This window comes from Pholcus phalangioides, unplaced genomic scaffold, assembly GCF_987345545.1.
Source record: "Pholcus phalangioides strain wild (caught in Gottingen) unplaced genomic scaffold, Ppha-v1.0 ptg000009l_1, whole genome shotgun sequence".
In the NCBI taxonomy this organism is placed as follows: Eukaryota; Metazoa; Arthropoda; class Arachnida; order Araneae; family Pholcidae; genus Pholcus; species Pholcus phalangioides.
In genome coordinates, this window is record NW_028301602.1 from 59646408 (window position 1) to 59718496 (window position 72089).

Below are 72089 nucleotides of genomic sequence, written 5' to 3' on the forward strand. Positions count from 1 at the left end.
AAATTCAGCAACGGCAGAGTGCAGCAGGTCCACATTCACGGTTTACAACGGTGAACTGATTGTGGATTAGGAGCGCAAGTTCTTATAATCGTCTGATTTGCATATTTCCGCAGAAGTCGCTCGTACCAGTGCCATCTATTGTCTTTTCTGAGTTTTTATTCCTGTCTTAAAAAATTCCCGTGACCTAGTGATGCTAACCCTTCAAACAGTTTTTTATTTCGGCTTTTTTCCGGTTTTTATTCATTTTTAAAGTTTCTACGGACTTTTTGCCCACCCTGTATCTTATCTATAGCCCTCCCTGGGTTTGAACCTGGGACCGTGACGGAAACATTCACGGTGGTAGACGCGCGTCTTACCACCACGCCACTCTGGTGCTAAAGTACTGGCTGGTGTCTACAAGTTTACCCAGTGGTTTAAAGTCTTTACTTAGACGGGAGGTATTTGGGCTGGATGTGTGTGTGTGTGCAGAAAATGGCTGCGGTGGACAAAAATCATCCAATCACATGAGTTAAAAAGCTTTATTTCTTTAAACCGGGAATCGAACCCAGGACCTCTTGCATACCCAGCAAGCGCATTGACCATTATACCATAGAGAGGCAATCCTTTTTTCATTAAAACACGCACAGTAGCGCTACTTGCTGAGTAGAGACATTGCAGCCTCTTTTTAACTTCAGCTAATGGCCTCCAGGTGGAGGCCAAGGCCTATTTGGCCAATGGCCATTTTTGCTGGACCAAGATACATGAGATCAATGGGCTTTCTGGTTATTATACCGAGGTTTTGAACAGGAAAAAAAAGTTTTATTTCTCTCCACCGGGAATCGAAGACGCAAGAGGTCCTGGGTTCGATTCCCGGTGGAGAGAATTAACACTTCTTCTCTGTTCACCTAGGCATAATATCCAGAAAGCCTATTGATTTCATGTATCTTAGCAGGGAAAACATTCACCACCTATCTCAATCATCAGGTCATTAACACCCGGGTCCTGTTGATTATACCAGTAAAGAAAATTACACATAAAATATGATAATAATTCACTCTTTTGTCTGATCTTTGCAAGAATAATTAGATTTTTAATTCTAAAAAACTCGATTTATAACGCGAGTTATTAAACCCGCTGGCCAATTAAGTGACGTGTACCCAACAATGCTCTTTGAAAACAATTATACCTCCCCCCCCCCTCTCCTAATAACAACTCCTGAGATTGTTAAGAAAGAAAGAAAGAAGCGCTGTATATAATTAGAAACAATACGAAAACAAAAAAATACAAAGAAAACGTCTTGCACGAGATTTAAGTAATGAAAAATAGCCTCGTGACATCATTCAAAGTTGATTTCATTGTTACACGTTGTTCTTTGTCTCAGGCACTAAAACTCTTTCACCCCCACCCCCGATTTTCGTGGAAAAGAGCTTTCGCCTGCAAAATATTAACGCTTTATGTCTCTCCCGAAAAATATTCTTTTTTTTTCTCTCTTCCGGATAAGGAGGGAGAAAGAATATGGAGGAAAATCTAGCAACGCCCATTTACTTTTCGATCGTGGCGCCACCTTGGGACATCATCCATCATCACTTTTCTTTTTGAATTTGCTTTTTCCTGTTACGTTCTCTGCATTTGAGAGAAAGGCATTAAATAACGGGAAGGAACTAAGAATTATAAGTGCAAGCAAAAATAATAACTTAAAGAGTATAAAAAAAAATGTAGGAAAACTGTTCCAAGTTTTCTTTTTTGTGTGTGTATGTGTTTGACAAATGCTTTGAACGTTTCCAGATTTCGTGCGACATTCGCTATTCGAGAGACTTCTTTCTGGTAGTTATTGTGAAATAACACGAATGTTTCATGTCTCGGTGATTTGTATATAGTTTTTTTCCCCCCTTGCCTTGCCTCTTGGAGCTTTCGTTTTGTTGCTTGGCGGATGTCTCTGAATATTTACAGTCTTCTCTCAAGGCAAATCGCATGTTAATATGTTTCTTTTGGCATTAGTAATTATGGAAATAAATTTTAATCCATCACATTGAAAACGCTTGGATCGCTGATGATTTTTCCTCATCGAAGAAACCGCAATTATTTCGAGTGTGAAACATTAAAAAAATGTAATGAGTTGTGCCTTGCCGTAATCACCTTTGATTTAATATTAGCTATGTTAGGAAGTTCTGAGAGTTTTTTGTTTTTGTTTTGTAGGTGTATGTCTCAGCTGCTTTGTTGCGGCTTTCTAACATATTGAGATAAATATTCGAAAGAAAACAACATGGAAAATGCAAATACAGTAGAACCTCAGTATGATAGACTTCGCTTATAACAAACAGCAAAAAAATTGTGAAATTTTTATCCGACGAGAGTTTAAAACTCGTTTGAAGTATCTAAAAATGTATTAAAAAGTAATAGCTCGTTTGAAAGACATTTCCAAGCAAGCGATTAAACATGATCGTTGCTTTGTTATGCGTTAATATAGATGTACTGCATGAGTCCTACCGCTTACCAGCTAGAAAAATTAAGATTAATACAGTGTATATACGTACTCATTTTTTTCAATTCAACAAATGTTAACAGTTGTTTTTTTATTTGATGTATAATAAACAATTTTCATAGCTATAACTACTGTACTTTCATTGATATACACCAGGAACCTTCAACCCGTTGCTCGCGAGCACCACGGTGCTCCCTGAAGCAACTGTAATGTGGGATGCTCGTGTCCGATTTTGTGCTCGCGAGCACTCTTGATCAACGTCCCAAGTAAACACCTTGTAAAAATTGCATTGAAGGATTGGAATCATTGTGATTTCATTGGACATTTGCAATGAAGTTGATTCATAGTTGCAACCATCAACTGAAGGCATCATTATGCACGATGAAAAATCCTATGTATTTTATGCATATGACGAGTGTAGGATAATAAATGACGTAGGGCCCTCTAATTATTTCTAATAAAATAGTTATTCATTCTTTTAATGAAGAGCCCTGGGACAGTCTCCAACAACTTCCAACCCCATCTCATCTGCTATTACAACACAAATCTGTTAATCGTTAAGGTATCCGATGTCCAGGGAAATATATTTTTATACTTTTGTGTGTTTGTGTATATTTTTGTATACACTGAAGAGCCAAAACTAACTGGTAAACCTGCCTAATATCGCGTAGGGCCCCCGCGAGCCCGCAGAAGTGCCGCAACACGACGTGGCATGCACTCGACTAATGTCTGAAGTAGTGCTGCTGGAGGTAATTGACACCATGAATCCTGCAGGGCTGTCCATAAATCCGTAGGAGTAAGAGGGGGGTGGAGATCTCTTCTGAACAGTACGTTGCAAGGCATTCCAGATATGTTCAATAATGTTCATGTCTGGAGATTTAGGTGGCCAGCGGAAGTGTCTAAAATCAGAAGAGTGTTCCTGGAGCCACTTTGTAGCAATTCTGGACGTGTGGGGTGTCGCATTGTCCTGCTGAAATTGTCCAAGTCCGTCGGAATGCACAATGGACATGAATGGGTGCAGGTGATCAGACAGAATGCTTACGTACCTGTCATTTGTCAGAGTCGTATCTAGACGTATCAGGGGTCCCATATCACGCCAACGGCACACGCCCCATACCATCACAGAGCCTCCACCAGCTTGAACAGTCCCCTGTTGACATGTAGGGTGCGTGGATTCATGAGGTTGTCTCCATACCCCCGTACACGTCCATCAGCTCGAAGCAATTGGAACCGAGACTCGTCAGACCAGGCAACGTGTTTCCAGTCCTCAACAGTCCAATGTCGGTGTTGTCGGGCCCAGGCGAGGCGTAAAGCTTTGTGTCGTGCAGTCATCAAGTAGGGCACGACGTGGTACACGAGTGGGCCTTCGGCTCCAAAAGCCCATATCGATGATGTTTCGTTGAATGGTTCGCACGCTGACACTTGTTGATGGCCCAGCATTGAAATCTGCAGCAATTTGAGGAAGGGTTGCACGTCTGTCACGTTTAATAATTCTCGTCAGTCGTCGTTGGTCCCGTTCTTGCATGATCTTTTTCCGGCCGCAGCGATGACGTAGATTTAATTTTTTACCGGATTCCCGATATTCACGGTACACTCGTGAAATGGTCGTACGTGAAAATCCAAATTTCATCGCTACCTCGGAGATGCTATGTCCCATCTCTCGTGCGCCGACTATAACACCACGTTCAAACTCACTTAAATCTCGATAACCTGCCATTGTAGCAGCAGTAACCGATCTAACAACTATGCCAGACACTTGTAGTGTTATATAGGTGTTGCCGACCGCAGCGTCGTACTCTGATTATCTCTTTATTTGCATACGCATGCCTGCACCAGTTTTTTTGGCTCTTCAGTTTATATATATATAAATATATATTTGTATTTTTTTCTTCTTTTTTGACTTAATAATAAAGTGCTCTAGACTCTGCCAGAAAGATGGGCTGGTAGAGATCTCGGGAGGATAAGTCCGGTGGCAGAGTTCTGGCGTTCATTCATTCATGGCATCACTATGTTTACAAGTGCAACACCGTAAAGTTGGAAGTCTTCTGAGATGTCTTGCACGGCTTTCATTGAGATCAAAGGTTGGATCAAAAGTATATATCAAAGTATATATACATATTTTCTGAATATTATGCCGAGGTGAACTGGGAAAGAAAATTCAGCTGGTCTCCGCCGGGACTCGAACCCGAGCCCTCTTATAAACCGGGCAAGCATGCTACCATTCACACCGCCATCCACAAGACACGACTCTGTCTTCCTTGTTTCACGTCACTAGGGGGCCATTTGTTGGAGTTAAGATTGGCTACTAATGCTCCTCTACTTCAGTGCCTTACGCCACAGTGCGAGAATGCACTGCCCGGTTTGAAAGAGAACCTGGGTTTGAGTCCGTCAGCGGAGACCAGGTGACTTTTCTTTGCGAATTAGCCTCGGCGAAATATCTGCTTCCTTAATATCTTGGGCTGAGAAGAAAGTCGTCTATCTCTCAAGTGAATTAATTCTTCTTCAGTCGAACTCACTGACCCACCCTAAAATCTTTACAAAGATCACCAAAGGAGTATATTATCTTCACACCTGAGCCAAAAACTTACCCTAATAATTATTATTATTTATTGATTCGTGTTTATTGTACGTCAAAATGCTCTTTTAAAAATAAAAAAAAGTTAATTAATTGGTTTGGGTTGATATCTAGTGTACCTCAAGTCTTAACTTGAAAAAAAAACGAATCATTAAACACCGTTAAAAAATAAGGAGAGATATGGATCCCTGGTTGAGAAATCCTTTGTTCAGAAGATGAGGGTCACATGTTGGATAACATGATACGGGAATGATTATGCCTTGGCGGAAATCAGAGAAATCCCGGAATCGAAATCCAACTCGAAACTTACGCAGAGATATGTATACAGGCATACGTACAGTACACAAATATTTGTTCTTAAATTTAGTCGGAGAAAAGTAAAATGCATCAATGTTCGATGTGTGACATAATTCCGAACATGTAGAAAAGAATCCATTTTTAACGGCCCAATTTTTTCTTCTATTGGTCACCATAACCCTTTATTTGGCAATGTTGCTCTCAAAAAAAGCAACATGAATTTATTTTATTTTTAATATAAAGGCATTTTACGTTTGTGTGTGCAGCTCATTTTGTCATTGATCATAGGCGCTGAAACCTGGGGGGCTGAGGCTATTTCAGCCGCTCCAATAAATTTTGTGAAGGGCTGAGCCCCCCCAATAATTAATGAATATACAATGTAGCGCAATCCCCCCCCCCTTACATACCACCAACACCAAACATGGCCTCCGCTCTGTCCCTTGCGAGATATAAGCGCCCTCTTACATACGGGCTTCAGTCCCGTTTATACGGGACAACTACTTTATTCACACGCAAACTCTGAACATATTACTATACGCAATTCACTGCTCTTAACGAGTTCTGTTGGAGACGAAGGCGCCATCTATCAGTGGTCGCCTCTAGCTCCGTAAGAGAGCAACTTAATTGAGCCCCTTAATGTTTTGTTCATGGCGGCGTCTTTGGCATTGATGCTTCTAAGCAACTCCTAAACATTCGATTTTTTTACTTGTGAGATAGATGTTCATGAAGTTTCTACAATTTTCAGCAGAATTACTCAAAGGTACACGTCTCCCTATTTTTTAACAAGCCAATCAAGAACGATTTTTGACCCTTGCATTTTATAGGGAAATACCATGTGTGGAGGTGGCATATTGCTGTGCTTTCTTCAGCAATGATAGAAAAGTAAGTTGGCAAACAGTTGATGACATTTCCGTATCATTTTAAATCTACGTGAATCATACGAATACAGAGTGTTCCCTGAAGTTCAACATCCCATATTTTTTTAAATATGGACAATAATTTTTTTTTCTTGCCACGTATCGCATTCAGGGTTACCGTATTTGCTTCAAAACCTGTCAAGAATTTTCTCCTCTGGATATTTCAATGCTCGCCAATTAAAGGGTTAAACAAATTTCGTGAGACAAACAAGGATGTTCATCACATCCATCATACTGACAAGATATTGCACCATCTCACTTCCACTTCTATCACGCCTATCAAACTTCTTTGGAAGGAAAATCAGTCACTACGTTGTCAATTGGTGACTTTTTTTTTAAAATCCAAAATGATTGAATTCTACCAGAACAGAACGTAATCAAAAATCAGCTTAAAATTCAGAAAAAAAGCAGGAAATATTTCGAAGAACAGAAGTCTAAAAAACGTCTTTCCTTTTACTCCTAAACTTACGAGAGAACGCTGCTAAGAACTTTCGGGGTGACCTGATATATTGTTTTTCGTGGTTCTCTGAATAGTTATTATTTAAATGTCTTTGAGCATTCATTAGAATATACAAGGTGAAAACTCGAGTCCGTTTCACCTCAAATCATTCGTACACCTTCGGCTATAAAAACATTATTCAAATTAGAAAAGTATTTAAATAACGTGCCCGTCTTATATAAGTGTCATTTATTTTACGGAACACCGTATATGTACCGAGATACGAGATTTAATTTTTTTTACGGTCCCCTGTCTTATAATTTTCAATTAAAACGTTGTTTCCCAGTCTCTCGCGAGCCACACAAAAAAATACCACGTTTGTAAGTGCAATACTCTCTGAAATATTTGAATTCAAAAATCGCTAAAAATGAGGGAAAGAACAGCATAAACTAACGGACAAGCTCATTCTATGCTTCATATGCTGTTCTTTCTCTCATTTTCAGTGCTTTTGAATTCAAATGTCTTAACGAAGTTTTCTCGAAGGAACATGGAATTATTTCTGTCGGGCTTAGAGGAGAGACAGAGCAAAACTTTCTAACTGGAAGTTGGAGAACAGATGGACCGTACGAAAAAATTAAGTTTTGAATCTGGGTCATATACGGCCCTTAGCAAAATAAATGACACATATAAGATGGGCACGTCATTTAAAAAAACAATTTTTCTCTAATTGAAAGTATGTTTCTATGGCCAATAGACAACGGTTTATGAATTATATAAGGTGAAACACACGGACTTAAGGTTTCACACTTTATATTTGATTTTAAAAAAAACTTGACAACTTTCAAAAGAAGATAAATTTTATCAAAAAATTTTGACAATTTTTCCCCCTCATACACGAGACCAAAAGTACAGCGAAAGACAAAAAGTACACGGACGGTAATAAAAACAAGCGGAAAAATTTCTCACACAATCAATAAACTTTTTTTTTTCTTTCAAAGCCATCCAAAGTCTCTTCCTGTCATCTGGTAAAATTTCAAATTAAATGGTCTGTAAAAGTCTCTCAATCTGAATATCGTCGACGACGGAATATCGGGATGAGTCCTGCCTTTGGTTTTGCCAAGGCAATGGGGATTCCCGTTGCCTTCGGATTTCTTGAGGCAGGGGAAACCCTTGGTCTCGTTGAAATAGAAATGCTTGTCCGTGATGACCCTCTTCAACCCTAAAAAGTCTTGCACGAGAGCCATTTCACCGGCCGGGTCTTTGATCAAGTTCTCCCCACTCACGAAATGTATCTGGCTCAACTTGAAAAACTTTATCCACCATTCCAGGTACCTGGAATAGACACCGATCCTGATCGCCGCCCACGACGTGTCTACCAGACCCGTGGTCCTGTTCCTGAACGTCATCTGATCGAACGTCGGACTCGTGCTGTGACCCCTCTTGCTGGCAGTTTGCGTGTAGTCCGATATCGCCCTGGTCACTGGATCTCGGACGACGACTATGAGCTTCGCGGACGGCGACATCCTGTACAAACGCTCCGGTACTTCTCGGGTTATGAAATAGCTCGGTGTCTTCTCCATCGTTATCTGGGAATTCAAGCTCAATGGCATTTGTTGTCTGTAAGAATAGAGAGAAAACAAAATTAATACACGCCATATAGATATAATTACGTAAATATCATCAACTTGTCAATCAAATGAAACCTGTTCACGTCGATTCATTAATACTGCTGTAAATAAGATATTTTGTAAGAAATATTTATTAAGAGTTTCTAAGTTAAATATAGACCAATGGGTCGCAAAGTTGATCATGTTGATTCTGGGTCATGTCTGAAAAAGGATGAAAACGTAAGAGTAGATAATACCCCCTGGCGCCACAAATTCTCTTGACATGAGGGAGCTAAGCCCTGACATAAAGGATTGTGTAAGTTTTGAGTGACAATTATGGTGAATATGAACTTTGGGGAGCTTTCATCAGAGGGCAGCACTTAAAGGTGAACTTTCATGGGGTTTTTAAGATGGCTCTCCAAGGAGAAATTTCCTCCGGGAAAAATGTTTTTTTATTGCATAAAATTTAGCTACAAATTTCTGTAAAAAATTGTATGTGAAGATGAATATACCTTGCATTATATTGGAATAGGGGGCAACTTGCTGAATTGGATAGAATCGTGGTTAAGAGATAGGTCGCAACGAGTTATGGTGAACGGGGAATTCTCTGGTTGGGCAGACGTCACAAGTGGAGTTCCTCAGGGAAGTGTCCTTGGGCCCATACTTTTTTCACTTTTTATCGACAAACTCGATCAGGGTATCGATGGAATTACTAGCAAATTCGCAGATGATGTGAAGCTAATGGGGGTAATCGGAAATGAAAGCGATAGGGAGTTGCTCCAGACCAACTTAAACAAGATTGCAGCATGGGCAAATGAATGGAGCATGACGTTTAGCGTAGATAAGTGCATGGTCGCTCATTTTGGTTCGAACAACCCACGGTTCTCTTACGAGTTGAATGGTGTCACTATCCCGGATGCAACTAGAGTCACCGATTTGGGAATTCTCATTGACGAGCGACTTAAGTTTTCTGAACATTGTTCAGCGGTTGTCAAAAAATCGAATAGAATGCTTGGTCTCATTTTCAAAAAGGTCTCTTCGCGTTCTCCTAAAGTCATTCTTCCGCTTTTTCGAGGCTTAGTTCGTCCTGGACTGGAGTATGCTGTAAGGTTTTGGAGACCATACCTACAGAGGGACATAGACTTGGTTGAAGGGGTGCAGAGAAGAGCTACGCGTGTCCTTATTGGCACACAGGGCTTGAGTTATGAAGAAAGACTTCATTTTTTGAATATGTTTACATTGGATGAACGCAGGTGTCGAGGAGATATGATCGAAGTGTTCAAAATTTTCAATGGGATGGATAGGATGGACCATGAACTTTTAGTACACCGCCAATCGACTGCTTTTACAAGGGGACACCAGTATCGATTGGTGAGGGACAATGCAAGGTTATGGTGTCGCAGGGAATTTTTCTCCAATAGGGTTGTTAATAAATGGAATAGCTTACCCCCGGAGGTAGTAAATTGTAACACAATTGACACGTTTAAAAAGAAATACGATAAACATGTTGGGGTAAATCGAGAAGCTATCCATTCTTAGAATAAGACAACCATAAGTATTCTTTATGGGCGTTGTATAATATTTTATCATGTGTATATATTGTTTGTAATTTGTGTTAATTGCATTTTTAATTGGGTTGCTGTATTTTTGAAACATATGACAACCATATTTTTATGGGCATCTTTTTATCAGCCACCTCGTTGGGCAATTTGCCTGTTGTGGCGTTGTATTTGTATTTGTATTTATTTGTATTATACTAGGCTACTACTACTACTCAACCGAACATGCCCCTCGTACACATTCCTCTACGGAATTTCTAAGAATCGGCACATGCTGGAATGTGTGTTCTGAGTGTATGCTTGGCCCTAGCATATTTATGTTGTCGAGTTGCGCTTGTTTCGTGTTCACGCTGCCATCTGGCTTCCATTTTCTGAAGTAAAGATGGAAAATGCTTGAATGCTTTCATGTTTTGTCAGTATCGTGTTGCAGGCCTGCTTGCTCTCTGCGGAGAGGCTTTTTCAAATGGTAGGCCAAGTCACATTCGTAGGCGTACACAGAATTTTTTCGGGGGGGGGGGTGTTTCATTTTTTTTTTCTTCTCAGGGGGGGGGGGTTACGTTTTTTCTTGCAAAATAACACTATAATTTCGGCTTGAGAATCGGGTGAGACTCCCAACTTCTCCTTTACGTACGCCAATGTGACCACCAGTTGGTTTTCTGGTTTCATCCGACCACCTATTGGTTTCATACTTGACTGAAAAAAAAAAATTGAAATAAGTGAATTATTTCTTCACAAAAAAAAAAAAATTGGAAATTAAATATTTGTTGGCATTTGTGTTTTTAACGCAGTTTTTGAGTATCGAAAATGCAAAAAAATTTTGAAAATTCCAAAAAATGAATGCTCGGGGTCCGAAAGGGATTTACCCTTTCTCCCGTTTTGAGAAAGGGTTCCGTTCCATCTACCTTCACGTAACGCATTTTCCCACCGTAATCATTCGATTCCAACCATCAATATGGAACATTTTAAATCGAATAAAGTCACTTTTGGAACGTAACCCGAGAGGAAAATCGTGATCCCTCGAGTTTCTTCTCATTTCGTATTATTCCACGGCCGTGTATGAATTCACTCGAATGTATTATACATGCGAAAAAGGTATAAAGGAAGGCTCGTCGCCCGTGAAATTTTCATTCTAATTTTACAGGGTCACGGGTTCCCTTCAAAAGATTCCCCTATAGGTCCAAAGAAAGGAAATTCGTATAAAGGAGCGGGAAAAAAAAATCTTTTCGGATATATACGAAAAAAGGAAAAAAAAATCCAGATATATAAGAAAGGAAATCCTCAAAAGGTATAACAGAAAGGAATGATGGGACAAAATATATATATAAGGGGAGATTTCCCCCCGGTAGACGATATCCCTTCTTCTTTCTTGATATGTTGGGGGGGGGGGGCTTCTATTTTATTTTTCCCTTGTATTACGTCGCCATTTTTCTATTCCGGCCACGTCTTATATCTTTCTCCCCCTTATACTATGGTTTCTCCTCGATTCAGAGATAGGCAAAAATTTATGCTCGAAGGAAAGCGCCCCCCCTCTCTCTCCCATCCTCAAAAGAAAAATAAGAAAAAGGGTAATATACAATCTGATTTTTCATGCTGGAAGCAGGAGTTTTGTTCTGAAGGAAATCTTTTTCCCGGAGATGCGAGATGCTCATCCGTGCACAAATTGCGAGCTCGGATACATTTTTTTTTGTTCCTCTTGAAAATAGATCGGTCGGGACCAATCGACAAAACACCTATACGATTTTTTTCCCTCGTATTTTCTTCTATGGATCCTACAAGTCCTTACCTTGCGATTGAAATCCATTCATGTGTGTGTTTGTATGTGATAAAGTGATTTGTATGACGGAAAATTGATAAGAATCTATCTTTCCTGTAGCTCGAGTATTGTTATGTGACATATTTCATGGATGTCAGAATACGTTAATGCCTTTAGAGAGGGGTCGTTATCACTTTGAAAGACTGTGCAGAAAACTCCCATTAAAGCTTTCGATTTCGTCCGCTATAGGGACAGATCCGTCGTAATAAATGTGACCTGTATACGCTGCTATATAATATCACTTTTATTCGTGGTGAATGTTATTGTGCGATATTGTCACTCGCTGTGGAGAGAGGCTCCTTTTAACAATGTCCTCAAAGTCCCACTTTATATGGGAGCACTGGTGAGCAAACACACACACACACTGAGGTAAAGGAAAAGAGGAAAAAATGTCTATTTTTTTATTTCACAGGGTTACCAATGAAGAGTCCCGAAGGAAGAGATAAAGAACTCGAAGGTATTTCTTCTAATTACATACACACACAAGTAGTCATAAACTGTGAAACTTGTTCCTGTATGACTGCTGTACATCACGTATATATGAGTAATCACTAGTATGAGTATCACTAGATTGTTCGGGATAATCACCCAAAAGGGTTCTATGCCTAATAACCCATTTCTCACCCAAATAACCAGTGAATAGATTGATATAACTACTTACAACACCGAACTAGAACAGTTCCACACGATAGCAGTGTGTCGGTAAATTACCAGGATGCCTGAATCGGTAATATGCATAGAATAAAGATATTAATCTACGGGTAATATGTAATAACTTTGATTATGAGTGGAATTTAAATTAGTTTCTTGTTGTGATTTTTTTTGTCGGGAAAATACAATGTCTCCGGACATCTAGCTAAATGCAATGTCTAATTTAGTTATGTCTAATTTAGTTATGTCTAATTTAGTTATGTCTAATTTAGTTATGTCTAATTTAGTTATGTCTAATTTAGTTATGTCTAATTTAGTTATGTCTAATTTAGTTATGTCTAATATTAGTTTTCGATACGTAATGTAGTTTTCTTCAATTTCTAGACAAAATGTTAATTACATTTAGAGTTAAATTTTGCCGATATTAATTATAATCTGCATAATACAGGATGATTATATTTTTTAGCATGGAGTTTTATAATTGCTTTAATATTTTTACATGGAATTGAATAGTTTCACGTTAAAAAAAATTATTTAAACGCTCATTTATTTTAAATTTATGTTTTGACCTCGACTTTAGTTTGTGTAGTTTTACGTGCGCCGGTAAAAGGGATAAATGCAGTGAAATTTATCAAAATTACAAACACGATTGATGATTGTGCATGATTACCGATTTATCACATTTACGGTAACGTATACAGGGTGCAGGGCGTATGGCATTTTACTGACGAACCGTTGATCTTAAAGACATAGTTCCAGTTAAAAAAATTATCCAAATAATATATAGTACTCAGATATGTCATTCATGTTGTAAGGGGTTATATAGTTAATAAAAAAAATACTTTTTACACAGTCCCCGTGCTCTCAAAAACCCGATTAGAAAGTTGTTGCCCTGTCTCTCCTGATGTCACCTAAAAAAATAATAATTCCCGTTTCAAAGTGCAATATTCACTGAGCTATTCGAATTCGAAAAACGGAGAAAAATCGGCATCAAATGCGGGTAGTTGGAAGTATACCTCTAAGATAAACGATTCACCAGTAAAAGGCCATACGCTCTGTTTGTTATCTAATGCACCCTGTATACAAGACCCAATGACAGCATAAGATTACAAATTCGTAACTTTTTCAGAAATATAAATTTTTTCATTTAAATACCTTCTAGGATACACAGGGGTTCCTAATTTTTTCTGTTACAAGGACTCTTTGTAGCAATAAGACAAGGCCACGGACCCCCGCCCTCGCGCCAGTGAGATGAAGCGCACAGACCCATTTTTAGAAAAATACTCCACACATGATAATTTAAAAACAATAATTGTTTTCTCCTCCAAGCTCACTGAACCTTTCCCCCCCCCCCATCAGGAACCTCTCCGAGGACACCTCAAGAAATATGTGGAACCCTGGTTATAAGAGCAACTTTTCTAGGATGATGAATGACACCATTTCATACAATTTTTCTGAAGTGAAGTTATCCCTAGGACTAATAGTTTAGGAATTGGCCATTGGATAATGGTAAGAGCGGACACCCCGTATATCTACATCAGAATCAATATCAGCGGTAATAGCCATCGGAGTCCACAAAAATTTTGCATTTATTATGCATTAATTTTCAATTTATCAAACTTTTGCATTAATGTTTGCATCATAAAAAGATTAAAAAAAAAAATAACGAATCTCGCGGATCCATGTCGAAAAAGCAAAAATCAAATTTCAATCATCATCGTATAAAAATTATGAATTACGAAGAGGTAAAGAGTCATGCACATGAACAAGAGTGATATCTTTTCGTGAGCATACGGTACTCTCATGCGGTATTCTTGAGAAATTGATTTCTCGTACGCTCTTGCTTCGTGGGAAGGTTCCTCATCTGAGAAATGATAGATGCAAAACGTCCTCCTCTCTTTTTCTTACAATGAGTTTTCCCGGGTATTTCTTAGCACGCGATATTTCGCATTGTAAGGAAAACCACCTTCCACGATATTTCGCGTGACATTATCCTCCTTTTCATGAGCAAGGAGAAAAAGATATGAAAGAAATGAAAAAAAAAAAATCAAAACCTTCACTTTTCACGCTAAAGCGGGAGAGAAGAATGTGTTCACTCATATCTATTATGTAGTTACTGACTACACACACAACGGACACGACAACCACTTAAATCAACGTGTACAGTAATGAAAAGTTTTTTGGAAGAGCGAAAAACATTCCGTCGGTAATACAGTATACTGTATAACAATATGCACCGCCTAAAAATCAATGAGAACGTATTTTTGAATTTCATGTTTTCTTAACTTGCCTTATGGAGGGATTCACAACATTTTCAGTCCGTGGGCCAGATATGCGATATTTCTGGCACGGGGTTGGGGGTGGGACATATAAAGTATGGGCATATGACGTATTTTACGGGACATTACCGTAATTTTAGCCGTCCAAATTTTTTAAAATAAAATGTTCCGTTTTTTTTCGTTTATTTTCGAAGAGGCTTAGTTGAATTTTTTTAAATCAAGAATTAGGATTATTTTCATGACTTATTAATAGTATTATGATAATTATGACTCTATCAAAATTATTATTATTATTTTTTTAAATAAATAATAACGTGATCTTCCCGTATTCCCAAGGGATCAGCATGATCCGTCCAGGGAATTTGTTAGTGTTAGTTGACATCCATGCCCGAACCGGGATTCGAACTCAGACCTGCACAGTGAGAAGATAGTTCCCTAACCACTCGACTGCCAGGCGGCAAAGTCTTATATGTTCTACTTGGGGCTCCAATGGCCAGTTGTATTCAGATGTCACTAAATTACATGATTTGGACACCCCGCGGGCTTCGTGCGAAGTTTCAATGTGACCCGCCATATATGAAAGGTTGAAGACTCCTGTACTACACTCTATCATTTAAATTTGAAAAAAAAGAAATCTGAAAATATAAAAGGTTTTATTCTCGAGTCAATTTTTCCTGCTGTTCCCCCGATCGATCAACAGTCGATTATTCACCGAAAAACTACATGTCACGTCACAAAGCCTATTAATAGATGTAGCAGCGAATGATGGTCATAAAGGCCACGGGTCGTAGGTTCGAATAATTGATGGTTTGTTCGTGTAATGGATTTTATATAGACTAATAAGGAAATAATTTTGCCCATTTAGATAACAAGTAACGATAACAAGTGGGAAAATCGTTATATGTATGAAACAGCGGAGCCTTGACACGGTTTAAGCTTAACTTGATAAATATAGGGGAAAAATGACTTAAGGGATCGTAAAAAATAGCTGATGTATTTCATAATTTTAATGCCGTCGTTATTGGAAGCTGGTCCATGGGCCCCCGAGGGTCCATAAGAGAATGTGAAGAATGTGTTCACAAGAGCGAATAATGTGTTTTAGAGCACTGTTTCTTAAACCTTTTTTCCTCTCTCATGGTCCCTTTAAACAACTTTTATTTTCTTCTTGCTCCCTATTTTAATAAGTCCACTTCCCCCCCCCCCCCAAAACAACCAGGATCGAGACCCTTGCTACTTATTGAGTTGAATTTGAGTAAATTTATAGCGCAAATAATTTTTTTTTTACAAATCAGACGGATCTCCGTCCGAGCTAGATACTCCTTCCTCCTAGTTAGCCTCCCTATTTTTGGGTTTCTATGGGTATTTCTAGGTTTTGAAAGTGGTCACACCTTTTCCCCGGTATATTGCACTTGGAATGCTTCACAAAACATTTGTCTCTTTTTTTACAGTTCTCTCTGCCCCCCCCCCCCGCCCCATTTCCTTTCATTTAATTTTGACCTATTGGCCTTGGGTTAAGAACCATTGTTTTAAAACAACGAAGAAATTAGTATGAAAATTTAGATTGCTCCTTACTGGACAGTGGGGGGAAGGGCAGGGCCATATCGTGCCTTCTCGGGGCCCCGAAACAGACATTTTCTTGGAGGACCCCTCAAAAAGAAAAAAAATTATGCAAAATAAATGTACATTATTTATGAGGCCCCCCATTCAACTCGGGTCCCTGAGGCAGTGCCCCGGTTTCCCCGGCCTAGTTACGGCCCGGGGAGAGGCTCCTTGGTTCCTGCGCTGGAAAAAACGCCTCTTTCGTATGTAACAGATGTTTAATGCATTATGAGATGATACCATTTCCCTTAAAAGCGAGATTATGCAATACATGAGAGAGAGACCGCGACGGCACGCACGCCTCCCTAGAAAATTTTAAGTCCTTAATTAAATTCTTCACTGATTTTATACCAATTTGATGCCATATTCATTCATTTATGAAAATTAAAAGAGAAATGTTTTAGAAAGTGATGATTTGGAAGAAAGGTTTGTCCCGTTCGTAAAATACAAGTCATATGGTCTCATACCCATATGCATGATGTCGTGAGAGGGTGAAGCGCCGAACGAAAGAGTGCAGATGTAATTAGAATGTTGGAAGGGAAAAAGGAGGTTTTGGTTCCAGAAATCAATTGTACTCCTCCTAGTCACTCAAGAAAAAGTACCCGCGGATATTAATGCTGCTATCTATCTTTTAAATTAGAATATAATATTGAAAGATGAGTATAAATATTCGTAGTTCGCAATAAACAACTGCTTAACCTAAACGATGATTGTGAACGTCGAAAAATATCAGTTAGGCTCACTGCACAAATTATTTTCGTTAATGTTGCGTTGATGAAACTTTATTGTTTTCGTACAGCATAGATCTGCAAATAATGTAGAAAATATTATTGGAATAACAAATATAGTAATTAACGATTTATTTAAAAATTGAAAATGATTTTGGTGGCTTTCAGAATTTTCTGTGACGAGCCGCCACTTGACATATACTGTACACAATTCATTTAGGAATAAGGGGTTGTTTCAATAGGAGATGAGTACGGAGAACTTTTTGAAATATCGTATTTACTCGCGTATAGGACGATGTTTTTATTCAATTTTCAGTGCTTTAAAGACCTAGGTCATCCTATATTTCAGCAAATGAACATTAAATGAACAAAAAATGTCTCTCGTAAAAGTCGAAAGACAAAAGAAAAAAAAAACAATGAAAAATGGGAATTACCGAAATTTAAAAAATAGCTCCATGATAGTTTTGATTGATTGAAAATGATAATTCCGGACTCAATAACAATTCAATATTGATGACAAAATTAAAGTCACAATCAGGAAGTGAAATAATCGAAAAATTGACGAATGAAACAATCGGAAGCCAATGAGAGAAATAGTTCCAGAACTAATGAAAATTCAGAATTTATGAAAAACATAACTTTTCAGAATTTATGAAAGTTTTTAATATTTTTGGGGCTATGATTCAGGGTCCTGGGCCAGACACAGGGAATACGGCAGTGACGTCAGATCCGACGGTGCAAATGCGCTCTCAAGCACCCAGTGCTTCTTAACGCATGAGAAAATCCATAGAGTAATAATAGTATTATAGTATATCTTTAGTCTATGGGAAAACCTAGGCACGACCCGGGTGTCTCAAGGGCAGAGGGGCCTCATGATGATGAAATCTGGTGAAGATTTTCGAAAACGCGAATCGATAGGCAAGCATTTCTAGTCAGATGGGGTGGGGGAGGGAACCCATAATGCCCTCAAGACGGCCCTGCAAGCACCCACAGCATTTTGTAACACCATTCTGAGCATCCCTGAACCCCAGAATTTATTCAGGAATCTTCTATATATATAAAATTGATTTTCTGTATGTGTGTGTGTGTGTGTTCTCTATACAAATCTACAATTTTAGATCGATCGTCACCAAATTTTGCATATATACCAAATGGGACCCGACTTGAACGATAGGCTACTTTAAAATTTCGTCAGAGCAGGGAAAATGCCCCAAATGGGCAAAAAACTGTCGGGCAACAATGGTTTTTGGGCCTCAACAATCACTTTCCGAACGTTTACTTTGGTTACCGTGATTCCCTAGCAATGCGTTTAAGACGTGCATATGCCTTTACAATGGTTTGTCATTTCTTCAACGCTGTCAGTATATTTGCAATAGTTTATGCCTTTGTATGGTTTGCCACATTTTCAATACTCCCAGTAATGAGGTTTTTTGAATGACGTCATAATCATCACCAGCATCGCTTTGAGGGTCAGGAAAAGGATGATCCTCATAGAAATCAGTGTTAAAATTGCCGATTTCAATGTAGAATTGCGGAAATTTGGTGGGGTTTTCTGTCACATCAATAATTTTAAAAATTTTATTGAATTCTAGATTTTTGAAACATTGAGTTCGCTTAGGAGAAGCTCAGGAGATTAAATAGGAAATAATTAGCCCCGAACCTACTTTTGCGTTGGATATCCATGCAATAACATTGATTTCAACTTTTTATTTACATCTTCTCAAGCATGGAAATTAATGTCTCCGCGTATTATCTTTCAATATTCAACTGCATAAACTCATGTAGTTTAGGATGTTTTAAAATTAATTATGGGCCCATAAAGTACATCGAAGAAATTCCACAGCTTTAACTAAGCATTTTTGAAAGCTGGAATAGGCAGATGGACAATTTGAAGCTCAAAGGGGGGGGGGGGGGTCGAAATACTTAGCGCCCTTAAAAAAAGGAAAAAATATATATTAATTTCTAAGTTTCTTTAAATCTCTAGATTTGTTTATTTCATGAGTCGCGCTGGAAGTCACCATATTGGTTAACTTAGACACGGTTTGCATGTCCCTCAAAGAAAGAGGGAGATATCGCATGATCCAAAAAGCTTCACTGAAGAAAACCCGGGCAGCGCCGGGTATTATAGCTAGTCTCCTATATAATTCGTCACTTACGTCACCCTGCATTTACATCGTCTCGCCCTTAAAATGTTATGCTATTATCTGTGAATAAACGAAATAAAAATTGAATTAACGAATCTAATATATTTTATTTTGATCTCTAAAATCATACCTCGTCTTATATTGCGAGTGAATACGGTACATTCTAAATGCAGGTTCAACAGTGCACACCATACTTCTTAGCAGTGCAGACGCGGCACAGATGTTCATACTTACCCTGAATATACAGAATCACAATGAAAAATCTTGAGGGGAATTAGATATTTGTCAAACTTTAGTACGTCGTTTACAAAAGATTCTAGTGTATGCCGCGTACCGCAGTGACACATAGTTATTATATGTCTATGAAAAAAATTTCGGTTGAACAAAAAAAGCCAGTACTATATCAATAACTTTTTTCTTTTTTTTTTTTCGGAAGGGATACATTCTAAAGTTTCGATACAGAATCGATTTTTTTTCCTTCTAAGATGGGGAAGTACTTTTATTCCTTTATCCCATTTACTTGGAAGTAGTACAATAATAAGCTGCTCTTGACCTTTGGCAAACCCTTCCCAAACCACTCATACGTTCTGTCAATAGGACAGAAGAAGAGTTCTGTGACAGCAAATATCGGATACATGATAGAAGAATCACCCGGTTTCTCCTCGTGGGTCCACTTAAGGTCCATGGGATGAATAGAAAAATAAAAAAATTTCGAGTTTTTATGAAGGGGGGGGGGGGAGACCGACTGAGCCGTTCCATTTTTCTCTTTGAATACGGGGTTGTATAAAGTCGACCGACACAGTGCGACTGCCATACCAATATTACAACAAGCGACACCTTTCGAGTAGATCCCGACACATTTTTCATTTGCCCTTGACAAATGATAAAAAATATATATATACATCGCGAGACCTTAGGGACACATAAATCGCTCTAAAACTTCAGAAGTGGGAGAAAGAAAAATATCGAATAGTGCCTTTTCCGTATCGTATCGAAACTCTTTCTGTCAGCCATTTTTACGATTCCCAAAGCGGTTATCGACGATCACGGAAAAACGATCGCTATATCGGCATATAGGCTACACTATAGCATTGCTTTTTGAACATTTCTTTTTTTTCCGAACGAGGATACGGTTTTATTCTTCTTTTTCGTAACAGAATGGTTACGGGTTTTAGGTTTGACAGTTTTATGTGCCATTTCAGTGATGCGAAAACTGCTGTTGCAAAGAAGAAGGGGAAAAAAAAACGGTTGGAAACTGGAGCTTTTGTCGTGGTCGATATACAGATGCGTGTTTTTCGAATGTTCAATAAAGTCCTTTACCAATTTTACTGAATACCATGAAAACTAAAAGAACGAAAACTATATGGTAATTCACAGCTATTGACGCGAAAACTATCAACAATGTATTTTTCTACAGGGGTTGATATTCTGAAGGGCCAGGGCAAAAAAAAAGAAAAAAACAATTGTCTTCTCATCCAAGCTTAAGGACGTCCTGAAATCTTTCCCAGGACATGTAGAGGGTCTGCGGAAGTTCCCGATTATTCAACCTTGTTGTAGAGTAGCGTATCAGTAGTAGTTTTATTCAAGGAAACGTTTTCTGCTCCCGGAAAATTCACCGACGTTAATTCACCACCGTGCAATTCACCGCTAGGAAAATTTATTCCCCTCCAGAAAAATTCAGCGACATAAGTTCGACGTGAGTGAATGAACAAGGGAATAAATGAATGAGTGAACAAATGAATAAATGATCGAGTGAGCAAGTGAACGTGAGTGAATGAATGAGCGAAACCGACCTGTCACTAGAGCTAGCTCGCTTCAGCTCACTCATTCAACAGGTCACTAAGTCAATCACTAGGTAGCTCATTCTATCACTCACTCACTGGGTCTCTACCTCTTTCACTCACTCACTGGGTCTACCTCTGTCACTCATTCACTCACTCACTGGGTCTACCTCTGTCACTCATTCACTCACTCACTCACTTACTTCCTAAGTCATTCATTTACTCATTAGGTTGCTCACTTTGTCATTCACCCACTAGGCCACTCATGCTATCATCAGCTCACTAGGTTGCTCACTCTGTTATACACTCAATCACTTGGTCGTTCACTCTGTCACTCGCTCACTCATTAACTAGGCCGCTCACTCTCACTCGCTTACTCACTCACTAGGTCACTCATTCACTCCCTAGGTTGTTCATTCTCTTGTTACCTGACTAGGTCGGCCACTTTGTCAAACGCACTCAATCACTAAATAAATACTGTCTAATTTTTTTTGGTTTTTGCCGTCAGTCGGTTTGCAAAAAAATTAATTCCCCCTATTTCTTTATTTTTCGCCAACCCGCAAATTATTCACCCTACTTATTCACCGGTCCGCAAATTACTTTCCCCACTTATTTATCTTTTGCCGGTCCGCAAATTACTTCCTTACTTATTCATTTTTCGCCAGGCCGCAAAAATTATTCTTTTTATTTATTAATCTTTCACTGTTCTACAAATTATTTTTCCTATTTATTCATTTTTTGCCCCTGGTCTCAATATTTCCTCTTATTTATTAACCTTTTATACAAATTTATACAAAAATTGACACGTTTTTAATTTGGCTTAAAAAACGTGGCAATTTTTGTAGGCAAAGTTCTATTTTTGTGATAATATTAATCTTTTATCGGTCCACAAAGTATTTTTTCCTTCTTCTGATAATTATTTTTCCTCTGTTTATTTATCTTTTCACTGCTATTTTTTCCCTATTTATTTATTTTTTGCTGGTCCGAATTATTTATTATATTTTTTGCAAATTTGAGCATTATTTTTTCTATTCACTTAATTTTTATTTGTTCGCAAATTATTTTTCCTAGTTATTTATCTTTCGCTGGTCCACAAAGTATTTTCCCTAATTGTTCATTTTTTCCCGTCCGCAAATTATTTCTCTCATTTCTACCGGTCTACGAATTTTTTTTATACTGCTTTCACCGGTCAGCAGAAGTAAAAGAGGTTGAAGAACACTGTTGTGGGGGGGGGGGTCGAAAAATACTTAAGCTCTGGTTCAGGTTAGAATCCTGTCAGCCTCACTCATAAGGCTCATTCCACGTATCGATGAATGCTCATGGTTGAATGTGCAAATGCTTACTGTTATGTCAAGAAATTAATTTTGAACGAACTCTTTTAGTTGTAAAAAATAAATTGAAAAAAAAAAATTCCGGTTCACGGAAAAAAGAACCATTAAGCAATTCATTTCTGAGACAGATGTCAACGAGGGACAAATTCGCGCAAGTCCGTATGGAAGACGGGCAGCGACAAAAATGTGTAAGGTCGTGCGCGAATAATGAGCATTATTTATTCACTCTATGAATTCCAGATAATGATGAGGATGAAAGGCAGGGAGAAAGAGAAGCAATCATAATTCCCTGAGAGAGAGGTGGACAAAAAAATATTGAAAAGAAATGCTCAACTATTATCATGATTATCATAATAGGAAGATAGAGAGAAGGGACCCACTCACTCATGTAAACTCTCAATGCCAGAAGAAGAAAAAAAAAACCTCTGCGGGGATTAAAGGCCTTCCTCCCATTTTTACAAAAGGCCGCCCAGCCTATACTCTGAAAGCTGAGGCCTATTCTCTCCGGTTGTCGAGCTTTCGATAGGAATAGCCTTTCGGTCGTTATATCTCCCCATGAGGTTGTACATGCTCCACTTTTTGCATAGGCTTAAAAAAACCTGTATAGTACGTACCAGTAGGGGGTAGGAGCCTCAAGAGGTCCACGTTCGTGCCATTGTCCTTGTGATTTTTGCTATACGTGCAGTACAACCCCCCCCCCCCATAAATTTGCATTCCCTTTCTTTAAAACATTTCTAGGACATGTTTCTCCATGATTTTTCCGCGTTTCCATACGTTTACATCTTCAAAGAGTAGAATTCAAAATGCACAGCTTCGTTAAATATAACTACAGTACGCATATTTTTCTAGGTTACCGCCACCATATCCAATACAGGTGACTACGTAACCTAAAGGTAATGTTATCGGTCGTCCTAAGAAAACGGAATCATCCCGTATTTCAAAGAAATTTGCCATTGTTTGAAATATTCTTGGAGAGAAAAAAAATTTGTCTCGTATTTTAACTTTTAGACATAAGTACGCACCGAAATTCAGATTATTTGACACTACCATTAAGTTCGTTAAGACCTACTCTCAATCTTTTATCAGCCCATGGATCCCTTTGGACCATATTTTCTTATCGTGAATTCCTTCCGTCTCATCCAGCAACGCTCCCCCCCCCCCTAATCTAAGAGTAAGACCTTTTCTACTTATGGAATTGAACTTGAAAACAAATTTATGACGGACAACAGTTTAAAAAATAATATCGATTTCAGGGACCCTGGGCCGGATCCAGAAGATTGGTGATCATTCCTCCCGAGAGCCAAATTATATGGTCTGAAAAAAATATGGGACGATCCAATGAACCAACGCGATAAATCCACCCTCCTGACACATCACCCTGGATCATCGCCTGCCCTCGGCTAGAGTTCAGTGTTTCCATCTCATGGAGGGATTTAAGCCTGGCCGTCTCAACATCAAGGACTCCTGGGCAAAGGAGTGTTCTAGGCCCCGTACTTAGCTGGCAATAACATCTTGCATATCTGCACATACATTTGAAAATTATAGTACCCGATCTCATCGTGCAGGCTATCTATGTATATAAAGTCCCGGGTCATGCCCACATAGGCCCGTAGGGAAAGATGACCCTGGGTATATGGACAGCTCAGCTGGATTTTGAAAGTAGTCACAGTCCCCCCCTCCCATTTCACTTGAAAGCTTTATTTTAATACCCGGGTGCTCACTTAATGACTGGGCCGCTCACTCTGTCACACCACTGAATCACCAGATCACTTACTCATTCTGTCACTCACTCTCTCGATCTTTAGATCACTCAGTTTAAAACTACGGCGCTCACTACGACACTTACTCATTAGGTTACTTACACTATCTTTAGGTCGCTCACTCTGTCACTCGCTATTTTGCCCACCACTTTACTTTTACTAATACCAACCACTTTACTTTACTGTACACCAACTCCGGTCATATATCACCATACAGCAATTTCCAACCAGTGGAGTTGGGTGGAAAATGAAGACGCCATCTATCGGTGGTCGCCCCAGGCCCGATAGGTAAATAACTTGTTTTCAACCGGATTCAAACCCGTATACTTCGACGGTAACCCTCATAGTGGAAGATGAACGTCTTACGACTGCGCCGCTCGGGCTACGCTGACCACCCTGTCACTCACTCACTATCTACCGTATCATTTACTGACTCATGTCGAACTGTTGTCGGTGAATTTTCCGTCGATGAATTTTCGGTTGATGAGTTTTCTTAGCGGTGAATTTTCGGCAAACCTTAAAAACAGGGATGCTGAGACATTTGAGACTCCGAACTCATTAAGGCAGCCAACTTACCCCACACCACCTATAGGCTTCCGTACGAAGCTCCTGACGTCACTGAAGAAGGTCATTTCACCTATCGCCATTGGATATAGCAGGCAAACTCATGCGATATCTCTTATCTTTTTTTGCAGTATATCCAATGGCAATAGGTGAAATGGCCTTCTTCACTGACGTCAGGAGCTTCGTGCGGAGGCCTTGTTCTATAGGTGGTGTTGACTTACCCCGATTGTATTCCGAGTGCGATATTTTTAACTAGTTAAAATTATTATTCTCATTTATGCAAAATAAACCTGTTACACTAGACCATTTTTTTTGGAATTCAATTTTCCTTTGTATTCGGCACGTTTGGAGAAAAGTAAAAAGACCGTAATTTTCCCTCAAATGCCACGCAACACAATGGCCTCTATTTTCATTTTCCCACTCGCATTCGTTCTATTGATTTAAACTCTGTCTTCGGAGCAGGAAAAAAAAACAATAGAAAAGAATCTCCAGAGAGACTTTTACGTATTTCTCCGAATTGATCCGAATTCCGTATTCGAATCACGTCACGCGAAAATGATTCTATTTGTGTGGTTTTTCTTCTCTCCCATTGGAATGACTTTCCACGCACACATACACGCATATTTTCAACCGCAAACAATAGTTTATACTTATGTATCGTCTTCGAGAAGGTGGGAATAATCGTATGTGATCACATAATAATACTACATGGTAATAAGTCCGGTGCATCATTTCCTATGAAATGTGTACTGGTGAGTTGGGGGGCTTGCACAGGTAGGGCAAGCAGATTTTCAATTCGCAAAATATGAGCCAAAAGCGTAAGCAGGGATAAATGTAGATAGAACGTAGAATTTCTCCAGAGGCGATCAAAAATTTCGAATCATTTTTATGAAATCAATTATAGTATTGAGAGAAAATGTAGTGTCCTACAAAAGTTCGTAAAATTCTGCCATCACACCGCGTAAATTAGAAAAGAATGATCATGTCTCCTGTGTGCGATGTATACGGATAACGTGCTTGACCGGTTTGCGAGAGAACCTCGGTTCGATTCCCGGCTGAGACCAGTAGACTTTTCTTTTCGAGTCCACCTCGGCATAATATCTTTCCTTCGATTCGGAAATAGATTAAAAATTGATAAAAATTGAGGGAATCGGTATATTTGAATGCGTTTTGAAAAAAAGTTATACTAACGAAGGGAGATTTTTTTTCTTGTTGTAAGAGAAAAAATTAGTTCGAATTTTTGTCGATAGAAGGCGCTGCACGAAAGCAGATCACGAGTGATTGAACCCGAATCTTTCTTCAATCTTTTCTGACTCCGGAACGTTCTTAAGTTTCAGCCGCTGATTAGAGGCTATGGTAAAACAACTTTTCTTTATCCAACAGAATTTTATTCGCGAGTGACAACATCCCAATTAAAACCTTATGTAGGCGCCAGTAACAGCAAAATTCCGAAGTGAGCAGTTAATCGTACACCCTGCATTTTATAGGACTCTGATGATTTGCGTATTTCTAGTAATTTGCTTTCATGCAGTTTTTTCTCTGTGAAAAAAAAAAAAAAAAAAAAAAAACCCCTTCGTGAGAACAACATTTTTCGGAAACCGCATTCAAATTTCCCAATTCCTTCAAATTTTATGAATTTTAAAACTATTTAAGAATTTACAAGACTTACAGAATCTCCTGTAAGTCCTAATGCGGTCTTCATCTCATCAACCATTTGTCGTAGAGGTATGGTTATAATTTAAAAAATGCGTTCAGAAGTCACTCTACCAGTTTCTAGAGCGGAAATACAGTGTGTCACAAAATGAAAAATTCAAATTTGTATATGGTCTCCTCCAAGTTCCAATTAGAAAGTTTCAGCTCTTTCTCTCCTGAGGCCAACAAGGAAAATTCCATGTTTCTAAGTGCAATATTCACTGAGGTATTCGAATTCAAAAACCGGAGAAAACTTGGGAAAAACAGCATAAATATTAGGGCAAGGAGTTTATGTTCTTTCCCAACTTTTCTCCAATTTTTGAATCCAAATATCTCAACGACTATTGCACTTAGAAACGTGGATTTTTGTTGTTTTTGGTGTCACAGGAGAGGAAAGCGCAACAACTTCCTAATTGGAAGTTAGAGGAGAAGGGAGACCGTACAAAAATGTAGGTTTTTTGTATTTTGTAATACGCTATATATATTTTTGCTCCCGAAACTGACACAGAGTGATTCCTGAGCACATTTGGAACATTTTTTTTTTAAATACGACCATACCTCTACGCGAACGGTTGATGAGATAACGGACTTACAGGACACCCTGTATAATTCGAAATTTATTTATTTTCATTATACTGCATTTTATGTATGCGTACAGGATAACGTTTGATTCAGGAAAAAGAAGTATGTATGCATTGAGAATATATATACGTATATCCCCGGGAATTCCGATAACTTTCAATCATCAGCGGCACTGAGGGGAAATTTCCGAGAAAGGATCGTTTATTTCTTTTGACATTAAGAAGCTCCTGTTTTATGTACTTGCTCCCGATATCATCCCTCCCTCCCTCCGCCGAAGAATATTATTCTTCTCTTTAGAATATTAAAATAAGAAATTTCTTTCCAATTTTTCTCTTTTTTCTTCTTATTCTTAACGTCAGCTTTAGAGGAATCACGCGATATGATGAATGAATGATCACGACGCTGTGCTGCCATCTTTTCCCACCCCCATTCCCCTCCCAAGACTTTCATTAATTTCTCATGAAATCATTTCGGACGTGAGTTTTGAATAGAAATATTTTTCTATTCATTTTTATGAAGTATTATTAATAATGAAAATTATAATCATAATAGTTCTATGGATTTTTTTCCTGTCTTACTCGTGATTATATATATATATATATATTGTGTGTATTGTATTGATATGGAAATTATGAATTATTCAAACTTTTTAATTAATTAATTAAGCTCTGGGATTCCAAAGTCATGAAAATATCAAGATTCGTCGCCGGATATTTAACAATGGAAGGTACATTATGATATAAACTGATAATATAATCTCTATAACAGTGTTCAGGGCGCATTTCTCGTATGAGCAAGCGGGGCACTTGCCCAGGGTCCACAAATTTTCAGGGATACAAAATTAGATGTTTTTTGTATTTTGGCACAGTCAATATGCCCCTTCTCCCTGCGTATGGCTATACCTAAGTACTACAAGCCGCGAGAGTGAGATGTGGCCCATCACCTGGAGGTGGCCACAGTGACACGAAGGGCTCACCCGAGCCACCAAGCCGAGAAAAGTAGACGTGGCCAGGCCCAAACAAAAAAGGTCTAAGTAGAGCTATAAAACCATAGACTTGTGAATTTTTGCGTTTTCTAACTTTTTAATTTTGTAACATTTTAAATTCGATTTTTTTTATGTGTTTTATATTCCTGTATGTAATACATTCATATATACATAATAGAGAACCAAACACCACCTAGCCCCTCATCCGAGGCAAAGGCTAAAATTTACAGTTGTCGATACTTCTTGAGTGGTGTACGGTATCAAATGTCAAATGCCTAAGCACTATACAGGGTGTCCTGTAGGTCCTAATTCACGGTCTCGATCTCATCAATTATTCATCGTAGAGGTATGGTCCTAATTTGAAAAATGCTGATAAAAATGTGTTCAGGAATCCCTTTGTACTAGCTTCGAGAGTGAAAATACAATGTGTCATGAAATGAAAAAATTAACTTTTCATACGGACACCCTGTCCTAAAGGATCGAATTAAAAAGTTGCTCCTGAAGCCAATGGAAAAACTTCCACGTTTCTACGTGCAATATTCGCTAAGATATTTGTATTCACAAAACGGAAAATTTTGGGAAAGAACGACGTAAACTAACGAACTGTCCGTTAACGCTTCTATCCCTCATTTATGTTTTTCTTTCCCAACTTTTTTCGGATTTTTGAATTCAAATAGCTCAGCGAATAATGCACTTAGTAACAGGGAACTTTTTTTGTTATATCAGGAGTGACAGGGCAACAACTTTCTACTTGGAAGTTAGCGAACGGGGGAACGTATAAAAATTAAGATTTTTCATTTTGTGACACACTGTATTTCTACTCTGGAAGCTGGTACAGAGTGATCCCTGAACATTTTTTTGGAACCGTACATCCATGACTAACGGTTGATGAGACGAAGGCCGAATTAGGACTTAGAGTTGTTAGTTATACTTTTTTCTGTATAAGCTGCACCAAGAAATTCCGAAGTTTTCTAAATCTCTTGCTAGTCTCTTGCTTAGAGCAATAAGAGACGTTGTCTTGCAACGTTCCACGTATCACTTCCCAGTGACACCCAGTATGCATAGTCTTTAGCTGTGCTAGTCCCTTTTTCCTATTGAAGATAGCATATCCTTGATAATGAAATGTATCTGACTCACCTTGCACTACCTGGCACATGAAATTCTCGTAATCGTCGAGCCAGACCAGGGGTCCTAGTGTAGTTCCCGAGTGGCATGGTGGTAAGATGCTCGTCTACCATCGTGAAGGTTATTAACAGGGTCCCGGGTTCGAACCCAAGGGAGGATATAGATAAGATATTTTCCCTAACTAACTCGAGGCGACCACCGATAGACAGCGCCTTCACTTCCAACCCATCTCACAAATGGCAGTAAATTGCAGTACAGCGATATGGCCAGAGTTGGTGTCTGGTGAAGTAGTAGGGGTCCTAGTGTGTGCGTAGGGGTTGTTTAGAGTGAAGCACCAACGCTTTGCTTGAGTGCCCATTTCCAGGCGTAGGCGAATTGCGATGTGTAGTTTTACCCGAGCAATGTTCTAGTAGGTGCCGTAGGTCCCCAGGTGGTCCTAGAGTTTAGCTGAGGGGTGGGTTGGACCGTGACCTACGTGAGTGACACTTTCGAAGGTCACGGTTGGACCCCTTGGATGTATCACCGGAAAGCCAACTTCCAGGAAGCGAAGCTTTACACTTGAGCCAACTTTAAGGGGCAATCCGCGAATATGCAGAAAAAGTGCGGTGGTATGAAAATATTAAACATGGGTAGAGAGGATGATAACATAACATATAAGGCTCAGCGACATCTTCATAAATTATCATAAAATACACTGATTGTTTTATACAGAGTTCAATTTCTATACTGAATCTTTTGCAAAAAAAAATGTGTTAATAATTGGACGAAAAATGCTGGTAAAACTGATTGATCAGCCAGTGCTCGTCTAAGCGTTAGATCTCATCAAATGCTCTATTGATGTTCTTTTACGGATATTTATCGATGAACGGGTCATTAAAATACGCAGAAACAATTCGAACTTTCCCTCCAAGTTTCGGCTGAGAAGTGGATCAATTAATCGATTCCAGTCCCAAGTATGCATAATAAAATTCACTCACGATTCCGCTATCGTTCCCGTATTTGACGGTAGGTGGCGCTTATATCATAATGCAGTTTATCATAACTTGATAAACTGCAATTTCACACCGAAACGATTATCTAATTTTATTTTGCATGGGAAATGAATTCAAATGAGCATTTATTGGATTATGGAGAACACTTTTTCTTTTTTCTGTGTTTTGGGTGTTATACGTATTTTACTGGGATCGAATTCTCCCCCCTCTTTGATGAATTTGAAGGATGCGCTCGCTCGCTCGCTCGCTGTCTGCCCAAAAGTAACAAGACCGGTATCGAACCCCATGGCTGACGAATCCGATGCAGTCAATTGTGCATCCGATAAATTGAAGCATCTCTTTCTTCCCTCTCAGCGATTGACTGGAATGAAATTTTCCCGTAGAAAGAGAGAGAGAGAGAGAGAGAGAGTTCTTTCCCCTCTTCTCGGATGGTCAGGATCGGCTGAACAATGAACGAATAGTTCAGCCGGACGTTAATGCTCTTTGACTGAACCCCAGATGCAGTCAAGTATTTCGTTTCCCATCAGATACGTGTGGTGTTGTGTATGTGTGTGTGTGTGTGTGTGTGTGTGTGTGTGTGTGTGTGTGTGTGTGTGTGTGTGTGTGTGTGTGTGTTGCCCGTCTTCCTATACCGAAACCTGCGAATTCGCGTATTTTACTTACAGTAATATTGATGTTATCGTGATATAGTCTTGCTATCGATTCTAACAACCAGAAACTTAGAAAATCCTCTATTACCTCCAACGCAATTCGTGAAAAGTAAATGCCCCAGCAACAACAATGCATTAGAAATGGCTTTGGAACTTCTTGACCTCTTGATAGAAGGGTGGCGAGAATTTTCTAAGCTCCATCAAAAATCTGGAAATCTCAGCGAAGCTTCTCTGTCGTGGAATCAGCGTTTCTCTTAAAGAAGTTTCACCGGCAAAGCATGATTTTGTAAAATCAATATCATTATACACCAGTGACAAAAACGGGAATGACAACGGTTCAGCTTAAGATACAAAACTACAAGAATGAAACACGGGGTTGCAAAAATTAAATTGTAGGGTGTTTGCAAGCATTTGCAGGATAAAATGTCCTCTAGTAATGATTTTAAATTTCTTCGTGAAGGCATTACCAGTGTCATAATTTTCATTAAAGTGTCATAACTTTCCGAAGATACTACTACTTAATCGTACATGCACCTTCACACATTCCTTTGTGGAATTACTAACGAATCGGTACATGCCGGAACGTGTTGTGTGCGTTACACTAACGTATTTATGTTATCCGAGTTGTGTTTTTTTCGTGTTCTTGCTGCCATCTGTCTTCAATATTTTGAAGTGAAAATGGTGAATACTTGAATGTTCATGTTATGTAAATAATACGTTGAAGGTACGCCTGCTGGTATCAATTCTGCAGAGAGACTTTTTCAAATGGGAGACGGGCTCACATTTCTACCTCTAATTTGGAAAACTGCAGAACACCAATTTCAGCCCATCACCCCTGTGCCGCCAACGAGGTTCGAACCTGGATCCGCATGATAAGTGTCCAGTGCGATGCCCGCACCACTGCATAGCGGCAAATGATGTTGATCAATAAGATACTGATGAGGGGGGGAGGGTTACTCACAACAGGGGAAGTTTAATTATACAAATACAAATACAAATACAACGCCACAACAGGCAAAATGCCCAACGAGGTGGCTGATAAAAAGATGCCCATAAAAATATGGTTGCCATATGTTTCAAAAATACAGCAACCTAATTAAAAATGCAATTAACACAAATTACAAACAATATATACACATGATAAAATATTATACAATGCCCATAAAGAATACTTATGGTTGTCTTATTCTAAGAATGGATAGCTTCTCGATTTACCCCAACATGTTTATCGTATTTCTTTTTAAACGTTTATGTTAACCATAATTATGAAGATGATTAAAAAAACTTTCATTTGATGTGATGACGTGATGTGATGTATTGATACTTCCCGTCTCCCAATGGGGGAAACTGACAGACTGTATCACAGAGGCTCTGGTATCAATTCTGTTATTTGTTTATTTTCACTGGTAAGTTACTAGTGAATATTTCTTGTCCGAGAAATGTTCTGCCTAGAATCTGGGGACCTTGGATGAGTTCCATTATGTGCAATTCAATTCAATCCATTATGTGCAATCAATATTCCATCTTAACATTTTTATTGATTTTACCTGAAATCGTGAAAGTCATGGTGGCATTTTAGTGAAATAAGAATTACCTGTACTTCATACAAATTTCTTTTTATTCAAGGTTATGGGGGGATTAGACCAGTTGTTATTAATAAGGAGCCCTAGGAGAGTTTTTAGATGTTCCGTGAGCTTAGATGAGAAAACAATTAACTCACTGTTTTTGTATTATTATATGATGAGAATATTACTCTGAAAAATTATCCGCTACATTCATCTGATTGGCAGAGAGGGGGGGGGGGTCCCTGGCATTAGTGTTATTAGCACAAATGGTACGTGGAAAAAATAGACGAATACTTCCCATGATATGCCATAGCCCAGTGTTTCTCAAATTTTTGTCATCCGCGGCTCCCTTGCTTAAGTCAAGACTGTATCTGTGACTCCACATTATTCCAACAAAGGATCGCTACAAAGCACCTAGCAGGCACGTATCAATATCGACAGCTCACCACGACTCACAGTTCAAGAACCACTGCCATAGCCACTTGCCATGTCTTCATTTTAATTTCTGCTTTGGGCTGAAACACATCTCGCGCTAACGCTTCAGCAACCACATGGACACTCATGACGGTCCTCGGACCACCTTTTGGAAATCACTATCATATAGATGGTAAAGATTACCAATCTTCAACGTGAATGTTTTATATCTAGCGCGAAGAAAGATTTGTAAAACGCTGTTGGAAAAAATGTGTCAAATCGTACTATGCGTCGATCGAATGATATTTTCAAGCTTCCGTAGATAGGCTGTATAAATCAGTTATTCACAAGCGATCGTCATCTAAAGTTTGTTGATCACAAGGGTTGCCGATAGTGTTTAGCAAGGCATTACGTGCGTGAAAATGGAAATTCCACGCACTCCTTCGATTGTTATAACGTATAACGTGAGTGATTGCATTCTAGATTCGAGAACGTGCCTCCTCGACTCGTATCCGTGTCGAGCTCTTCTCCTGTTATACGACGGATGGATGCACCATCTGCGAATTCCTCGAAAACTTGTCCGTTTTCTGTCAATTTGTCAGAATGCTTGACATGGCAGAGCTCGCGAACGTGAGGCGGCGGTGGCTATTGTCTCGTCGCGCCTGACGTACGTACACAAGCCAATTTGCGTGTATGCCACTGTCTTCATCTGTCACTTCGTCTGCTGTTGAACACGAGTTCTGAAAGGTGACAAGGTTGACATCTGAAACGGGCGGCTGCGTCGTATTATCTCTCGACTCGGTATAAATCTAAAACATTCTCGTGGTTTAGCAAATACATATGTATTAGAGACAACGTCTTTTGGACGTTTGTTCTGCAGAAATTCACTCGTCGTCGGAATAGATTACTCGTAACTCAGACAACAGTTGGTGTCTCAAAACACGGAAAATTCCTATTGGTCTTTATACCTCGTATACCAGCGACTCTACTAAGAGGGTGATATCGCCACTTTGAAAGGGACACTAGAACAAACCAAGGGTGTCGGTAGAAGCAACACATAGGCTATTGAACAATGCCGGAGACAGTTTTCTAATGAAAAAAGGTGCTGAGAACATTTTTCTTCTGCGTTCACTTTCACTGATTGTGCCTTAATTATTGTACTGATACTGATTGAATCTGTACCGACTTTAGATTTAGGGGGGGGGGCTAACAGGGAAGACTAGAGGCGAAAATCTCACGCTTGCGACACACATCTTTTCGATGCCCTTGCGGAGTATAAAGTAAAAAAAATTAAGTAAGTATAAAAGTGAAACAATTCACAAAATTAGCACATTTCTATGTGCCATGCCTATGCATCAAATATTGCAGTTTTTTTCTGCGAATTATTCTATAAAATACATTAATAGTTAGAATTTCACAGACAAAACTCTTTTCTGCACAAATTGTACAATTATTTTTTTTCCTTACTCCCTGTAAACTTGTTTCCTACCCTGATTTGGAGCCCCCCCCCCCTTTATATATTCCGCTATCCCTGCTCCCCGAGCGGCCGCATGGACAGAACAGTCTCCCTTTACAGAATAATAATCGGTAAAAATAAATAGTATAAAAATAATTCGTATAAATAATGTTTTTTTTTTTTTTTTGCTCGTCTGAGCTTACGGACCCCCCCCCCCCCCAGAAATATTTTATATTTTGTAGCAAATATCAATAATTGTTGTAATCAGTATTTTGAATGATGGGAAAAAAAATTCCCTGGCGATTTCTTTTTTCGTTTTTGAAAAGTTTATTTATCATGCGAATATATTACTTAATACTGTATAATGAGAAAAAAAAATTCAAGAGATCACTGTGTGTGGATCCATACTACTAACACTTAACTATCCATGCACATCGTCCACATTCATCTACGGAATTTCAAACAAGATGGTACATGCCGGAATCTGCGTGTACGTGTTGTGAACCTAATGTGAAGTTTGTTCCTGTTTAATGCTTTGTTGTGAGTAGTGCTGCCACCTGCCATCAATTTTTCATGAAGTGTAATGATTGAATAATTGTAGGCTACTGATGACCACGAAGTATTAATGAATAATTACAATACGATTTCAAGGACATATTATAAAATAGATATTTCCCTATATTAATTTTACAGAAAATGTATAACGCAAGGAAATTAAAATAATCTCTCCGGGGCCTCATTCTAGAGCATAGTCTCCCAAACTTTTTGTTCCATCGCCCCCTTCATCAGAAATTTTTTCCTCTCATCGCCCCCCAACTCAAGTAAACCCATAGGATCCTATGTTAAATCAGTAGGTTCTATCGCCCCCCTTGGACCATTCCACCGCCCACCAGGGGGCGATATTGCCCACTTTGGGAAACACTGTTCTAGAGCATATACATGCTTAACGCCATGGCCCTCGGAATATCATCAATTCATACCTACTTCTGTAAAAATGAACTAAGCAGCACATTTACAGATCACAGTGATCGGCGGTGCAGTTCCAAATCACTAGCAGATAGACCTACAACACGATACTGACATAACATAAAAATTCAAGCATTTCCATTTTTACTTCAGAAAACGGAAAACAGATGGCAGCATGAATACGAAACAAGCACAATTCGACAATATAAATTTGTTAGGGCAAGGGTTATTATGCGCCTCCAACCTTTGTCAGAGGCGCCGTGAAGCGGTCACCCTGACAAAGGTTTTTCGAAAATATCCTTTGTTAAACAGCTCTTGGGGAGCCAGTGAAGCTCGCGGATACGCAATGAATAGTAAACAGGGGCACCGCGGGTGGAAAAAGTTTGAGAACCCGTGTTTTAGGGCTCACACATACAGAGTACACACATTCCGGCATGTGCCGATTCGTTAGAAACTCCGTAGAGCAATGTGTACGAGGTGTATGTACGGTTAAGTAGTAATAGTTCCACATCACTTAGGTGACCAGCGATACATTAACAGATCTCTCAAGCTCTCAAGCGACCAGCGGCGCATTTTCAGATCACTGAAGTGGTCCGCGGCCCATTTGTAGATTACTTTGTTGTCACGCGGTACTTTCTCATAATACTTAAGTGAGCCGCAGTACAGTTCCAGATCAGTCAAGCTACTCGTTTCACACTCACAGATCACCCAGGTGACTTGCGACGCTGTTCCAGATGACTCAATTAAGTGACCCGCGACACGTTATCAAATTACTGAAGAGGCCCGTACTCTCAATAAGTTTAAGTTATGAAGATGGTGCCAAATGTTGGAAGATGGGAGACAGAGTCGCCTTTAGGATTGTGCGACAGGTGCGGTCGCACCGGGCCCCTGAGCTTTGTGGGGCCCTCGCACTCACGGTAAGCTATTGGAAGCTTTCACCAGTTCTGAAATTACTTCTTGCATTAACTGTGTATTTTCCTCAACTCTGTAATTATTATTTCTTCCTTTAATTCTGAACTTCCGTCAATTCTGGAATTATTTGTTTCATTCATTCTGAATTCGCATAAGTGCTGAAATAGTTGAATTCATATTTCAATTGTTTTTAATTCATCAAGTCTAAAATTTTCATTAATTTCGAGATTAGTTTCTCTCATTAGTTTAAAATTACCTTCAGTGCAGAATTTTCATCAATTTTTATGTTAATTTATGTTCAATTGTGTGCTTAAAATTTTTCCTATGCGTATTCAGAATACACAGCACCCCTGTATATTCTGAAATGATAAATACCGATTTCCCTCCCCGATAATAGTATATATAAAATCGAGCGGGGTCCTAGGACATTTTTGGTGCCCCGAAATTATTAGTATCCACCTGACCCTCCCCCTATTACTTTCGTACCGGGCCCCACGTCTGGTAAAGGCGGCCCTATATTTGGTGGGTAATCCCCATGGGCAAAATATCAGTTTATGCCGATGTCCATGAGAAGATATGTCTCACTCACTCTCTATGAAAAAAAAAAATTTTCTTCTGGGTTTCTAAGACATCCAGGAAGTTTTTCCTCCTGACCTCAAACTACGATAAGTGAATAAAAGTGGGCAAAAAAAACCTTGGGAGGGGGTTTTTTTTCCCGGCATCTTCCGAAGCCCTCTTTATCACACATAAGCTACTGTATAAACGGAATATATATGAGAAAAAGGTCTTACCTGTACCATTCCAGCCCACGGCTATAAAATCGATCGAAGAAATGTGTTTCCGGTCCGGCGGCTCTGACATCCGGATGGATTCTTAGAAATTCCAATAAAGCTCTAGTTCCGCATTTCTTGACTCCTATGATGAGGGCCTGTGGCAACCTACGCTCCGTCGTCGACGAAGATTCCGCTGCACCGGAAGCAATATTCCATCGGGAACCGGAACCATTACCGGAAAGACCGGAACTGAATAACTTTGAGTTCGTTCTGACCGGGTTCGTCCTCTGATGCTGGTCAGTTGCTGATGCTACCACTACTACTCCTCCTGCCCCCAGGAGGTTTACCGGTTCGGTACCTTCTTGAATCCTGCGTGGAAACCAAACCCTGACCGCGTAGTCATTGGCCTGCCATGGTGAAGCCAGACCTTTCGGTGGAGACTGCGGCCTGTCCGTCGCGCTCTTCGGGTAGGAGGTCATGTTTATGTATTCGGCTAGTTCCGAGTCCGTCAAGAGAGGATATGTGGAGGTTATGTACACGGTGTAACACATCACAGTACAACACAAAGCTGTCAGGAATGCGATTCGGCGGTAAAATTTACATTTTTTGTACAGTTCCATGTTGGCTGTATTCAGTCTCGAATACCTGCGATCATTTTTACCGATTCCTTATCATTTTTTTTGGCCCATTTTTTCTTTTTTCTCATAATGCTACGATTTATGAATCGCAATAGACCGAAAAAAATCACAGGATTTTCTTACGCGATCTGTAAGAAAATTTCATAAACTGAATTTTAGATCTTGATCTCACCCGGAAGCTCGAACGATCACGTGTAGGTACCATAACTCCAAAACGAAAAAATTGCCAAGTCTGTTCGACATCAGGTCTGGAAATGTCATCGACCGATTATAAAAAGTATGGTATCCTCACGTCAGTCTCTATGCCTGTAAAATTATAAAATTTACCGAGAATTATAATTATCCGTCCGGTCGGATAAGAGAGCTTCATGATTACCGACTCTTGACTGTCCGACTTCACGGAGACCGAAAACAGTTTTGTTCCGTCTGGATCATAGCGTTTGTTGTCATCATCACATCCTTCACGTGCGCGGAACCAGTAGCGACATCGCATTCACTGCCATCTATCGAACTGTTGTGGAAACTCACACTTTCCTTCCTCGGCGGGATAAAATGTTTTACTTACCCCACAGAGAGAGATTTCTCATCTTCCCTAATTCTTTCCCACAGCCAATGCTTGACGTTATTTAGAGACAGAAAACATCGTTTATTTCTCCTCCTTTTCTATTTATTTGTCAATTAATTAATGAAATCTATACAGTAACTTGGTGATGATATTTTGATAAATTAGGAAAAAACTTTTTAACCATTTTCTGTTTTTTACTGGTATAAATAAATACCTAGACATGCATGGCTTAATCTTTGAGGCATGTTGCATGACTACTGGCAGGACCGACCAGGTATCTTTTTTCGGATATCAAGGTCGAAACCTTCCCCGAGCGTCACGCAATGGCCACGTCGTGTTTATAAATAAATACTATCTACATCAAAGATCTTCAACCTTTTTCTAGTCGCGAGCACTGCCAGTGACAATCATCAAAAGCACCCCTTACGGCGAATTTGACATACGAGTGCATAAAATCAGGGTGATTTCAGTTTTTAAATGCAATTAGGTGTTCAATTGTAACGTTGATCGGGTGCTCGCGACCACGAAATCGGACACGAGCATCGAGTACTCTGGGTGTTTCAGAAGAGCACCGTGGTGCTCGCGAGCAACGGGTTGAAGATGCCTGATCTACATCTATGGTGATATATTTAATAAATGTCTATGGCTCTTCTTCCATGCAGATTTTTTCCCCGAATTCATGGATACATGAAAACGGGATTTAAAGAAAAAAAAAACAGAAAAAGATTACCGGGAGTTTTTAAAAAGGCATTATTGACAATTTGGCGATAAAAATGATTGACGTTCTAGCGAAATCTTACTGTACATTCCCTACGACTTCATTCAAAATACATGTATGAGTCTCATGTCTTATTAACTAAACACACGACTTATGCAGTATACGTTACGGTAAGTATGATAAATCGGTATATTATAATAACCGGGTTATTACGCATACATACCAATCGTTTTGGTATAAGCTTGATAAATTTATCACTTCCACCAAAGATTATGAATAATACCGAAGCGTCGTTGGTCAATTTGATAAATACTTGAAATTTATCGCCTTTATCTGTGATTATGAATAATACTCAAGCATAATTGGTGAATTTGATGAACATGAACAAAAAAATTTAAATGAATGTGATTAATACAGTCAGACGCCAATATAATGATAACAAATTTTACGATCGCACCCCGATATAAGGATCCAATAAATGTATGAATTAGCATGTATAGTATATCATAGTACAATGTACTATGTTTACCAACGACGCGACGCTTGGGTATTATGCGTAATCGCCGTTAAAAGTGATTAATTTAGGGAAATACATCAAATTTACCAACGATGCTTGAGTACTATGCATAATCGCCGGTAAAAGTTATAATTTATGGAAATTTATCAAAATTACCAAAATGCTCAGTAAGTAATAACCGCCTTTATCACATTTACCGTAATATATGCATTCTGCGAAATCCTGAAATACTCCGAATTGCAGAAATGATTTCGGCTTTGGCCGGCCATTTCGCGAAGTGACCGGAGATTCCTGGCCAAAGCTGATGTGCTGATGTAAGACGGCTCGGTAGAAGCCAAATCCATACTTTTTAATCATCAGTGTGTAATATATGTCTATATATAGCAGCTATATTGGATTAGCTCCATGAGACGAGAGAGAAAAAGCGAAATTTGGGAGAAAAATCTATGTGAAAATAATTACACAAACGTATAGTTTTTTCTGCCAAATATTGAAGAAAAAAACGATTATCGCATCGTTGCTGCGGTTAGATGGAGTGCATAACTAATGTGGAATTAATTATGACGGAAAAATACGCCAACTTGACATGATCCCGAATCAAGACTTTTGTTATCGGGCCTTGGCCTGAAATCACCCGCCACTCCTCGAAATAGCTGGCCTAGCCGGGTCAGTATTTAACGAAATTGGCCAATTCACGTCGTGAGTTCGCTAATTTCGGGCTTTGGCAGTAACATGTGAGTTTCTATCCCGCGAACAGCAGAAATGCCGCACATCCGCTTTGCTGGTTGAAAAGGTTGTACATCCGTGAAATAGATCACCAAAAAAAAAAAAAAAATTCGGCAAGATTCTAGCAAGAAGCCGTTTCACTACGCAATTAACTAACATCGCAAAAACAGAAAACCGAGCATAAAATGATTTTTCGAAGAAAGTATGACAAGCAAAACAAAACCACTGGAAGGAAATTCATAGTCATTCCGAAGACAATAAAGCAAGTTCACTTTCCCAAACTACAGACATCCACGGGTAAAAATGACAGATTACGGGTGGAAAGTTGATCATTCATAACTGGCATGAGATGCTTTTGGGAACTTTCTAAGCATTATATAATGTACTGAAATGTCACACGGGTCACGATGAACGAATTGATCTCATTCCCGTAGACAGAGACAACGAAGAACGACTAAGAGTGATGACATCAACGTAAGCCTAGCGCATGATAACATGCTGCATCAGACAAGAACCATATCAAATGGTTGAGCAATTTCTACTCTTTCTTTCTCACTCCTACTCATTCTGTGACTATGATGACGGTGGCATGGTATCGTATGCGATAGAGCAGAAAAGCAGCAAAAGCCCCTCAAGAAATCCTCTTTTTGATGCATTTATTCGTTGTGTGCCAAAGTTCTAAAACCTCCTCATTCATTCTGGAAAAATACCTCAGTCATTTAATCAGCTTGCACTCGATCCAGACAAGATCTCCTTTCGCCCAAGGGAAGGAGGACAAGAAGACCCTGCTACAACCTGCTAGTAGCGAAGATGGGTGGATGGATTCGATCCGAACGTCCTTCTACTTCTCCTCCAAGGCATCTTTTTAAGCCGTTCGTGTCGAGAAGGGACAGTGATGGATGGTGATCCAATGAAGGTGGGAGAAAGAGTAAGGGTAAAAGAGATCAACGTAGAGGAAGGAGACCATCTCAAGGGTTTGCTGCAAGACATACATACACAGAGGTTGGCTCTTTCTCCTTCCACTTGTAAAAGACACTGCTTATTTCGTAGCGAGAGAGAAAAGCAGCATCTCATTCTCTTTTCTCGACTCTTCTTTTATTTTTCTTTCCTCCTCCTCCTCCTTCTAAATTTCTGTTTTTCTCCTTCAGTTAGCCCCGAGATCTCAGAATCTCGATTATCATTTGGGGTCGCACGATGTGCTGGAAGGGACCGGCTACAAATCGAAAAAATATTTGTTCCGAAATTTCAGATTTTACGGTTTTGTCATCGTGAAACATTATTGTTATGATTAAAATTTGTTTATCAATATGCATGGTAGCGCGAACTCCAAGTGTGTAAGCTATATGTGTCCGTAGTCTCAATATACATCCATTTTAAAATTTTCGTTATTGCGATAACTGGTTGGGGCGTTTTTATTTTGTATTGTGTAATTTGGATACGCGGCATTGTCTCTAGAAATTTAATAATTTTGTAATAGGTAGTTTGCTTGCATGATGCTATAACATCAAAATAGAATCAGAATGTTGTATCTTGTAACTACGCTGAATGTACGCTCCTGTCTCAATTTATCAATTCCTGGTGATATTTCTTTATTTATTTTATATTTTCACCTTTTGATGATGTTACAGCTGTTTTGCAATTTCCAAGTTTTAGAGAATTGTTGAAATGATTTATGTTCCAAAATAAAGGAACCCAGATTCACTCATCCTTAGGGGAACGCTTCGATAGATTGCAAAAGATGTGAGGCGGGTCATGTCATGCCATGCATCTTGTAACTGTTGAGAAGTTGTACTCGTGCTTTGTGTAATAAGTTAGAAGCTCATCCCGGTTAACTTTGAACCTCAACTTGCTCTAGAGCAAGAGATTTGATATCTCTGAATATCAAATCAGTTATCCTATCAGAAATAACATGTATTACTTCAGTCCTAATTTTTAAAAGTAAAATATATCTCGGAAAATAATTTGTCCTTTTAAGTCTAATATTATAGCCCGCAAAAGTAGGCTAAAGTTGGCCCGAAAACACAAAACTTTGTGCACCCATGCTCAAAGAATTAGATGTGTAAGATAAGTCGGTTGGAAATCATTTCTAGTATTTCAGTCTTAAATTTTACGATTAAAAATACAGAGGTACCTTGAGTTACGGGTGTCTCGACTTGTGAGTAATAAAAGTTACGAACAATAAATACTCGTTAAAAATTCGACTTGCGAACTTGAAACGTACCAAAAAACGTACGTTAACTCTCTGGTCCCATGTATGTCTAAATATACATGGCCAAAAAACACATCTTACCAATTTCTTTCCCCATATTTTTTCTTTTATTTTAAAAAGTACATTTTTTTGTGTAATTTCAGTACAAAATGCAGCTATATCGAAGTACAATACTTTTCCATCTTGTAAGAGTTGATTGCATTTGTCGGTGTCATTTTTGAGAGCTGCTAACATTTGACGTGTTCAGTTTTATAATGTAGCACCAAATTGAGAGTGTTGGAAATAAAATTCTATTTAAGAACCAGTCAATTTTGCTAAGCAACATTTCCATCTTATAAGAATAACATTAAAATCAAGGCAAACTGTATATTAATGTGATCAGCACATATTCCCAAGAGATTTTTACGATCTGTCCAGGGAATTTGTCAGTGTTAGTAGACATCCATGCCCGATCCTGGATTCGAACCCAGACTTGCACAGTCAGAAGCTAGCTCCCTAACCACTGGACTGGCAGGAGGCAAACCTTTTACCCTTAATTAAGATTTTAGCCACTTAAAAATACATTCTAATTAATTAAATTGCTGTGTTGATGTAATATTTCAATTAAAAATATCCTAATAGCACCAATTTACGTCCATTTTTGTAGAAGAAAAATATTTTTCAACGTTTTATGGAGGTTTGCACTAGTATAATAATGAATATGATTCAATTCCGAAACCAAATTATCCGTCATTTACCAAAAAGAAAAAAAAATTCCACTCTCTTAGATTTGGTCCATAGAAATGACGGGTAATACGCCACTGTCCATATGACAGACCGTGCCCATAATCATCAATATCTTTCAAAAACGCAGAAATAAAAAAATCCAAAACTGTACTTGAAGGGAATCCCCATAACGGAACACAATAGTAGAAAAAATGTCTGGCTATAACGATACTTTCTTTAAAGAAAGCATCATCACATGGAGAGACATCGATACAGATAAAGACGAGAAACGAAATGATGTAGAAAAGAAGAAACGGAAGCCAAAGACCTAGAAACGGCTGAAAGCTCAAGCGGAGGAAAAGAACTCTGATATTCAAGTCACTTCATATACGAGTATATATACATACGTACATACATAGAATTCTGGATTTCACTTTTCCAGATAAGAATGAAGTAGAGCACTATATAGAGGAAAAAAGAGAGCTTACTCGAGGGGCCATTCCCTAAATTTGCATTTTTCAATAAATAATATCGATATTTCACTTATGAAAGAAAAACAAATTTTGTCACTCTTAGAAGTTAAAAAACACTTGATATTATTTTACAATATAGAGACTTTAGGTATTGTACAGAAAAAAAGAGGTTCAAATAATAATATACTGTAAACACGTGCTTTTTTCTACTTTGGCCCACTTTTATAAAACTTTTTGTTTAATGTTATGCTAAAAATAACAAATAAAAAATACTGAAATTTAAAGTAATTTTTACATAGTTCGGACCTCTCTCTAAAAGACAGTGATACCGTATAAGAGATCCACTCTATAATATTTGTATGGAATTCATACTTATTTTGGGCCTAAGTAGCCCATTAGTTGAGATAACTTCGCCCCACATCAAATATTCGTATTTTAAAACACTGTAAAACATGCTTGAAGCAATGGAACCCACTGGTTTTGAATAAAAAGTACTCTCACATATCGATACGAAAACACACTTTATTTATTCTTAGTTTTTGACTGGCACTTTGTCACCAAGAAGAAGAAATGTTTAGGAATCAGTAAAGGAAAAAGACTAATCAACATCAATCTAATTAGAAGTTATAACATGGGTACGGTACTCAAGTATCATTTTTGTGTCAGTCCTTTATAAGTTCAAAAGCAATTTTTGATTCTAGGCTACGCTCTATTTACAGAAAAAATTCTTCCTCTTTTCAATAATTATGGAGGCTTGATCACTTGTGTGATATTAGACCATCTGTGGAAAAGGCGTCTTTTTTTTTTCTGTCGCCCACTTCCAAACGTTTTTTGTAGGCTCTCCGTGCAATCGACAGTATAGTCCCAGTTTCTGCTACACTCATAACCAGTCCTGAAAAATACTTTTTCTTCCAAAAGTGACTACTACAAAACTTCCTTCTTCCAAAGTGTTCTTCAGAGATTCGGTTTCCGCACTTTTTGGCGGAGTTGATTCCAATGGCTCATTTTCCTCAACAGACGTGTTGTTGTTTTTATCATTACCGGTTCCCGGTGTTGGCTCAAGCATTTTCCATTAATTTGTCCCGCATTTTTTTGAATTAAGCAACCCGTTTTTTTTTTTTTTTTTGGAGTTATCAGTACTATTTTGTTATCCATGTATTTTGTCGAAAAAACCTTGATAGTTCAACAAAAGCATTTTGCATAGTCTCAATCAGGAAGATATTGCCTTTAAAATTTGGTACTTACTTGAACCAAAACATGTACTGGATTCCTTGCATAAACAATGGGTTGACAATAACAAAACAGGTGAATAATTATAGGGTTATGAAAACAGCACTGCTGTAATCCAGCGGTGAATGTTAAAACTCTGTTGAAGGTGGGCTTGTTTAACAAGTGTAACCCCCCCCCCCCGGAATTGTCGCCTACTATGCAAACCTAAAACAATCTAGCATGCATGTTTTAACCTTTTTTTTTCGTTTTGACACAAAATAGCACCCTAGGGGTCCAAAGTAGAACGTGTTTACGGTACTTTAAAATATTTAAAATTTCCTCATGCGTCATAATTAATAAATGTTTCATTAACCAATGTGGAAAAGATAGACCATTTAAAAATTTCATTCAATAAATAATGAATAACATCATTAATACTCAATTTTTTTGGAGTTAATATAGCAGTTTAATACATTTTTGACAGAAAATTAATTCGAACCATCTGTTATGATACTATAAATTGTTAAAACATTAAAAAGAAAAAATATGCATTGTGTGCTAAATGAAATTAGAGAGACAATGGAGTGCATTCTATCCAGTACTAGCAAATGCGATGCGATAGCAATGTCATCTACTGGATTGCTAAAGAACTAAAACAACGCTTCATACTACCATGAGAGAAATGTCATTACAAGTACAATTTTTGTCAAAAATCATAACAATATTCCTATTGCAGTCTACTAACGTTGCTTTTGTGCGTAAATCTAACTGAAACGTTTCTTTTTAAATAATTTACTTATGTATTCTTTATCTTTTTTCAACTTAACATTAATTTGCTTTATAATTATGACACTGGCCGTGGACCCCCCTGTAAAAAAGTCCTGGAACCCTGGTGGTCCAGGCCACCCACGATTGAGAATCGCTTATATATCCAATGTCTGGGATTTAAGAAGAATCTTATCATTTTAAGACCGTGCAGCGTATCTCGGTATATGAGCAGTATTTTTTTTTCCTTCTAAATTCCGATCCCAAAAGCATACTGTGCCTCTAATTCTCTAATAGGTTTTTATTCGCAGCCCACCGACTTCTAATCCTTCGGAGATGAAGGTTATGCAGATGAATGACATTGGTTTATCTGCGTCGAAACAGGTACAGCGTTCGAATAATCCTGCTGATATGAGAACAAAGAGATCAACTTTAATCCACCGTTCGCTCTAATCCTCCAGATTAGAGAGAGAGAGAGAGAGATTCTCGATCCTTCAGTATTGTTATTGATTACTTTTCCTTTCAATTGCTTTTCTTTCACTAAAAAGAATAAAATTTCTTTCCTCTCTCTCTCTCTCTCTTCTCTTTTTTCATACGTATCTACGTTGATGTTATATTTTTGTATTTACATTGGATAAACATTGAGAGATATATTTTTGAAAACGAGGTAAAAAGAAATTCTTGAGACAATATTTGACTTTTCTTTATTACCTTTTTTTTTTTGGTGTTTGCATTCAATTTTTTTCCCTGGGATTTTTCAACCTACGACAGATTTTTCACCGCAAATCTTGTTTTATTGGATTTCGGTGTCTTTTGAAAATATACTTTGCGTTACAGGATTTATTCGGAAATGCATCGTATAGTTATGCATTTTTTTTGTGAAGAGGTTTTGAAACAATAATCTATGTTCGCGGTTCTCAACCTGGAGCCATATGGTCTCCTTCCAGTCAAGGCCGTCTTAAGAGTTTCATGGACCAAGTGGTTTTTCGGAGGCCCTACCTGGTAAATCCTAGAAAATTTCAACCGCATCTCATTTTTGTGAATTCCCCCCTTTTCTTGAGGCCCCCGAGCCGAGCCTGGGTGGTCCCACGTATTAAGACGGCACTGCTTCCGGTCCTGGAATATTCTAATAGTACACTTAAGGGACAACAAGCGAAAATCAAGTGGAAAGAAAGACATGATAAATGGTCATTTGTATGAGAGCCACAAAGAGCTATTTAAAAAAATTGTGAAGAAGTGATGCTTTTAAGCTGAATATGGTGAAAAAAGTATGACTATTTTTAGAATTCAGTATATTTCCATACGCCGTGGTCAAGTGGTGGTCCGTGGTGGTCGAGTGGCCATAGTGTCGGACTCGCATCGCGAGGACCCGAAACCGACCATGACCCCGCTACGTACGTGTGGGCGGGGTGCATGTGTGGTGTAGCAGTAGTAGGTAGGGCCTCCAAAAAATGGCTCGTAGATCCATGATGTTCTTAAGTCAGCCACCTCGTTGGGCAATTTGCCTGTTGTGGCGTTGTATTTGTATTTGTATAAAATAACAGTGCTTCTCAGAAATCACATAACTCAATTAGTAATAATGCACAACACTGGAATTATATTCAGAGCACTTAAAGCATAGTATGAAACATGAATCAAAATAATACATAGTGAAATGAAACTAAGGTATACGACACAAGCGACAGGATTATGAACAGCAACGGGAATGCTCAGGATAAGTCCACCACGATGCCCACACGACCGCACAATGGCGGAAGGGAGAGACAAGCAGTCGTTGGAATTTTAAATTGTACTTGAGAGCAACCAAAGCATTCGGATGGTTGCTCTTGACCTCGTGCCATCCGTGAGGCTGCACGGGGTGTCGTTCTCGGAGACCAAATCTGAGTTTATTAAAGGGCTAAAAAAAAAGTTTTTCTACAAAAAAAAAAAAAAAAAAACGTAGGCAGGGTGTGCCAAAAATATGTCCTGCAGGGATAGAGGATTTTCTCGAACCGTATACACTGATTGGAAATCACAGCTCTATCAACGCGTTCAATAAAAATTGTGAAACCTCGATACAACGGTACTCGATTTTACGATAACACCATCCACTTCAATATTTTTCAAGTCTTTTTTGGAATCGCATAAAGTCTCTTAAATTGCCTGAACCTCCTTTCTATATACAGCAATACTACTATATCCTTTTATTACGATAAACCCCTCTATAATGATACTTTTTTAAACGGTAGTTTTTATTATTTCGTTCAAAATCATTGAAATTGCCGTGAAGCTACTTCCTGTGCGATAATACCACTTTACAACAACTAAACAACTAACTGAATTTTAATAATCAGCTAATCAATTACAAATTTTTGTTACCAATCAATTACATATAAATGCATTTTGTGGTGGTACTAACAGCGCGAATTCAGAGAGCAACAACCTACAATGGTACAAATCTTCAATCATTACGCTTCACTAATTCGAGAAATAAATGGCACCACTATAACAAGAGCATTACATAGAAACAAACTTCACGTTAGGTTCACAACTCGTACATGTACATTCCAACATGTACCAATTGGTTATAAGTTCCACAGAGGAATATGAACGAGTTGCGTGTATGAGTTAGTAGTAGTAGTAGTAGCAGCAGCGCCAATTTAGAAGAGATGCCAACAACAACAGCATTAATTTGGGGGTGATTGATGATAATGCGACCTTTTTGGATATAACGATAACCTCCCTACAACGGTATTGTTTCTTGGCACGAAGAGCATCGTTAGATCGAGGTTTCACTGTATTTTATTATGTAGTTTCACTCTCGAAAGAGATGGAATCATAAATGCGATTAAAATATCATATTTATTGATGACGGTTCATGTCCATTCAATATGAAATGAATAAATAATGTAGAAGTAATAAATCATATTTTATATCAATTTATAAATAATATCAGAATAAAAGTGGAAAAGGGTCAAATATGACTTGAAAAATGGTTATCCGAGACTATCCCGAGAACATAAGGTAAGAGCAACGATCTCATAGGTATGGCAGTTTGATCAATGGATGGTGATAAAACTGTCGCTTTCAATCGATTATAGTCATTATTAATGGTAAGTGAATATATATATTAAAGAGACTATCAATCTGATATGATCTTTATCTCCATCCAGAAATAATTCTAGATGCGAAATTGATATTTCATATCTACATATTGGATTCCTAAAAAAACAATAATTATGAAAAGCAAAAGAAGATTATGAGACCCTGATTCGATAAGCAGATGTTACTAGAAACCAATTCTTGAAATATTCCGATAGCAAGCTGACTCAAAGTTTGTATGGGATTTATGTGGTGGTGGGAAAAACTTGTAAATTCCAGATGTTTTAATCCTATATGAAAAAATAGCAAGAAAAAAAAAGCATAATAAAATACTACTTATTCCTCCTACATGAAGCTGTCACCCTCGTAGAATATCATTATCGCTTATAAGCGTTAAACAGCTTGTAAAATACGGATTTTTATAGCTTTTACAGCACTTAACAACACCTGCCGCTATTTTGAAATGTTTTATGCATATGGCATCGATACCTCTACGTATAGATCATAAAAAATGAAAACATTCAGATTCAATTTTAAAACTGCGAGGACACTTTCTACGATAATTACCAAATTTTAATTATGAGGAAATCTTTTATATTTCAATTAAATGATGTTTCGAACAGTGTAATTTTTTGAAGAGTAATTTCCCTCCTCTCCAAAATTTTAAGGCGTATTTTTTTCCATAGTTATACTCCATAGAAATTTGAAAAAATTACCTAAAAATTTGAAGGAATATTTTCACTTCTTAACGAAACTTGGAAGAATAAAATTTAATTTTAATGCGTAATTCACGCATATAAATGAGTGTTGGTTAACATTGGTTTCGACTTTAAAAGCTTCAAAAACAAATCGATTTTTGAAAATAAGCAAATCTATTCTACAAAAAAATAGTTTACTTCATTAAGAAAGAAACGTAAAGGTCCATATTGAAGGGGAAAAATTAATGGTTGTGTAAAAATATCAAAAAGAAAAACTTAAGACGTGCTTTTCTTCATGTTTCAGTATTTAGATATTGTTCGTAAGATCTAAAAGACTCGCATTGTTCAAAAATTGCAAACAAGTTTGCAGGAATGTTTATGCGACACGTTTTGGTGGAATAAAATTCCATTTTAAATGCTCAAATACTGCGTTTTTTAAAATTCTATGAATTGAAAATGTTAAAAAAAAATACTAATATCAGCATTTTAATATTCAGCATTCTTACAAAAAATTTCGTATCAGTCATTTGTTAAAGCAGAGGTTCATTCCGTTGAACTACACATCTAAAATTATTTCATGCCATAAAACTAATTTTACGTGCTTTTTTTTAGTAATCTTTCGGATGATGGGAACCATATACATTTTATTATTTTTTCAATCCCTGCTTACAGAGTTCACCGCTGTGGTGGTCGAGTGGTCATAGTGACGGACTCGCATCGCGGGACCCGGATCATGCTCCACCGTCTCCACAGTGTGGTCGGTGGAAGTTGGTTTTCTGTGGTAAAATACGAGCCGATCTCCCCGTTAAAAAGTCTTGCCACAGAGAGCAACAGGCCTACAAACAGTACAAGTATTTAGTCATTACACTTCACTTCTGAAATACAGATGGCAGCATTGAAAAATCATAGCTACGCACTCAGATTGTTAGGTACACAGACTTACACTTAAGGCAAGAACTCAGTCGGGGTAGTAAATTGCCCATGGCGATAGACCTGAGCTTACAGAGTTCAAAAATAAAATTAATCCAAATAGCCGAAATTATTCCCCATAACGCGTGAAATATGCGAATAAATTTGAGTTGATTTAAGTGAAAAAAATATATATTTAACGTAAAATTATTTTTTACACAGTTTTAATGATAAGGACCTACGATCTCTTTTGATATTTTATGAAAACTCTCTCATAAATTAATTTTGAAAGTGTAATGCTATATCCGATGGTAATTAATTCATCATCATTATCAGCGGCTGATTAATAAGCCTCTCAGCATTTAAATATTATCATCGATGCATTATCGATTTCATTTAATTAGTAAGTTTAGAAACATAATTTCGAATACGGGCTATTCATTATTTCAAAGATTATGTAATTTACTTAAATGAAGTACATTTACTTCGTAAACAAAAGAAGTTCATCTATGACCTAAGAAAATCGATATAGATTCTTCTAGAACAGCCCCTTGTCTTCTTTTCATTTTCTACGTTTTTTTTCCCCCATCTTTTCTTCACAAATGCCTTTAATGGGAAAATAATGCATTTTCCGTGAAAATAGCCAATATTTCCAATTTCCCTTTCGCTTCCACGTCATTTATAATTTTTGAATTTCAATTTTTTTCAAGGGAAAAAAAAGGCAATATGTGTATATAGCGGACACATATTTCATTTCATGTAGATCAGTGATGTTTTTTTTCACTTTAATCTTCTGAAGAAAAATGTCAAGTATTTTAAATATTCTATGTACATAGTTATAAAGAAATTTTCAGATTAAATTTCCAGTGTTCGGATGAAAGCACAATAAATTTCGCTGCTTGTGTTGTCTTCCTTGATAGATGAGCCGTTATATAAATTTGCTGTAAGCTGTTACTTTGCGGTGTAAGCTGAAATTTCAGGTTTGTTCGACACATTGATATCTAATGTAAAGCCATTAAAAATCAGTTTAGGGCTGTTGGGGTTTTTTTTTTTTTTTTTATTCGAGGTACTATATTTACGCAACATGTATGGGACATTAATTATTGAATTCTTTTGTGGTTGGAATTGAATATTGGTGTTTAAAGATCTTTTATATATATAGTCTTACTTGTCCTAAATTATTCTAAGTCATCCCTGACCGAATTACGCAATTTTTGTAAATATCATAAATTAAAAATCATGTGTGAGAAGTTCAAAAAAAAAATTGGCATCAATTTAGTTTGATTTTCTTTTAAATTAATGAACTAATTTAACCACAAAATCATTAACTTTATTCACTAAAAACAATTACTAATTATGATTACGGAAACCTCATATGACATGTGATGTCAAAAACCTCAGGATAAAATTTCTAAAAATTTTGTTTTTGAAAAACCATAAAAAATTAAATTAAAAAAATATATGACACTCATTAGAACTTTTAATTCAGAAAAAATGATCGTTTCTTACAGAAGTATGTATTAAAATTACTTGAAAAAATGCTTAAACGAAGCGTTCTGCAAATGCAACGTGTCAAAAATGTATCATAAATATCTTTACGATGTTTTTCTTACATTATACATAATATTGCAAAGAAGCTCATGACAGGGTGTTTCTTGTGTCTAACATTGTGTTTCTGTTTTCATTGCATAATGTTAATTGCTGAGAGAAGAGAGAAATCACATTCTTCTCTCAGGCACCCTTTTCAAAACTAATTTATTACAAATACAAAGTCTATAACAGTCAAATTTCCCAACGAAATGGTTAAAAAAAGATTACCACAAAAAATATTGATATTAAATATAATTAAAATGCATAACGCAATATACAAATACAAATACAAATACAACGCCACAACAGACAAAATGCCCAGTATAGCATATATCACGAAAGAAAAAACTAATAATTAATATATAATATACTATTCATAAAAAATATTATATTTTAGTCTTATCTAAAACCGTGAAAATAGTTCAGTGCTATGTTTTAAGGGTATATCTAACAGAATTCAATAGTAAGTTCATGATGAAGAGGATAACTGATTAATAGAGCTTAGCACTCTGAAAAACTATTCATTACAGTAGAAAAAGTATTACAATAAAGTGTGAAAAAACGAGGACAGCCAAACCACTAACTGAATATTGCGAATATCGAAACCACAATACCCACTCAAACGGTTTATTTTCGTATGTGACCATAAAAACTACAGTGAAATTGCTTCGTTGTTCATTTTTACCGTGCTTTGTATAGAAAAACTTATGCTAATATAGTTTTTCCATACATAAATTTCAATTACAAAATAATTCCCCATGTGTTGTACAAAAACAGGCTAATCTCTCCCGAAAACAACCTCTCACTTATACTTTCCTCTCAGTTATAAGACGGTTTTCTGCACTCCCGATCAAAGAAATAGGTAAATTATGCTACTTATTTATACGCATCTCTCACTTATACGTCTCTCCTCTTGTTTCACTGCACTGCCGAATTAGAGTGTATATGTAAGTCCTTGGTGCTGAAAGACACACAAAGTTCCAAGACATTTGAATGAATAGTATTCGAAAAAATGTTCCCTATCTGACAAAAAACTCAGTTTCGAAAAAAGAGCATTTTAATTTAAAACAATAGCGCATATAAATATAATGCCTGCCAGCATTTTATATCAGTGGTAGTGTTTGGTTATAACTCACATAGCGTTATGGTTATAAACCGAGAAGGAAGAAAGCACAGCACCACTCCAGAAACGCATCAAACACTACTACTTATTACAAAATATATTAAAAATACTTCTAGTGCAGGTAGAACGAAAATTCGAACACAGACGCAGAAAATTTTATAGTATTTGAAAATTGAAATATTCGAAAATATGTTTTTAATAAAATTTGCTCGAACCAACCCCCTTAAAACATATTTTTCCTTTTTCAACAGTCGCAAAATTCATATTCTATCTAAACCACGGAGATTTTTGATTACTTTAGGTCAAAATTTCTTATAGAGCTGAGATATATCAACATACTAGGCACATTTTAACATAAAAACTCATCGTTTATAAAGGATTTATATGAAAAGATGTATATATGAAAGAATAGATCCACTTTTAACACTTTTAATACTTTCAGAGTTAATTCGCTGAAAATAATTCGGATTTAAATCGCGAATTTTAGACTTTTTAATAGAAACAAACCCTTGATACCAAAAGTGAAAGTTGGAAGAAATTTTTTTGTGTAACTTTAATCGCATCCTTATAAAGATAGGAGGAATTTAATATAATGTGTAGGAGATATGCAATATTACTGTTCGTAAGGAACACTGATGCTTAAGATGAAAAGATATCGTTTTAATATTATTATCAAGGGATAAGACTTTCTCAAAAGGAAAATAGTGATTATGGAGGAGAAAAAAAAATTCGGAACTTCCGCTCTCATGGCCTCACTTGGTTTTAATTAATCTTTTATTAAAAATCAGTGACTGAATGAATTCTGATGCGATAGAGAACGAAAACCTTTCTACCATGGAAAATCTTTTGAAGGTGAATATCGCGGAATCCCTATTCATGGTATGATAATTATTATTAAAAAAAATTTATATTAATATTGCAAGGGGAAAAACAAAATATATCAGCATAAAATGACAATAATAATGTACGGTACGTAAACCGTCCTGTTAGAAAATTCTATCCGGACTCTTTGGAAAGTTTGAGGAAGTGCGTGAAAGAAGATTCTTTTGGGGGGTGGACATATAATTAAATTTCTTTCTTTGTCATAAGAGCTATTGGGAATTAATGAATAAATTAAAAGCATGCCACACAACAACGTTAACTTATAATCGTGTTATATCTTCCGTATGAGTTTTAAGAGCATCTATTTCTTGAAAGAATAACGCAGTGTATGCCACTTAATGTGATCACATCAGGTCTCGGGGGGTTTCTGATAACAATGACCGATTTGAGATAACTACGTATATCCCAAAAAATTCCTGTAGTAAGAAAGATGACCATATATGGAGCAGGGTTGCACAACCTTTCAAGTCCGCGGTTCAGATATGCGGTAATTCTGCCGCTCCGGGACCAGAAACTTTTATATGCATATATCGATTGACCATATGACCCCTATTTTAAGGAACATTCCAAATTTTTGTTGTCCCAGTTTTTTTCTTATAAAAGGTCCGATTTTTCCTCTCAAAAAGACTTACTTGAATTTCTGAAATCAAGAATTGAGATTAGTTTCGTGACATAAATCATGTCTTTGACAATTTTTTTGGCTATGATTGGCAACTTTACGTGCCTTTGACGATTATTTTGGGTTGTAATTGCCAACCTAACTTGCTCTAGACAATTGTTTTTTGGCTGTAATTGGCACCCTTACTTGCATTGGAAAAATTTTTTTGGTTGTAATCGGCAATTTTACCTGCATAAGTCTAAGATTTTTAGGGCATAAAAATCCGAGTCCTAGTCGTGACAAAAGAACGTCGTGATCACTTAATGTTATTCTAACCGAGGTTGACTCATTTATGTCCAACATTTCCCATGTACTCGTTAAATTTATTAATATTCAATATTTAGCATTCTATTCTTAATCATACCTGACTTGTAAAATATTTCAAGAACATTTCAATCAGTACTTGATCAAAAATCTGCAAGCAACGAGGTGACTTTTCATAGCTTTTGTGCCTCAAGCAATCTCATCTCCCATCCCTGAACAAAAGGGGGAAAAAAACAACAACACCGAGTACAAACCGAACCATGACATCCCATGTAATTATTCTCTACCCCCGATTCGAATTCCTTTCATGTTCGAGAAACTTTATGTGGGCCCGTTAAGCATTTTTTTAATTAAAAACCCTTATCTTGAAAACTCCCTCTGCGATTTGGTTTCCCAAGCTCTCTTACGAATAATAACAACATCGATTCTCTTCTACAAGACAACGAAGTTTAAAGGAGGGAGAAAGAAGAAGCCTCATTTTGCCTTGTGAGACTTTTATGATGATCGAGTTTCTTATAGGGTCGACTCCCAGGAAAAGTTCAATCCCACGAAATCTCTTATTTTTTTCTTATTTTTCTTCTTCTAAGAAGTAATAGTGGGGAGAAATGCATTGCAGTTATCTCATTGTTGAATCTCGTGGAAGTGCCTCGAAGCAAATTGAGAACAGGAAAGAAATGTTACGATTATTGGATGGATAAATCAAAGAACTGGTTTTATCTGCATTGTAATCTCTACTTTGAATCTCTCTCTTTCTCTTGCCATCCTTGTAATGATCTCCTACTTCGATCTCTATGCATATAACGTTTTATCCAAAAGTTTTAATCGAGTTCGATTCTCTCACTCGAAACCTTTAAAGAATCCTTGTGAACGTCAAAATTTTCCTTCAAATACTGCCTAAAATATTCAAAAGTTCCTCGTTTCAAGAAGATATAACATATCTTCTTGAATATAGATATATCTTCTGATTTGAGCTTTGTGAAGCTTTAGAAAAGAATTGAAATTTTTATATTTGACGTTGATGGACGTTATTTGCGTAACTTTTCTTTGACTTGTGTACGTCAGCGCCACCTATCGGTTGTTTTTAGTTATTTTTTTGCCTGTCTTAAAAACATTCCCGTAACCTAGCGATTCTAACCCTGCAAACCGTTTTTTATTTCGGTTATTTTTCCGTTTTTTATGAATTTTTAAAGTTTGTATACCGACTTTTTGCTCACCCCGAATATTGAAAGAAATGTTTATGTCGCTTGTTTTTTCTGCAGATTTCTGTGTAAGACACATAAGGACAATGCGGCACACCATCATACAACGGCAACACTAACTATATTTTGTTTATTAACTGATGTATTAAAAACTTTAGTGGCGGATAAGTACTCAAAAGCAAATTTTCTAGTGGAACTAACTACGACTGGTTTGATGACGACAATCAAACTGATATGTGGAAGCTGGACAATATAACACCATTAATGACTGTGATTAACTGATTCACTGTGATTCGAAATATTAAATTCAGAGGTTATCGGCAATCATTCGCTTAATTGACGATATCTAGATTCTTATGGGATGGACGGCTGTACGCCATCACCTTATAATCATGTTTATAATTTTGATTACCCATTGACGTATATTGTTTGTATTTTGGTATCTGTTGTACGATTTCAGATTGACGATTGCTGATGTTCCAAGATGACTGCATCAATTTATTTTTTGTTTCCTTTGACTCAAGTGGATACGTTTCGTTGTTTATAACAAAACTTTCCGGAATGCCAACAATAGCATAAATTTGGTGGCATATTATAAGAAATTTGCCTCTCAGTATAACGGTAATCCCTCTACAATGACATATTTTTCTTTCTCCACAAAATATCATTATAACAAAGTTTTACTGTATTTCAAATCTATTTTAAATAGAAGTTTAACTGACCATAATGCTAGGCAAGATATCTTCACAACAACAAATAGAGTTTCCAAATAACAAAAAAAAAAAAAGAGTTCAACTATTTTAACAGTAATAACTTTCGAAAAGCTCGCACGAAAGATATTAAAACATTCACGGGTATTAAAGAAAAAAACATTCTGGTTGACAACACAAAATGTAAAAAAAATAAAATAAATTTACAACTTATTTTCTAAAAAAAATTTTTTTTCCAGATTTCCTGCCTTTTGGGTGACTGGATTTCAGTCCCAGAAACAAGAAGCTCCCCTCTCTCTCTCTCTCTCTCTGTCTGTCTAAATGGGTGGGGACGTAAGTCGAGTCAAGATGAGAGTCTTGGAGGGAGTGATGTCTCGAAGGAAAGATGGTGGAAGGAACTTCCTGTTCTTCGGCAGCAAAGCTACTTTAGGCGAAGTAACTGAATTTGGAGGATAAGAAAGAAAAGAAAAACGCGAATTTTTCGAATGGTTGGTCTTAGAAGTGGATTGCACTCTCTCTCTTGAAGAAAGCAAGAAAAGCTCTTTTCCTACCTGTCATTCCAATGCCCTTTCCCTCAACTTACATCCTCTTATATTCTCTGTTCTGCACCGATGGCTACCGCAGCCCCTAGACATACATACATACATACCCTGTACGGTTTCCACTCCAAACTTTACCTGTTCTTAGTATATTCTTATACTTCGTATTCAGTTTTATTTTCTTCCACTTTTTATGTGTGTTTCTGTTATTAGATTTCACAAAAAGGAAAAAAAATACATCGAGTTCATACTCTATAATATTTAATATTGATTGAATTCACCTGGAAATATTTTTGATGGACTTACGGCGTGGCACAGAATTCTATCATACATTTTTAGAAATTTATGAAAAATTCTATGATTTTTGAATGGTTATAAAATGGAGGAAGTGGGGTGAACCTGGGTGCCAAATGTTTGAGTCCACATTATTCTGAAACATGAAAAAAAAAGAAATACACTAAACATGGTCGTACAGCTTGAATGGATATTCAACTACCAGAATATAAGCGATTTTTTCGTTTCTTTTGTAAAATTTGTTTCTTTTAATTACTATGATCTTTTTTCTGAAAAAAAGAGCAAATAACCGGTTTTGCTCCACGAATGGGGCAAAACCGTGTACTCTTTGAAATACGTGTAAAAAATTTACTTATTACAAAAAGTTTACTTTAAAAATAAAAAAATTACATTTGTCTTTCAAGTTGTACATTTCAATTTGAAAAATAAGACCCTCCTCCTTTTATGACCAATTTAAGTTTAAAAAAAATTTTTTAGATTATTTTTAAATTTATTTATTTTAAATTTTATACTTCCAATTATTGAAAAACTCAAGTTGTTATTTTTCTCATGTTAATTACACAAAATACATTTAATAGTGCAATCTTCCTCAATATGCGAGCGTACTTCGCGAGCCCGGTCTCTGCAAATGCGGCAGTGGATCCATTCTTGTCTTAATTTGAGCTGTGCATCTTTTTTGAGATGACGATGTTGATGCTTATTTGTTTACATAGTGTACAATATCCTAATAGCTATCTTTCTGCTGCTGCTACTGAAGCAAAGAACTCTTGGAGCTTTATTAATTTTGTCCTCCGGTGCTGATTTAGAGAATAGTATGATTTAAACTACGACACCGGGTAGTGCCCAAATTTTCCCACAAGTGGCATTCATGAAACAAAATGGCACAATTTTGTTCAGTGATGCTCTCAATTTTCTACTGATGCGTTTAAATGTTACGTGAAAAATAACGAATACGCTCATGAACTTACGGATATGATTCTTTAGTCATTTAGCCGAATGTGGCAGATAATATAAAGCAAAAAATTGAATTATCTCTACCTAAAAACTTGAAAGAAATTTTAAAATCACACAGTAACCACCCACTTCTTAATTTTAGTTCAAATTGGCTACCCGGTTTTGCACCACTTTCCCAATAAAGGTAAAATTGGACGTGAATATTTTTAATTATTTTATTTTTTTGGAAAATTCAAGTTTTCAAAATCTTCCATAAAATCTTATAAATTCTTTGAACAATATTTTCCTGGAGAGAGAATATCTCATTTATATAATTTTTTAAAAATGATCATTATAAATTTTTTTGACTAATTATACGTCACTGAAGATTGAAGATTGTTATAGATTGATAGTGATGTCGAAGAAATATTACATGCTATATCAGTCGTTCTCATTCAGGGGGCTCATATGGCTCCCTTGCGATACTGGGATATTCTTATGGGACAGTGGGTGAAAATGATAATGGGTAAAATATGCAACTACAGTATATACTTTTTCAGGATCCACCCGAGCTGTCTCTAGAACCAGGGCCATTTTTATTTGCCTATGGGCACATGACCCGGGTACTCCTATCCATAGAGGGCCGACACGCTAAGAGCTGGTACTGTGATTTTCAAATATAAGTTTGCAAATATGTAAGCTGTTACTTCCAGTTAAGTAAGAAGACCCCCCCCCCTGAACATCACTTTGACCGGAGACTCAGGAACGATATTCAGAGGGCCATGCGTAATACTCTCACAAGAAAGAAGAAAGAAACTCACAGAAGTCTATGATGTATCGGGAAGATTCAATTTATTGTGTAGGTTCGTTGGATCGACTTGTGTTTTACTCAGACCTGTTTCTTCCATATTTTCCGTCCCGAATAATGTGGGAAAAAACAGACCGTTTTCTTTTAAATTACAACGGAATTTATGGGTAAAATTAATTTCTATTTCATTTTTAATGGTTCAGTTTAAGGAGTTATGAAAAATACAAATTCATCACTTACCGACCGAACAAATTGTTATTTAAATTTAATTCCAGCAACAAAAATAAAATTACCCTAAAAATACGCCATTTGCTTTCCAAAAACCATTGTTTTTTTCTCCTGTTTCTGTTTAAGAAATTGGTTTCGACGGTCAATGATAAGTCAAAAGAAAAGAGAAAGGACAATGAAAGCAAGATGAAAAAAGAACAGAGATTGAATAGGACAAAAAAAACTGTCTATTTATTTATTTTTCGTCGTAAATTGAACGTTTTGCTGACAGAATCCTGAGCAATGAGAATTCCCTCGTGGGATTTCTTAGCACACAAGGACTCTCTTCCTCTGCTTTATTTTCTCTTCATTTCCAATGTTTCATCGACTTCTGCGGGAAAAAAAGTAAAAACGGGAGTGAGAAAATGTGGTTCGAATCCCGTCGAGGGCTTCAAAAGTGGATTAGGTTTAAGACCTTTCGAGTTTTCCTTTCCACCATTGTGGTACTCTCCTTCTCTACTTTATGAGTATCGGGAGCATCTCCTCATAAAGCGATGGGAAAACTTCAGCTCATATAACTATTTACTATTTATCCCAGAAACCTTTGAATTTTCAATGCACTGAAATCATGCTGGAAAATAAAATTAGCCTCATCAAAAAGGTGTTCAGTCTCTGCTAATCGTTCAATATTTTATACGTGTCATGTAGTTTTATTATCAAAACAAATTAAAGAATGTTATCCATCTTTGTTTTTTATTTTGGATTAAGAACTTAAATTTATAGATCAAAATTTTCTGAACTAAAATTTTTTGTGGTCTCTTTTGTTAGATCATCTAAACATCGATGGTATTAGTTACTATTAAATCCTCCGGGTATTTGGATTATGTTGTTAGCCGCTATTGTGTGGACTAGTCGTGTAGGAACACTCATCGTGAAGATCCAGTTCCGAACACCGTTGATGGCACATTACATTAATGTTCAGCTGCAGTTTGTTTCTGTGGTTTTCCAACTTCGACGAGCGAATGCGAGCCGGTCTCACATTTGAAAAGTCTCTCAGTAGACAGCAGGCAAACCTTCAACACAATATTTACATAACATGAAAATTCAAGCATTTTCTATTTTCTCGGTTCAATATACGGAGAGGTTTAGTAGTATTAGTAGGTATATTGCCATTTAATCTCCTTGAGAATTTTCACCTCTTCATTTTTGTGATATGAGAAAACAGAGAGGGACAAAATTGAAGTTTACTTACTAACGAAAAATTCCAGGAAGGAAACTCGAAGACCAGTACCATGAGACTTATAGCAGCCCTATAGTCCACTATCATTAAATAATAAGTTCTTAATCCAGAACTGCCAACTTTTAAAAGAAATAAAATTACAACTTTCTCTCCCAAATCCCTGTTCTCTCTCTCTCTAAAACTCAAGAAGCATATACATGGAAATAACCTAATCTTTACCATGGAATACTAGTAACAAAATAGTATCAATAGAAAAGTATTAATACACGCATGATAAATGCCTGGTCTGAGACCATATTTTTTTCATAAAAACACGGAATATCGCCAAATAAATTGTCAAAGGCAAATAAAGTTGTCAATTATAGCCGGAAAATGTTTTCAAAAGCTAGTAAAGTTGCCATTTACAGCCAAAAAGTTTATCAAAAGCAAGTAAATTCAGGCTCAAGGCTAAAAAAGTTATCAATTACAGGCTACAACCAAAAGAATTGAATTGTCAAACATAATGATTTGCAATTGACAGCCGAAACAATTGTCAAATGCAAGGAAGGTTTCTATTTACAGCCGAAAAAATGGCAAAAGTAAGTACAGTTGTGAATCGCAACCAAAAAAATTGTTAACATGTAAAATTGCTAATAACAGCCGAAGAAATTGTCAAAGTCAATTAAAGTTTCCAACTAACGTTTACACTGCCGAAAAATCACCAATCGCAGAAAATGATGGGTACTGGAAGATAAAAGTGTAATTTCCCAAAGAAACGTATATGTTTCATAACTATAATTAGTTAAGATAATAACTATAATTAGTTATGATAAAGTCATAATTATTATGCTATAATTTGGCATGATATAATAGAAAAAAAATCTTAATTCTTTGTTTCAAAAATTCAACTAAGCTTTGATGAAAATAAAAGAAAAACGGGGCATTTTATACAAAAAAGTTGGGACGGCCAAAATTACGAGAATATTCCGTGAAATATAGGGCCACTCTTTCTTTTCACAAATTTCTGGCCCGCGGGTAGAAGAAATACCTAATATCTAGCAGGTGGACTAAAAAGGTTGCGCACCACTTCCACATTGATAAGATAAAATATTTCGTTCTCTCACCTATCAATTGACAGAAAGAAGATGAAGAGAAACAAGAGGCAGCTCTTAATCAATAATTTAATCAGTTCATCCCAAATCGTGTACCAGTCCGAGTGCAATCTGAGGATGACAGCAAGTGGGTGGGGACTATCTCTCTCTCTCTCTTTTTCTTCTGTGTCAATGTTAAACTTACTGGAGGATATATATGGTTCTTTTTTGAGTCATTCCTTCAGTGAAAGGCTTTTCCGGGTAGAAAAAAAAACATACATTGAAATTTTTTTGTATAGAAGATTATGATGTGAAATCACAAATTTGCCATACACACGATATTGGCTATTTACGTCGTAGAAAAATTAAGCTCTAGAGGAATGTAACATTACTTAGCTATTGGTATAGTCCAGAAAAAAAATCTGAAGAGAAAGAGAATTAGAAGAATGTGACATTAAAGAGCGACATTAAGATATAAGTTTATTTAAAATTAGAATGAGCAGAGCGAACAACGTTATAATGTATAATAAAACTTGGTTAATTCGAAGTTTTGATAATTCGAACTTCTCGAATTTCCCTTGAGTTTTCTATCTAATTTAATGATAACATTTCTTGTTTTCTTGTTTAAATTTAATTTTTTTTCGAATGTTTTGGATAATTTGAATTTTTAGTAAAAAAATGATCATGATTTTCGTAGAGGTGAATTTAGTTTGGAAAAATTCTTCATGAAGTTGGACTGTTTTTTTCTTTACCAAGTTGCTAAAAAACTAATTTCTAGAGTCAAATAAGAGTTTGAAAATTCTGTTTTCCTCTACTCTTTCTTTGATAAGTTAATGCTCGTTTTAATATGAATTTCAGCTGAAGTGCATCGAGAATGTTCACTACTTAATACGATTATGTTGTTCAACCTATGGATCAAGGTGTGCCATTCGAAATCTGAATGCTTATATCGTCATTAATAGTATGGCATTAGGGAAAGTACAAATTCTAATACATACATTAATGAAAGTATATCTCCTTGATAGCATAAGAATTATATAGAAGAGTTGATCAACTTTGCCCAAGAATATTAAGAAGACACCAACGAATAAGGCAAATACATGAAAATAAAAAGTCCTAATGCATTTCAACACCAATGGGTGCCGTCTTCAGAGGAAAATTTAACTACTAGTCACGCTGACCGAGTTTCCCACTTGGGTTGAATACCAAATCTTAACGCTCGGTTGCTCAGAGGAAGAAGTAAGTCTGTTCACTTCAAACATCGTGGTCAGAAACGACCACGACGTTTGAAGTGCTACATAATTCGGAGTAATGTGAGTTGAACTATGCTGGCACTACTCAGCTTAATTATACCTTAACACTAATCCTACACTGCCCGTTGTTGGACGAATTTCATTGAAAAATTTGGACATATACGTTATTTGGACCGGGGAAAAATACAACTGCGATAAAAAAAGAACCATTTTTTCATCTAGTTGTCAAAAATTGAACTATTTTTTTATTGAATGTTTCTTTTTCCGCATGAACCTCATATATATCCTGTTTACCATATCATATTCATCAAAACACCTCCATCAGAATGGGTGCTACATATGTCTGAGTAATATCAGTTTATTTATAGCCACCCTGTATTTTTCATCAAAAAAAGTCTTGAAAAACGCCAACCTCAGTGCAACGACGCATCGATTATAACGGCAAACTGGAATCATCGGTATCGTTATAACCGAGTTTGACTGTAGTATATTCCCGACAAAAAAAATATACAGTTTGTTAATAATTTGTAAAATTAGGTATCTTAAGGCTGAACGTGACTATAGTATTGAAAAATAAAAAATATAATATTTGCCATGTTCAACAAGCGTCAGTGATACGAGAGGATGATCCTCATTCTGTGAGATCAAATGGTTTCCTGTGCACGGATGATGCTCTCCAAGGAAATGATTCGAGTATGGAAATGAGTTTTTGATGTGATGTTGTCGGCTCTGTTCGATCTTATCCCATAATTCGTTTTTTTTTACGTATGCATCTTTCCCCCTCCTTTTTTTTATGTGAAATTCCTTTTTTCCCCTCCCGATACATTGCCCTACAATATTATATATATTGGATGATTTGTCCCTCTCATTCTACCAAAAAAAACTTATTCGAAATTGAATCGCGAAATTCGATTCCAGAAACCAGGAAAGGAATAAATCGATTTTTTTGATAAGGAAATGTGTGACTCCTTTTTTTTCCTTGAGAGGGAAATGAATTCGTTTTCATAAGCAGAATCAGTCGATATCGTAATCGATAATTTTTCCATAATTAATTAAGGGTACTTTGTTTTTGTATTGATATTAGAAATTCTAATGTTGCGTTTTTGACTTGAATACGTCTGAGAATAGTGAATGGAGTACTCAGACAGAAAACCGAGTAACATAAAAATATATAGGTGGGTAGTCTCGCGCCAATATCTTCTAGACCAGCGGTTCCCAAATGGAGGTGCTGTACCCCCAAGGGTCCACAAACGTCTTACTGGGGTCCATGACCCAATTGAAGAATTATGAAATAAATTAATGCTGAGTTGAAAATAAATAACTTATATGAATAAATTACTTAAAAAGAAAACGTTTTAATTAAATTTACGCAAAAAACACAGCTACAACGTTGGTAGACTGCAGCAGTAATATTCTTATGATTTGACAAAAATTGTACTTGTAGTGACAGCTCTCGATAGGGGTATGGAACGTTTTTTTTTATTTCTTTTTCAGTCCAGTAGATTGCATTGCTTATCGCATCACATTTACTTTTAGCACTAAAAAATACCACTACTCAAGCGCAAAAAGGTAAAAAAATGTCAGTCTAGCAAAAGGATTAAATAGCAGAAAATTTATCTTTATCCGTGGCATTGGAATGGAGCTCAAAACGAATACGAATGAGACGCATCCACGGTAAATCAGTTATTCTGAAACTGTCAACCGCGGCTCGCTCGCCGTGGCGACGTTCGTCCATGGATCTCCAGAATAGTCTAAAAAAATTCCACTTGGAAGCACTCAATGTCACGAGCTCACTTTGATGCCTCTGACAAAAATTGCCGACATCCGTACGTGCCGCGACTCACACTTCGAGAACCACCGCGCTAAACAATCACAGGGTGTGTTCTCTACCACTGCCTACCTGTAACGCTCTGGAGGAATGATGTGTTGTATTGCATCTCGGTAAGTCTCGTGTATTGGAACTCAGAATTGATCTCAAAATATTTATGTAAAGTCAATACTGATACGGGTATACAGTATCAGTCAATCTGTATTATAGATTTGTTTCCCCTCCTCTTTTTGATAGGTTGAATCGCGTGTTGTGTCGACGTAGAGCTTCCCCCCCCCCCCTTCCCGATATAACGACGGAAAACAAAGTTCTCTCGAGTCACTGAATCCGTTCCCTTCACTTTCCATTGTCTGATGTTCAATGCAGCGTAAGGGCGTCACACGGTGACACGTGACCAGTGCCATGACGTCACTCGCAATCAGGGATGTGTGACACACGCCCGATTTTGCACATCTCCTTTCTCTTGGGGCGAGGGGGAGGGGTATTGAACCCAATACACTGTCCGGTGTATTTTTTTTACATATCTAAGTCCTCTTCATTTGCTCAATACTAATGGAAGATTTTGGATTCATTCTGGGGCTATAAATACACTCAGACGGTTCCGTTAGATAAGGGACTGAAGTCACACCACTTCGATTTTGTTGCAAGTCACACGACTTAAACACGAAACGATGAGAATATAAGGAAAATGCGATATTAAATTATCTTGGACAGAAATCTCCGTAAGACCAAATTAGGATTTTACGAGGCAGTGTCAGTGACTACTTCGTTTTCGTGTTTGTGGTTGTCAAAATGTAGTTTATACGGTTATTCTCTTTCTCGTGAAACAGCAATAAAAGTAGTTATTAAACTAAGATAACGATATCTCTCCTCCAATAAATATCCCCTGTAACAATAATAATTATTTTTGCGGAAAATAATTAATATCAGGCCTCGAATAGCTCGACAGGTCCAAGTGTAATCAGTTGAATACACGATGAGGATACAATGACATCGACAATCTTTGTGATTTCCGTGGCATCGCGAGGATCCTGGTTCAAATCCCGTTGCCGGTACAAACTTAACTGAACTTTGACGATTTTTGCTTGACAAAGATACATGAAATCAATAGGCTCCCTGGATATCATGCCGAGGTGTACTTGGGAAAAAGGGTCTTCTCTACACCGGGAAGGAAACGCAGGACATCTAGCATGCTGGGCAAGCTTACTGACCATTATACGACAGAGAGACGATCCTTTTTTTCCTTAAAACACGCACAACAGCGTAACTTGCTGAGTAGAGACATCGCAGCCTATCTGCAGCTAATAATCGGTATAATATCCAGATAGCCTATTGTTTTCATGTATCGTGGCCGAACAAAAATCATCCTGCATCTCTTCTACCGCCACCTGGAGGCTATTAGCTGAAGTTAGGAGAGGCTGAAATGGCTTTCACGACTAGGGTGAAAAGTTCCCAGTTAATAATTATAAATGCATAGGAAGTGAGGGTATTCGGAATTAGTCAGGTTATATGGAACACTGGGTTCAGATATGGCCACCTAGTGAAAAACGACTTCAAAAATATCCCGAAGGTGATCTCAACAGTTCACAGCTCGATTGTCACCTATCATTACGTCTGCTCTAGGCTAAGATTTTTCTATTTCCATAAATTTACTCTCAGGAAAGTTTTCGAAAGACTTTGTTAATTATTGGAAGATTGCCTGATAATTTGAAATTAAGCACAATGTGAATTACAATATTTCACATTGTTCTGTGCTCATATATTTTAGCTAACGATTCTTTCCGGTTATAATGGTACGCTAGAATGCGTGTCGGGTTTATTTAATATACTGTAAGTATCATCCGAGTTGGTCTTTGTACCATCTACTGTACTGAGACGATGTAGAATACCTCTTCAAGATGGAAAAGTATAAAGGAGGAGGGGATACCCCTGGGTGTGTTGTGATCTCTGTGGGACACACGTTGGCACCTATGGGCAGTGAAAGAAGATTGCGTCTGTGACTTTCTAAATATACTATGACACCAACTATAAAAATGAACTATGAAATTTTTGTTTTTAATTATCATAGACTCATTAAATCTTGTTTTGATCAATTTAAGTTGGTTTCTTCATTTTGAACCCCCCCCCCTTATATTCCACATTAACCGACTACCCCCCTCCCTTTCACAACATCATTTTACTCTCATAGGCTATTCAATTTTAAATGCCATACATTTGTCAATGTAACGACAAAAATAAAACTAAAAAAAATATTACAGGATTCAGGTTCCTATTGCATTTTAAATTTTAAATTGAAATAATAAAAAAAAGTAAATAAAAATGTGTTCTCTCATAATCACATAATTATTCCACTTTGTAAAAGTTTGAGCTATAAATTATTAAGGCCTCGGTCATAACCGAAATACAGCAACCCCATGTTATAAGCATACTAGCCTTAATATCCGGCGCTTGCCCGGCTTTCTTCAATTACTGGGAGGATTGAAAAATTGACAAACCATTATAAAGAAGATAGTTAAAATAGTAAAGTTAAAATATTAGTAAAGTTAAAGAATTATTATACTGGCAGCACTAAAGAAGAGGCAAACCGTTGTTAAGACATATGTATGTCTGAAACGCATTGTTTGAGAACCTCGGTAACTGAAGTAAACATTCCGAAAGTGACTGTTAGGGCCCAGGAATCATTGTTGCCCGACGGTTTTTCGTCCGTTTCGGGTCGAAGCTGCCCAGCTCTGATGAACTTTTAAAGTAGCCCGTAATTCACTCCCGGTTCCGTTTGTTATATATGCACGATTTAGAAATTATTTTTCTAAAATTGTAGATTTGTGTAAAGGAAAAACATACATACATAACAAGATATGACGAAACAAAAAAAAGACTAATAATTAATATTATATAATACGCGGCCCATAAAGAAGATTATGATTGTCTTATATAAGTATGGGTAGCTTCTCAATTTAAACCACTATGTTAATCGTACTTCTTTTTTAAACGTGTCAATTGCATTAGAATTCACGACCCCAGGAGGTACGCTATGCCATTTATTCACAACCCAATTAGAGAAAAATTCCCTCCGACACCACAACCTGGAATTGCTCCTTACTAAACGATGCTGGTGTCCCTTTGTCGAAGCAGTCGATTGACGGGGTATTAATAACTTATGTAAATGTCTCATGTAGCACATTCATAGTAATTTTTCACTCTGACGCCTATTGTCAGAGTCGCACTCAATTACCACCCCTTACCATTTCAAGAAATTCATTTCATTTCGATAATTTATAAGTGAAACGATTCTAATGCTTCACGAGTCCCCTCTTCCCAATAATTATCCTTATAATCCTAATCATAATCACCAAAAAAAGAAATCATCACTACCCACCGGTCATCATTGATTTCCTTACCGAGATCTCCTGAAACAACGGTAAAAGTTATTTGTGAGGGATGAGCCAAGGATATCCCCATACGTACATAGAGACGAATGAAGGACTTTAACTCGAAAACAGCCTTATAATCTCCCCCATCCTCCATCCAATTAATGGATTTGCGGTCACATAAAGAACCAGGAGGGAGGGGGGGGGGACACAATACACTTTTCTTCGTATTTCCTCTCCCTCCTAGCATTCATAGAAGATGAAAAGAGATAGAAATTGGGGTGGGGGAGGAGAATGAAAATGAATGAGATTGTGTGTGCGTGTGTCTCTCTCTGGTCCTCCTGCTGGTCGGAGGTTATGTGAAAGGTTCTCACGAAGGGGGGTGGGGAGGATCCATAGAAAGACGGAAAGTGAGAAGCGACCATCATACTGGGAACGAGAATCGAACACCCCACTGTCAGAAACAGACCTGAAGGACCCGCAATCCGACAATGGACGAGAGTATAACCCCAGTCCTTTTCTCATTATATTACTCTGCTTTTTATTTTTTTCCTAATATTCTTAGAGATTGAAATTGAGATTTTTATTGAGAAATTAATTTAGGGCCGAAAATAAATTTTGGGCTGGTCTGAAAATTATTACCTGCTATTTTTTCAGTTTAGAGCGTACAACGTGGCCGCTGTGGTGGTCGAGTGGTTATAGTGCCGGACTCGTGATGCGAGGATCCGGGTTCGAACCCCACAGTGGTGGTCGGCTGAAGTTGGTTTTCTGTGGTTCCCAACTTCAAGGCGCAAATGCGAGCCGATCTCCCCGTTAAAAAGTCTCGCCACAGAGAGCAACAGTCCTACAACGGTAAATCATTCAACCATAACACTTCACTCATAGTTAGAAAAACGGGGCAGATGACAGCACTACACATAACAAGCATTACACAGAAACAAAACTTTACGTCAGGTTGCACTACACGTACACGCACATTCCCGCATGTACCGAGTCGTTAGGGGTTCGTTGGGGGGTTCCGCGGGGGGGGGGGGCATGTGTGGTGTAGCAGTAGTAGGTAGGGCCTCCAAAAATGGCTCGGGGATCCATGATGTTCTTAAGTTAGCCACCTCGTTGGGCAATTTGCCTGTTGTGGCGTTGTATTTGTATTGTATAACGTAAAATTGTACTCACCGTGTAAACATAAATTATGACTATGATCTCCCCCTCCCCAATCGTAGGTCTAGTCCAGTATGTTAAAGTATACTCACATACTCTACACATACTCTCACTCTACACTGCTCACATACTCTCACTCTACACTGCTCACATACTCACACATACTCTAAAGTAGAGTATGTTTTATTAATATTGTCATGATTTTGGCGATTAGTAAATATAGCAATATTAGTAAAACATACGAGGTTATCGGAATTTTAGTTCCGCTACTCGGACGAATATGGAGTACGATCTACTGATCTAAATAACACCAAATCCGGACAAAGACACCCGCCGTTTCTTAAATAGATAATAGTTTGTTTTTTTTCCGCTTGGTAGTGCCGCCAATCGGCAGATCAGTCCACGATGTTCAATATGCCTCCTCCATTCCTGTTTAACAGCTATATTTTCCATTCATAAAACCGTGTTTTTCACAGTTGAGCACAGTTAAGTCTACATCACCGGATAGAATAGAGATGAGCAAACTACGGCCTACTTAGAGGTCCCATTCGGCTCGCCGCAGAATCTGCAGCGCTTCACTTGTGAGCAGAAAAATTTTCAATTACGAATCAATGTTCGAATATGTCCGCCCCGTCAAAACTTTTTTCCTTTTTTGATTCTACCCGCTCCTGAAAAGTTTTCCCATCACTAGCCTAGAGCATGTCGAGGAATACTGGCTTTCAGATGTAATATGGCTACGAGTTGTTGTTGTTGTCGGTAGCCTGCGAATAAAAAGAGGAAAACTTAGCGGGAAATATCGAACATGCATAGAATGATACAAAAGGTAATCCATTTCTATGCATAGAATGATTGGTTGAGTGGAGACGTGACCTATAGAAAGGAAGACATCCCACCCTTTGTTAATACAGCATTTACGGAGAACTGGCTGTGTTAAGAGAGATTGATACGAGAAACTAGGGTTCTAGTCCCCGTGAGGGCAGAGATGAATTTTCCTTTCTTAAAAGGTAGGGACATCATTCACACATGCGTCAATATCTCTTCACTCGGCCAGTTTTTCCGTATATATGTTGTTCATGACTTATAGGTCAATTTCTGCACTATTTTTCATTTAAAATGTGGTGATCCTCATCATCTGAAAGTGTCTGTTGTCCCAAACTTGGCGCTATTTAGAGCTCTACAATCTCCCGAGTCGGAAAAGTTTAATTTTGATAACCCTGCATAATTGGAAAAATACACACTTCGATTATAGTAAGTGAAGTAATATGCAGTCTGATGTGATGTGTGAAATGATGTCCCTGTATTTCAATGTACGTATTTGTCACATTCCGCCATGTTCCTCGTGATCGGATGAAGGATTGTGTCGATTCTATTATCATAATATTATGCGTTTTATAATAAGGAAAGATTTGTTTCTGTGTAATAGCTGTGTTGCTGGGGTGTATTGTTGAGTGCGCAAGGATTGTTAAGAGGACCAGAGTTTGATTCCCGTTGGAGACACCAAACTTTTATTTCTGGGGATCATTTCCGTATTAGTATTCAAAAAGTCTCTTTCTTTGATGAGAGGCCCAATTTTTCGTCGCTTCGCATTGCATATCATGTTCGCCTGTTTTTGTAGATACAGGGGCGAGCGTCGATTTAAAGACTTGGGAATTTTCAGAGCCCTTATGTTCGGTAATTTCGCTTAGAGACATATCCAAGACATTCTTGTACACTGGCTGTTTTATGTTGAGATAAATGTTATTTGGAAAGAAAAATTCTTCTTCGCTTCTTCGACTCGAATCTATGCCCTCTCGCATTCCGGATGAGTTTGCTCCCACTACACTATAGAAACAGATAGGATATTTCTTCCTTAGAGCGTATGCTGAATTGCCCCATGAGATGGAAGGTGACAGCAATCAGCTAATGGATCGTAAATTACATCAAGGCCTTTGAAGACTGGACACAGCCCGATTCCCATCTCCGAAAGTGACATCAAGGCCACACGATCACGATGTATTTGTAGAGAAAGATCTTCTTCACACTTATCAATACAAGACATACTAAAAACTGGGTTTTTTTTAATGTTTTATGTTATTTCAGATACCATTCCGCATATACACTCTCCAAGGAAGAAATATTCTATCTGCTTCTATAGCGTAGCGGTAGCACACTCTCCGGAATGCAAGAGAGTGATGGTTCGAGTCCACGTACAAACAGAGGTGAATTATGTTTCCCAAAAATTTACACAAACTATCCAGTTTCTAGTATATCTTATTTCAAAAAAGTAGAAAAGACATTTTTCTTTCCATAGAGACATATCCACTAAAATGAACATGCTTCTCTCTCTCCCTCTCTCTCTCTCTCTCTCTCTCTCTCTCTCTATATATATATATATATATATATATATAATGCATGATCTGTTCAGGCAGCAAGAGTGGAAAAATAACTGAATTATATAAAGATATTCATCGTGAATATGCGTTGAAAGTAATGTGTAATCCACTTCTTGACTCTTTTAATCTCGTCAGTGGTTCTGGTGATTATTTAGAAGTTCTTAAATGAACACTGTGAGGTTTTTTTTTACTCATCCAAAATGGCGCTCTCTCTCTTGACATGAAACCCTGATCGATTCTTCCTCCCCCCTTTCCCTGAAATCGAATCATTAGGGGAAAAAATGAGGAAATTTATAAAAATTCCTCGACTTTCTCTTGTTATGCGAATGAATTTTTATCCAGTTAAGGAAAATAAGGGGAAATTGTTACAAGTCAAGGGAAACGGAATTCAAATCAGTAGCCCCCACCCTTTAAAAAAAAAAAGGAATAAAAAAGAAGGTACGACCCCCCTCCGTCCGTCCTGGAGGGTTGAGAGGGAATGAAAAATCAGTAACCGATTGATTAGAGATGACAAATGATCGAATGACGTCATTCTTGGGAAGGAAAAAAAATGTCAAGGCGGAAGGAAACTGATAATGACCGCCAGAATGAATGGGAGATATTTCGGGACAGTGTAAAAGTGACGAATCTCAGATGTGGGAAAAAAAATTGGAACAGGGGTTCGAACCTCCTCTCTCCTGATGGTCTCTGGACATTTTTTTCCCTGTTTTTTGCGTACATTTATATCGCTGAGTGGCGATGATTAATTCTTTTCTGTGAAGGA

At 37.5% G+C, this 72089-nt stretch overlaps 1 protein-coding gene across 1 annotated transcript; it reads right to left on the reverse strand.

The window, feature by feature from the left end:
• Positions 1–7528: 7528 nt before the first annotated feature.
• On the reverse strand, positions 7529–37702 carry LOC149083407 (heparan sulfate glucosamine 3-O-sulfotransferase 6-like). Its single transcript, XM_089236692.1, has 2 exons — positions 36636–37702; positions 7529–8306 (listed from the first exon to the last, which is right to left on the reverse strand). Exons 1-2 carry the CDS (start codon positions 37235–37237, stop codon positions 7682–7684), a joined length of 1227 nt encoding a protein of 408 aa, XP_089092818.1. The 5' UTR covers positions 37238–37702; the 3' UTR covers positions 7529–7681.
• Between the last annotated feature and the right edge of the window lie 34387 nt (positions 37703–72089).

Coding starts and splice junctions, on each gene's coding strand:
- LOC149083407 (XM_089236692.1), bottom strand. CDS start 37,237: ATGGAACTGTACAAAAAATGTAAATTTTACCGCCGAATCGCATTCCTG. Junction 8,307..36,635: donor CGTGGGCTGGAATGGTACAG/GTAAGACCTTTT, acceptor CTATTCTTACAG/ACAACAAATGCCATTGAGCT.